The sequence below is a fragment of the Schistocerca piceifrons genome, chromosome 11 (genome assembly GCF_021461385.2).
Source record: "Schistocerca piceifrons isolate TAMUIC-IGC-003096 chromosome 11, iqSchPice1.1, whole genome shotgun sequence".
Classification (NCBI taxonomy): Eukaryota; Metazoa; Arthropoda; class Insecta; order Orthoptera; family Acrididae; genus Schistocerca; species Schistocerca piceifrons.
The window spans coordinates 170,549,865-170,621,953 of NC_060148.1; positions in this window are offsets into that span (position 1 = coordinate 170,549,865).

Here is a 72,089-nt window from a genome sequence, read left to right on the forward strand (position 1 = left end):
TGTGCGAAGATATAAAGAAAGTGTGTGCTGTGTGTTTGTGTGTGTGTGTGTGTGTGTGTGTGTGTGTGTGTGTGTGTGTGATGGAAGGTTATGTTAGCCTTATCACTGCCTTCTGCTTTATTATATTGTTTGACACACGAATGCCTAATTAGGCTAGCGACCGATATTAATACATATTATAACAACTTGCTTTTGTACTGAGAGAATGTCTGTTCCTGACCCACCTGTTTACTGTTGGTTATACTCTACTGGATTGTTGCGGAAACAAATTCCAGTCTGTTTGTTTTGTTCCCATTAGGTTATCTCACAGTCACTTCTCAAAAATTCCTCACAGACGTCTACCATTAGCATCAATTGCCGTTTAAGGTGGTCAGTGTTACCGTTACAAGTGCTCCCTCCTGCAGCGTTCCACAAGCTTCTGGGTGGCGGACTTGCTGCAAGCCTTTACTCTTTATTCTGGGACATTCGTATGGCTGCTTCTGTGTATCGGCTCTTAGGGAGGGAGGCAGAGGCATAGTTGGCAAAGACGTGTCCAGCTGGACTACTTCACAACCACACACACATTCGAAACTCAGGTATTGAATATAAAGATGTACAGTCAGATCACAAGTTACTAATGATGAGTGAAGTGAATTTTAAGAGAACTGTCATGAGGAATCAATGTGTAAATAAATGGGATACTGAAGTACTGAGGAATGGAATGGGAATTTTCACTTCTATGAGGCTCTAGATAATGAGATAATGAATACCATCGCTGGAAGCTCAGGTGAACAACAGTTGACATCTCTGAAAAGGCCAATAACAACAGTTTGACAGAAAAATGTAGGTACAAGGAGAAGAACTCTGAAGAGCTCTTCGCAAATGGAAAAAAATATTTGAACTGTTTGACGAACAGAAAAAGGACAAGACAGGAATACAGCATTATGGATCACTAAGGAGTGAAATTAATCCGAAATTTGAGGGAAGTAAAAGTAGAATCATTGCTAGAAGAATTAGAAAAAATGAACATAAGAAGGACAAATTCAGCATGCAGAGAAGTCTGAACAATCTTCAGTGAAATTAAATGCACAGGTGTCAACAAGAGTCCGAAAAGAATTACACTGTCCAATGTGCAGGAGATAGTAAATGGCAGAACACAGGAGTGTGAGGAAGTATCAGACGACGTGACAGAAGAAGAGATGAAAGCCGAATTGGAAAACTTACACACAAACAAAGCAGAATGGTTAGTTAACTTTCCTTCGGAACTTACATGATCGTTGGGGAAGATGGCAATCGAAGGAGTTTCCACTTTCGTCTGTGTAATCCATGAGACAGGAGTCGTAACAAGAGAGTGCCAGAGGAAGACCATCCAGACACTACAAAAGCGACTAAGGGCCAACAAGTGCGATAGCTGAACAGCTCATCAATTCAAATTACTGACAATAATAATAATAATAATAATAACATGCAAAAGGAGAGAAGACAAAGCTGAGGATCAGTTTGAGGACGCTAAACTTGGCGTAAAGGATCCAGTTGGCACTCGGACTAAAGACTATGAAAGACAGCGATGCAGATCATCACCACAAATCTTCAGACTGAACACTGCAGAATCATTGGAGGAATTGAAGAAATCTCCAGGAATTTAATTAAAACTGAGGGTGAAAATGATTTCGTTAATGAAATTCAGTCGTGATATTTCTGTGTTCACTGAAGGTGAGAAAGAGTCACCAGAGTTGGTGAATGTAATAAACAGTCGAATGAGCACTGAATTGGGACTAGCGAACAGAAGAAAGAGGAAAGTATTGGCGAGCGGCAGAAACAACATTGGTGGCAAAGTTTACATCAGAATTAAGGAGCACAAAGTAGACGAAGTGTAGCGATTCTACTACCTGTGAAGGCAATTTATGCTGAGGGACAAATAGTGATTGTTATAAGGAGTAATGTAGCACAGAAAATAGGAGATTCGGCACAGAACAAAGTTACTGATACCAAAGATAGGTCTTGATTTGCGGAAGACATATCTGAATGTATGGTTGGAGCACAGTTCTGTATGAAAATGGATCATAAATTACAGGAAAAACAAGAGGGGAATCTGAGCATTCTAACTGTGATGCTATTCAAGGATGTTCAAATTAGGCGAATACTTAACAGAGGAACTCTGGCACATCTCTGCAGAATAGGTGAAGATAGCGATATTAGGAAAACTGTGACCAGTACAAGGGTCAGTGTAATAGGTTATAGGTGAAGGCATCAGGGAATAACTGCCATAGTACTAGAGATAGGTTAGAGGGTAAAAACTATAGGGCAAGACAGAGACAGGAACGCATACCACAAATGATTGTGGACTTTGGGTGCTCACAGCACTCTAAATCGTTTTCTCGAACAGACAATCGTTATCTACAGCACGCAGAGTTTCTGCTTTGCACGTATGTGGTTACTGGGAATGGCTGTTACAGTAAACAGCAGTGGTCCACACCCTGACAAGCTGAGGCTCTGCTGACATTTGCTTCTGTTCGGTGGTTGGCGAGTATATTTCTTGATACTAGCAGAAATTTTATGGCAAATTATTGGTTTCTTTCTCCTCTCTCATTCCTGCCAAGCACCCCAAATGGTCTCATAAATGTGTGTTTGTCTGACCCCTATTACACTATTCCAATACACTAGGAGTATTGGACATTCATCTCTTTTGACGTAGAGCGTTACACATTCAGTGCAATCATACTCTCTCCCTGACACTAGAAGCAAGCCTACGCAGCCCGTAACTCATTCTCAACATTTCTCAAATTGTTCAACAGGACAACATGCAGCAAACCACGCACACCACAATATGTCGTAGCCAGCTGTAGACAATATCTTTTCCCTTCAACTAACACGTATACTATCATTTTGTAGCTGAAGTGACGGTACCACAGCGGCGCAGATCGTACTGATAACAGTCAAAACCAAATGTCGTGTGGCTAGGGCCTCCTGTCGGGTAGACCAGTCGCCTGGTACAAGTCTTTTGAGTTGGCGCCACTTTGAGGACTTGCGTGTTGATGGGGATGCGATGATGATGAAGGCAACACAACACCTCATCCCTCAGCGGAGAAAACTCCCGACCCATCCGGAAATCGAACCCAGGCCCCTTGGCATGGCATTCCGTCGCGCTGACCACTCAACTACCGGGGCGGACACCAACTATATTCTCTTATGCGTTATATAAGTGGACGAGGAAAACTGTCCACGACTCCTGAAAGAAAAATTTCAATTTCCATCCACAGAAAGAAGAATGACTTAAAAAGGGAAAAATTACGGAACATTACGCTAGGCGTCCATCCAGCGGATATAGTAACTTTATTTCCTCAGAAAGACGAAGCTACATTTTCAGAAACTCACTTTGGATCATAAAAAAAAAGAAAAGAGTGTAGGACTGGTGATGTTTACGCTGACCACACCTGACCACACACCACACCATGCTGCCATCACACTGGTCCAGCGACAGCCGAGTTCCTCCAGACTGGACGACAACGGGAGCCACACATTCGCTGACGGACGTCGCTACTACTGGCCACGCCCTCAACACAGCCCACAGTGTTCATCCGCGGCTGTTTAAACTTTGACGCTCGCGGAGAACTGGGAACTGGGGGGTGAGGTATGACCAAGACTGGAAGACTGCCGTCGGAGCCTCACAGAGGCAGCGTGGCCATACCTGCACCGTATCATCAGTGAACAAGAAACTATGAGGCCGTCAATGAGCAGATTTGTTCAGTTAAATGAACAACTGTCAGCTTGGCAGGGAATGGTAAGTAGTTTATGTTGGTAATTTTGCCAACTTGACTACAGGAACACTGTAAATGAACATGTGTGAATTTTACCCACTCAACTGTACGTCTTTCTGCTTGTAGTTTAGAACATCGACCTCGTAACCACCTCCTACAGCTGAAGAGGAAACAGAATCTGAGGGGGAATGCTTATTCACTAATTTTCTGAGTCGTAACGGTCTAATGATAATAGATGAATCTGTCAAGAGGAAAAGAACCAGAGGAACACAGCAGCTGGAGTATTTCATTGAAATTATTGCCAAACAGTCATTGGACTGCTAACTGCACACTGTATATACAAACACACACACACACACACACACACACACACACACACACACACACACACCTTAAGAGTTAAACATACGTTGCTTTAATCCTGTACAATTTTACTCCTTGTTTTCCACATGCGTAATTCACCCATGAGCAAAAAATGAGAAACATAGCAAATTGTTTCTATCTCAGTCACAGACCACTCGTTCTTCGAGACGGTCCTATGGAACTCGCAAACTTGCGTCTGATGAGAGTTTTATGATTCAGTATCTCACAGATTCCAGTGATGTGTTGTGCCACCTCTGCAACACTACTACTGTAACGCAGGACCCAGTTCACTGACTGGACGCCAGAACGTGTGGATTTATGTACTGGAGCTCTATTAGGGCGGGACTTTGGCGTTTAATGCCCATTTCGCAGATATTTCCAGTTACAGACTGCTTGGTTTGGGGTATAAAGGCACCAGAATTATAGGGTCATCAGTCCCTTTTCCCTGACGCAGGCAAAACTCATGGAACAAAAGCACCCAACACCACACCTAAACGAAAACGAATAGAACGAACAAAAAACGTGGAAAACATACACCACAAGGGAAAGTGGAGGAAGGTATTAAAACCGTAGAGCATGTGGTCTCGGATCGTTGATAACAATAATAAAAGAGCATGAGCCATCCAGTCTGCAACACATTAAAGTGTCCACTCCAAAAAGACAAGGCGACATGAAGACATGTAGGGAAATGACGACCACCAAGACAAGGAAATGCAAAGAAAGTGCGACAGAGTTGAAAATAAAGTGAAAGTGTACGCTGGAATAGACAGCAGATCTGCTTCAGAGGTGCTTTTGAGATTGTGAAGAAGCTGATGGAGCCAATAAAGAATACAGGTTACAGCGTCACAACTCACTACTTGTACACTTCTGGGAAATAGGCGGACAAGCTTCAAGAAGATTGCAAGCTTACCTCAGTTAGGTCTTTCAAATCCTGCAGAGAACACACAGCGCAAGAACTTAAGACGACAGAGAGCAGAGAGGTGTATTCCTCCAAGTTTGCATTCGCAGATTCATCGGCTAAGAAGCCTCCAGTAACAGATGTCTCCAGCGTCACACAGGAAAAACTGAAGAAAAATTTGCTGCGAGGAATAGAAGCTGACGCAGCAAAGAGGAAGACCCACACATACCTGCAATTGCACTAAGGCAGGAGTGGATGCTGTAGAGCGACTGCCCCGGACACACTCTACAAACAGGGAGAGGAGGAGGTGGTTCTGCACTCTGCTTCATATGGCTGCAGTCAAGTCTCACACAAAGTTCCAGAAGGATGTGCCTCAGCTGAGTGAAGGGAAATCGAAGGCCAGGGGACTACATCTGCGTGAATTAGGATTGTAACTTTTGAAACCATACGTAGAATAGCGATCCAAGGACCTGAAAGGAGTCCATTTGTCGATCACTTACGGTGTAGGAGATAATATGCTTTAAGAAGACAACTAACCAGGCAGCCAGAGACGAGACTACAAAAACCGACTTAACGGTTGCGAGGTGTGTTTGCCAACTGTGCGAGAGAAATGAAGAATAAACCCTTTTGTGTGGAAGGGAAAAGTCTCGCCTGGAAGTGATAGTATTCTCTCCGATTGAAGACAGTTTCTCGAAAATTTTACAGGAACCATGACCTATAATTGTGCGTGTTTTTCTTTCTGTTTATGAAACTTTCCGTCGCTGGCGAAAATACATTACTGACTTATTCGATCACAGGTGTATAGAAAATTTGGACAGCCGATATCCTCAAGCAGGGAGTTTATGCTTCTAGTTTATACAAACTTTCGTTGTCCAAGTTTTGACCACTGTTTGTAATATATGACAAGAGAGAAATGTTGTATTAACTTACCCATTTTTTGAGCACCCTATAAATTCCAAGCATTACGTTTTTAGTTATATTGTCACTGAGAACTTTTAAAGCGTGAAAAAATTTGACAGGGCGCAGAGGATGCTCCACTGAACAATTTGTGTGGCAGGGAACCTCGCGTCAGAGAAGCCAGCTTAAGGAGATAACAGGAATAAAATCACATTACTGAGTACTTTTTTGTTTACGTTAGTTACAGTTAACTACAAATACCATCACCGACATATTAAACGTACCGTTTCTGCTGTATCTTACAAAATGTGCTGAAACTGACGGCCATCGACCTCACTTCACGCATGACATGGGCAAACAAGATTCTGACGCACCCTGACAAATATCCCCGGTGTGTTTCGAATCATAACACAGGCAGCTACAATTCTGGCAACTAATTCCATCTCCGTGTGCCGGACCGAGACTCAAGTCTCGGTCGGGCACACAGTTTTAATCTGCCAGGAAGTTTCATATCAGCGCACACTCCGCTGCAGAGTGAAAATCTCATTCTAATTCCATCTCCGTTTCCACTGGGACCTCATTCACTAGTGACTTTAGATATCTTGTAATCTACCACCTCCTTCCTAGTTGCAGCTGCTGTCCACATTGTGTAAAGTCTTTTCTGAGGATTTGAGGAGAGCGAGATTGCAATAAACGCTTTAGTTTACTTATCTTTTCTTGTAGGGTTGACTCCATCTTCCAGTTTCTAGGGGGTCTGACTCTTAAAACTGAAACTCTGACATTGCAGGTCCTCATGGTTGAACTGAAGTAAACAATTTTGAAGACTGTTGTTGCAGAGTTTTTGCTTTTATGTTACGTTATTTTGTCACATTTTAGTATATCACACTGTCTTTTAAATTTTCACGTTAACAAATCCGAAATTAAATTGTTTGCCTAAAATACAAAAGTACGTCCCATCACCTCAGACGCATGCTTACTAATACTTCACTCTGCGGTAATAATACCTTACTTTGTTTTTAATCAGAAGGTAGCCCCAACTCATGAATTTTTCTTCCACCAGGCCTGTGAGCAGTACGGAGTGGCACTCACAGCACAGCACTCTGAGAAAGTGGCTGATTGTAACGGTGCTACCAACAGATGGCGCTGCCTTAGAGCCGGACCAAATTCTGCTTCCGCCGAACCGCGCATTAATATGTAACGCAGCCGATGAGATTGCTGCTAACGTAGAACCTTTTCTCCTCCCGGATCACACTCGCGCAGTGATACCTGAACGCACGAGGTATTATAACGAGTGTTCAGACCTCCGATTAGTCAGTCTGCATTAGTCTGCATCAGTCTGTAGTCAAGTTTCAGTCTGCACCTCATAAGAGTAGCATATTCCTGTACATAGCCATGAAGATAAATGAATAGACACTTTGTCAAGTATCAGAGATACGTGAGAATAAGATTAACGTACCAAGACCAAAGGAATTTCAGATTGTCGATTGTAAATAGCATCCAGAACCAAGTTAAGTAATTTTTATGCTGGTTATTATTTTAATAAATGTGTGTGAAAATTAATCAAGTTCTGTTTAAAGTTTGTCACCGTCAATCTGCTACTCTAAGCGTGCAAGTGGCATTTCTATCGTCTGACCTAACGGCAGAAGATAACACACCACGATAAGACCACGAGACATATTGCTGACACTCGCCTACTTCGTTAGAGCAACAAGTCAAATAACCTGATGGTGCATGTACCGAAGGTCTTACAGTATGCACACCACAAACTACAAGTGGAGAAAGTCAAGTCTTAATATATCAATTACTTACAAATGGATGAGAATGTATTTCAGTATTTGCTCAGTACAATGCCTTCTCATATTACAAAACAGAGTACTCCGTTGAGAAATGCTATATGTGCAGAAGACAGGCAAACCGCGACATTGCAATTCCTTGATAAAGGAGAGAGCTACTCTGGTTTACAACACAGCACTCAGTGAATATGACGTTGCACATTAGCCAAAATAATTCCAGAAACGTGTGAAGTGATTTATAAAGCCCTAGAGGGGGAATATGTCAAGATAAATAAATGTTTAGTGCAATATACAGCCAATAAAAACTATTTTTAATTTTGTATAATTTAAGTAATGGAATTAGTGTTCCAACAACTACAAAATTATATAAATTTTGTAGTTGTACGAAACAGATGAAGCGCGTTTTACCTTGTGCAATCCAGAGTTCAAAAATAGACAAAGTAGGATGGAAAGTGAAGAAAGAATTTTTTTATTTTAGAATGTGACCACATCCTCTGTTCGGTCTTGCTGAAAAGCTGCCTAGATGTTTCCAGATGTAGACGTGGACGGCTGTAGCTGTGATTGTGGACACGAAGTCGCCTGTAGCATATTCCACCTGCCCATCAACACACAATTAATAGCGTGCTCTGTGATGCTTGCTCTCCCAGCACCCTAGTCGCAGCAAAATTATTAAAAAGAGTCAAAGGAACAAATAAACTTTGAAGCTATGTTTCAAACACAATATGGAGACGACAAAGAGCTGTAGCGACGCCAGCGCTCGAAGCGGTTACGTTTCACATTGCAGTGAACAGAAGACGAACGACGTTTATGATCAAATCTATGGCGAGGCCACAGATTTTACCGTCTTTGTTTGACGACAGGCGAGGTTGGACAAAGTTCCCTGTTACACCATCAAATATCTTTGACATAAATATTTGACATATCAACCTTGAAATAGAAATATGATAGTGTAGTACAGGCCTAACCGACATACCGGCTGTGGTCGAAAAGCAGTCTACGCGGTGTCAACATGGCGGATGTCCTGCCCATTGCGCGAAGATAGACACCTTCTTTAGTGAACATTTGGAGACAACTGGATCAGTCGTTCGGAAAATACAACACACCTTTACATTTTCCAAGTGTAACACCACCTTATTTTTGTCTGCGCGGAAAATTAAAAAGTCTAGAGTGAAAAACAGACGACTGACGAAGACAACATCCACGGTGTAACACACTTCCACGCTAAATTAAGTCCAGGCGAAGTTTAGCAAGCGGCCATGAACGTCAGAAATCGCTTTCTGGCGTGCATCGGTCAGTAGTCAGGGTCAACACAATGAGTGCTCCATTAAGTTCCACGCATGTCAGTGCCATATCATCTTTGAAGACTCTTTACAAAGCGACGGAAAATTATACAATTCCACTAAAAAGTAGTCATTGCCATACTTAGGCAGCTACAAACGAAAGAGTCGCTTCGAAACATTAACGCAGAACCTAATAAATTTTTCACATAATAAATTCTGTAACCATAATGTAATTCGGTCATTTCCGTCTTATATACCTTTTATTATATTAATGTTGTCATGTAATTTAAATGTCAAAGAACTGATTCAAATGAACTAGTAGGAAAAGACTGGAATTGTGATGTAGTGGAAACTGTGGCCTAGTCAGCGAAGTTTACTGTTGTGCAGAGCAGCAGCATACGTCTGAAGTAAGGAGTCTTGTCGGGAAGAGGTAGTGGGGCGGTGGGGGGGGGGGGGGGGGGGGGAGAGCTGCCGGTGGCAGACACGTGGTGGGGGCAGACGACGTGGGGAGTCAACCCTGAGATCTGCGACACACGCTCAGGCGTAGTGTGTGGTCGTAAGTGCGGGCAGTACGCCACCATCTGGGGGCACTGACATTCCACGATAGTAAATGGTTCAAATGACTCTGAGCACTATGCGACTAAACTGCTGAGGTCATCAGTCCCCTAGAACTTAGAACTACTTAAACCTAACTAACCTAAGGACATCACTCACATCCATGCCCGAGGCAGTATTCGAACATGCGACCGTAGCTGTTGCGCGGTTCCAGACTGTAGCGCCTAGAACCGCTCGGCCACCCTGGCCGGCTCCAAGATAGTACTGTGGGCCCAAACTTGTAATGTGCAGCGACATTTAGGAGCAGCCTGTTGCCACATGCTGCCAACAAACAATGCCTTACGTCGCACCAGCAGCAACTCATTAAAGTAAGATCCCACCAGTTTAATCTTTACCTTCTACAAGGCTTGCCAGCGTAGGAGTTTTTCTTATCTGAATAATAGTGTTCAGTGCAGCAAGTGTTATAGCCTAATGAACTTTACCTCAATCATTTGCCTAACAGCGTCCCATCCTTTCACCATTACAGACTCCAAGAACACCACCAGTGAAAATATAGTAAGATATTGGACCTGGTAGCTTACTTAATTTCGGTAACAATGATAAACAAGACCAATTTACAAAAGAGGGTGCTGTTCAAAACTGTCATTTAACATCAGTTAACTTTCTTGCTTAGCAGGGCAACAAGGTAAAGAATAAAGACAAATATAATTGCGTAGGCTTCCGCGGCCAGAGTCAGTCGACATAAAAGTTTTCTGGGTATGGTACCGCGTCATAATGTAAAAAAAAAAAAAAAAAAAAAAAACTACTGCTGCTGGAGAAAGACCAACAATTTGGCCACGGTTTCAGCGGCCTTCTTCTGGGTCTAATAGTTTTTTTTGGTTAGGTTATGACGCGGTACCATACCCAGAAAACTTTTATGTCGAATAATGACAAAGTTTAAGAGCAAAAACATAATTTCACAAAATATTACCACAGAATCATACATTTTACTTTTTCTGTGTGCGCTGCAAATTTAACTCATATTTGCAAATTACGTCGACAGTATTTTTTTTTTATTATTATTATTTTACACGTCTAGTTCCGTAGAATTAAACTGATGAGCGAATCTCCAAGGACATGTAGCGTGTCACTACATGAAATTACAGCATAGGAGTAATAAGACATAAAATAAAATGGTTATGAACCCCGAAAAAGACACGCCATAAGTTTATGTAAACGCATTCAACAATATAATGCATGAATCAGCTGAATTTTTCAAGGAACTCTTTGACAGAATAGAAGGAGTGACCCATGAGGAAACTCTTCAGTTTCAATTTGAAAGCGCGTGGGTTACTGCTAAGATGTTTGAATTCTCGTGGTAGATCATTGAAGATAGGCGCACCAGTATACTCCGCACCTTACTGCAACAAGAGTCAAGGAAGTGTAAAATTACTCGTTCTTCGCTACATAAAAGATTATGAGCTTTGTAAAAATAACTTACTACAACAGAAAAGTATATCTGAAGGTTTTCATTTCTGAAATCAGTACCACCTATCGTTACAGTCAGTAACGCAAAGTTGTTCATTGCCCGAACTGTTTTGCAAACCGTCGACTTTTAACATGTCAAGTGTTCAGTACAAATTGTTCTCCTGGTTTTATGACTGACAGTCTCTCATGGATTTAAACGTGTTTCGACGTCTGAGCTAGGTTCAGTGCTTCTGGTTCCGCTCCCACCTGATTGCAGTCCGATGATTGGTTCGTAACTGCAGTCCAGAAACAACTGCCTGAGCGATCGCCGCTTAGATCGCGTAGTCTGTAAGGCCTTAAAATTTGTTCTTGTTATTTAGTCGAATTTTTATGTTGTTCACAAACTGGAACACCACCTCAGCTTTCTACCCCAATTTAGGCCATGTAGGCATGGTGTTTTCGGAATGTATTTCTGTCCAAAAAGCTATTCTGGAAGTTGGAGTGCAGAGTTTTTCTTAATCACGCCTTTTGCGTTCTTGTGGATATATATCCATAGCAACTTTGATCCACTATCAAATATTTCATTACATCTAACAGAAGAGCAAAGTACCAATTTTCATAAATTTAGCTTTGAAACTTTTTTAATGAAACGAAATATTTTCTTAAGAATTTTCATGCTCTGATGGACTGCCTTCAGGGCCGGATTTTCATAAACAATGAAACAAGTATTTTTTTGTTTCCTGACAGAAACCAGATTCCAGTTTTCGCAGTTCTACCTTCAAAATTGCCTTAATAGCGACATTTTTCGAAACATCCTTCATCCCCGTTTCACCCCCTTAGGGTTGAAATTTCGGGAAATCCCTCCTTACACGCCGCCTACAGTGTAAGACCCGCACACCTCCTGGAGATTTCGAGTTCCTCCCCCTAACGGCCTGGGCTGCGCGATGATGGTTCAGACGTCAGGACATTGCCTTTTATACATCGAGATTAATAATTATGAATGACACAGTAATTTCAGTAGTTGAGCTGCCCACCGATCGTAAGTTATTTTCAATCTAAAATTATAGCAGATTCAGGTTATTTACTCCATATTTCACTATTTCTCATTTTTACTTTTCGTTCGATCGTTACCGTGTAAAAATAGTCGCGCAATAACGATTCGTTTATAATTGTATCTCGACCTTTTGGTATTTTCATTATTCCTCGGAACATATGCCTACCACCAAGTAACAGGGAAAAGTAGCTGCACGTGTCATTTAAAAATGCTAATTAAACAGACAGTGTCTTGAAAGGAGGCTGTAAGATGAACATCAACAAAAGCAAAACGAGGATCATGGAATGTAGTCGAAGTAAGTCGAGTGATGCTGAGGGAATTAGATTAGGAAATGAGACGCTTAAAGTAGTAAATGAGTTGTGCTATTTGGGGAGCAAAATAACTGATCATGGTCGAAGTAGAGAGGATATAAAGTGCAGACTGGTAATGGCAAGGAATGCGTTTCTGAGAAGAGGAATTTGTTAACATCGAGTATAGATTTAAGTGTCAGGAAGTCATTTCTGAAAGTATTTGTCTGGAGTGTAGCCATGTATGGAAGTGAAACATGGACGATAAATAGTTTGGACAGGAAGAGAATAGAAGCTTTTGAAATGTGGTGCTACAGAAGAATGCTGAAGATTAGATGGGTAGATCACGTAACTGATAAGGAGGTATTGAATAGGATTGGGGAGAAGAGGAGTTTGTGGCACAACTTGACTAGAAGAAGGGACCGGTTGGTAGGGCATGTTCTGAGGCATCAAGGGATCACAAATTTAGCATTGGAGGGCAGCGTGGAGGGTAAAAATCGTAGGGGGAGACCAAGAGATGAATAAACTAAGCAGATTGAGAAGGATGTAGGTTGCAGTAGGTACTGGGAGATGAAGAAGCTTGCACAGGATAGAGTAGCATGGAGAGCTGCATCAAACCAGTCTCAGGACTGAAGACCACAACAACAACAACAACAACAACAATTAAACGGAAGACCAGATCGGCTACAACTTGAGTAGTTTAGCGAAAGCCGCACGTCGATACATGTTCAGTCATTCTGCTCATATTTTGGGTGACCAAACACAGTTCCACGACCGCTGTGAAGAACTGTAAGCGAAATGTGTGGCATCTTGAGCAGAGAACAAGTTTTTCAAACATTTGTCGCGAGAACACTCAGGATGTGACGGACTAATTCTCTCTAGAACGCCACTGGACTGCTGTGCTGTGCTGTGGGGTTGCGGTCACGTCAGACGGGGTGAGTCGCGTCAGCCCAGAAGGAGATGTGCTGAGCAGCGGCGGCCGGCTGGCTCGCCGTGTGAGGCAGAGCGTGCGCTGCCCCCTGCCCCCCCCCCTCCCCCCTGGATTTGTTTCAGTCAGAGACGACGCGAACAGAATTGTCATCGACATGGAAACCCTTTCAGTAGCTTCCAATTTGCGAAGAAAATTCGACATTGGCTACATAGCTTTTATTTGTTATTTTATTATTCGTTATTATGCGGAAAAGGTTCCAGGCCAGCAGAATATGCACTTTGTTGTTACGCGTCTACGTTTCTTGATGCACTGTTTTGTACATCTTGCCCACGCCCCCGCCCTCCACAAAAAAAATCACACAAAATGCGACATTGTTAAAGCGGTAACTAACGCAAGAATTTAAAGCTGTGAAGAGACGAGGTGAACCCAACACAGCACACGACACAGCGTGTCTTACAGCGACTCGCATTCACAGTTTGTGCGGAAGTGTTCGCAGCTTCGATTCCCGGCCGAGTTAGTAATTTCTTTCTCTCGCGGTCTGGCTGTTTGTGCCGCCCCCATGACTTCAGCATGTCTTCAGCGCCGCGCAAATCGCCCGATTCGCGTGAAAGAGTTCCACAGCTGAGTCGGTGAACACGGAACCCTTGTTTCACTGCACCTATACCGGAACGAAAAATCGTACGATGTGTGTTGTCAAACTATCCCACCATGTAAACAATTATACAGGGTGGTCCATTGATAGTGACTGGGCCAAATATCTCACGAAATAAGCATCAAACGAAAAAACTATAAAGAACGAAACTCGTCTACCTTGAAGGGGGAAACCAGATGGCGCTATGGTTGGCCCGTTAGATGGCGCTGCCATGGGTCAAACGGATATCAACTGCGTTTTTTGTAATAGGAACCCCCATTTTACGCAGATGAGAGTATACCGGTACATTCATAACGGCGCATTTCGCGTGCTTCATATCGTTTGAAGGCGACGTTCCACACTGATACGGAAAACACTGGGGATATATATATATATATATGGTGGTCTGTTGATAGTGACGGGGCAATATATATATGAATTCGCCGTCATGAATGTACCGGTATACTCTTATCTGCGTAATCGTAATTCGTTACATCACTCCTTATCGACATGTCTCACGTACCAATCAAATCTAAACACGAAGTTGTAATAATTTATATTGTGATGCAGAATGCAGTAAAGGTGAGTTACAACTTGCACCTCAAAAGCTCACGCCACTTTACGGTGTGTGGCGGAGGGTGTTTTGTGCAAAGAGGCCATTCTACGCTGCGCCTCACCGCTACGCCCCCCCCCCCCCCCCCCCGCCTACTACTGTCGGCAGCCTGCTGCGTGACGTCACGTCCCACTGCTGCCGGCCCTGCACAACACCTTCTAACATACAGGCCTCCCAGTCAAGACGAGTAGGCCATGTGACGTCACTTCCACTAGGGCAGTGGTGGAAAGACAGATTTTCCTACAACTAGCGCTGCTGGTGGCCAAAACTGGATCTAATAGCCATACCAACCATGCAACAAAAGGCACCGGTAGAATACATTGTTCGTTTAATTGAAAATGAGTATATGAAGCACTGCATGAAAAAGTAGCGCCGTTTACAAAGCAATATGCGATAAGAAATCTGCACTGTGAGATGCTGTGCTTAATTTGTGTGGGTTTACCTTGAATTCGAAATTCTGTGTTTATGTTGGCTAACCTACCCAGGAAACAAAACTTGTGTTCTGTTTACTTTCAAAGGATAGTGGTTGATTCGTTGAAATTACATCTCCGTTTAACTCTGAGATTTGATTTAATCGTTCAAAGTGGTGTATAAGAGTTGTGTTCCACGTTGCAGAGGAAATTACGAAAATGGGCCACGAGTAGCGGTGTTTTCTTTTCCTAAAAACACTGAACTACAGCAGAAATGGGGACTAGTGCAGCAGGGGATACAACCCGTCGGCTTTGGACAATGACGTCACAAGTCGCCAGAGAGCATGTATTACAGAGATGAAAGAGCTGAGGAGAATGTTGAGAAACAAAGGAATGCGAGAGAGATAAACATTGATCTTGTCAAAAGCATAAGTGTTTTTTGACTTTTTAAAAAAAAATCTCACGAGATAGAATAAATTGATCCTACTTTATTAAGCAATATCTTGTCAAAAGCCGAGAAGCGATTGTTCTTAATGTTCTAGCTCCCTTCAGTACGTAATAAGTGTTTTTTGAATTAAAAAAAAAAAAATCTCACGAGATAGAATAAACTGATCCTACTTTATTAAGCAGCTCCCTTCAGTACCTAATAAGTGTTTTTTGGCTTTTTTTTAAAAAAAAATCTCACGAGATAGAATAAACTGATCCTACTTTATTAAGCAATATCTTGTCAAAAGCCGAGAAGCGATTCTTCTAGTGTTGTAGCTGCCTTCAGTAGCTGACAAGCGTTTTTTGGCTTTTTAAAAAAAAAAATCTCACGAGATAGAATAAACTGATCCTACTTTATTAAGCAATCAGTAAAAAAAAACGAAATTGAAACATAACAGCAAAAGCTTATTAGAACACAGAACTGCTTTATTATCTATGCCTCGAAGTGAAGACATTAAGATCTATGACTAAGGAATGACGTCATTGTTCAAAGCCGACGGGTTGTATCCCCTGCTGCACTAGACCCCAGAAATGGATATCTGCAACACATCGTGAAAATTTCTAGGTTACACAGATTTCGAAGGTAAGCTCAGGTTCTTTACAATTCAGCTAGATTGTCTCAGGGTGTGTGTTCTTTAATTTAGAGAGCAGGAGCAACTAATCACATATGTAAGTAGCACGCTCTTTAGATGTTCATTAACAACGCGAATTCGATTGATTTGATGCCTTTCTCTTGAAGATCAACTACATTACATACATTACTGAGTCACTGGAAAACTGTGATTTACTTATGCAAGAATAGCTTTAGCCTTTTAACCTGAAATACCGAGTGAACAATAATCGATTTGATCTGAAGATAACTGGCACTAATCCCATGTGTTAGCATTAGTTCCCCTCGAGATTATTACATGTAGCTGATAAAAGATTTTCTCATTATTTCAAGGTCTGCGAGCACAACTTCACTGAAGACCTCATTCTGAAACATAGTGAATATTTCGACAGTTCCACAGGGAAGAAATATTCTGTGCCACTTCCAAAACCTCGCCTTAAAACAGGAGCCATACCATCCATTCTGCCTAACTGTCCGAAGTATCTTTCGTCAGCTTCTTGTTCGAGGGAAAGTGGAGATGAGAGACGAAAGCGTCTAGAAAACAGCTATTGCAGCGAGTGTAGCAACTCATGCTCAGTATGAACAGGAAAGACATTTTGTGGACTTTAATGGTTTTGTTAAGTGTTTAGTGCATATCAAGCTGCCTAATGACTGGCATCTGATAAAGTCAGAAAGTTCCATAACTTTTGTTCTAATAGATGTTGAAGATATTCCTACACTTTTGTGTTGTGTTGTGGTGACTACTGACCTGAGTATGTCTTTATATGTAGGTAAAAGGGTAATCTCAAAACTTGGTACAAGAAAGTTCTCTTTAACTATAAACCATTCAAATGACTTAATTAACACTATTGATAACTTGGAGAACTTTACTAGGAAAAACAATGGTAGCACTGGAAAAGACCACTTGCTATTCGTTACTGATTATTTGAAAGATATGGCAAAACATTTTGATGAGAGTGAAAGTAACGAAATAATTCTTTTATGTGAGCAATTGAATCTAATGGGAGTCCACAAGAGCCATTACAGATACTCAACAGACTGTATTATATTTTGTAGTATTCCATTTTCAATATCACCACATGCTTATAAGCTTATAAGAAGTACACAGTATCTTGTGCTACCTCATCCTAATACCCTGCATAAAATCTGTTCACATTTTCAAACAAACCCAGCAGCTGAGCAGCTAGGTGGCAATTTTCTGATGTATATAAAACAGAAATTCCAGTTTCTTTGTGAATCAGATCATGTTTCACTAATGTAAATGAAATACACTTGAAACCTTATTTAGACTTCACAGGAGGTAACATTTTGGGTGCTGCATTAAATTCTAAAAATGTGGCAACTAGTGCTCAGGTTTTTGTGATACAGAGTTTGTTGTCTTCATATAAAGATGTAGTCCACATTCTTCTACTAAAAAATATAAATGGTGAAGGATTTTTCACTGTAATAAAGAAAACATTTTCCGGACTGCATGCAATAGGTTTTAAGGTAGTCTGTGTTGTTAGTGACAACAATTCAGTTAACAGAAGGGCAATGTCATTCTTTGCTTCCCCTCCTCAACTGTCAATTGTGTACAAACACCCCTGTGATGACACTGATCCTCTTTTTTATGTTTTAGATTCTGTTCACATTTTAAAGTGTGTCAGAAACAATTGGATTAATAAAAAAGATGCTGATCAGTCAATTATGTACCCCCAGTTTGAAACAGATTCAGAAAATACACAGCTGTGTATGGCCAGATTCTCTTCAGTTAAAAAACTTCATGACACAGAGTGTACACAGATAGTAAAATTTGCCAATAAGCTTAATTTAAAGTCTCTTTCTCCAAGTAACCTGGAGTGACAAAACGTCAAAATGTCAAACTTGTACTTAATGTTTTCAATGAGATGACTGTCCAAGGTTTGCTAGCCTTGGGGGAACATCATCATATTCAAAGTTTTGAGAGCACTGCTAAATTCATTAAATTAATTTGTACATGGTGGAACATTGTTAATATTAGGTCACCTGGTGAAGATATCCGTTTCAAGGATGCAATGCTGAAACCACTCTCGAGCACAAGTAATGAAAATATCAGATATTTATAAAGATTTCTATCATGGCTGGATAAATGGAAACATATTTCTGGTAGTACATTTGGATTATCCAATGATACACATTTGGCCATATCACATACCCTTCTAGAACTGAACAAGTATTGCACTGAGGAGCTGAATTTTAAATATCTTTTGCCAGGTAAGCTTCAGACAGATGCTCTAGAAGCAAGATTTGCAAAATATCGAACTATGGCAACATATGAGTGTTTGGTATCTTTGAGACAGGTATTTGAAATTGAATCCAAGCTAAGAATTTAGACTCTGCTTTCCTTGAAAATTTCATCCTATGCTCTTGGTGAAGATGGCATGGATTTAGATTATTTTGAAAGTGATTGTGTAGATGATATTACCCTACCACCACCATCAAACTTTGAGAGCATAATGGATTTCAGTGAAGAACAAGTTCAGTCTGTTCAGGAATACTTGCCTGTTTTCACATACTTGTCAGGATACTGTGCCAGAGCTGTTCTTAAGAAGCTGAGGTGTGAAACATGTAAAACATACTTAGTGCTTGATAAAACATTATCAGTAATAGAAAGTGATGAAAGCTATGAACTTATAAGAAAGGTAGATAGAAGTGAATTGTATTGCCCTAATAATGAGGTCATTAATGCTGTTATTTTCACTGTTTTGATTGTTAAAAACTTGATGTCTGGAGAACATGAGCTCTCCTTCATGAGATGTACATCCTAGAGAAATCTAGTTAGCTGTTGATGTAATTAAAAGGGAAGTCTTTTTCCTAAGGGAGTTTTCTTGTAGTCAGGTAGATCACACTGATGACAAAATTCTTCAGTCTGAAGTAAATGTAGCATGTAATATATTTCTCAATAATTATGTTAAAAAATTAATGACAGCCATATTGGCAGTTAAATGAAAAAGAGAAAACTGTCAACTGTAAAGTAGTTTAGAAAAAGTTTTGTGACAGGTTAACAAACATTTACATTTGTCATTCTCTCCTAATTCCTACTTTTCTCTACTTGATGTGTGTAGCTGCATTGCTTAAAATGAATGTGCATAAAATTAGGCCTATATTCTATTTACAATGATGTCATATCATTATCAAAAATATTCTGTTACATATTTGAGAGTATTGATGAGAGAGACAGACAAAGGTGTCAAACTTACTAAATCCCTGATTTTGCTATGTGAGTTAAAGGTTAGAGTAGATTCAGTTTTTGTACTGTAGACGCAAAAATGATATAAGTCTTATAGGTGTGGGACATGTCAGAAGATATAACATAAAAACATAGGACACTTTAATATAATACTCACTTCCCTGATCATTTTGCCAGTAGATTGTCAATATATCCAGATACTTTACAGTAAACTGAAACTGCTAATATCTACAGAATGTACACAGTCAGAACGAAACATAATTATACACTTTTATGAAATATATCATACACAAATTACCTAATCATGACTGTTGTGGCCAAATGCTGTCAGAGCTTAAATCTAACAGACATTTTTACTTTAGCTGTTCTAACAGTCCCTGTTAAAAAAATTCATCTGTAGAGTACGAAAGGAGTTACCTACCAAGAAGCTTTTCAACCTTTATCTTAAATCAAGTTTTTAATGGTTGCTGGTAATTTATTGAAAATGTGTATTCCTGAATATTGGACCAAGGTAAGTGATTTTAGGTCTTTATGCAGATTGTTCTTATTCCTAGTATTGGTACTATGTATTGAGCTATTGGTTGGAAGTAGAGACATATTGTTTGCAACAAATTGCATTAAGGAATAAATATACTGAGAAGCAGTGGTTAGAATACCCAGGTCTTTGAGTAGATTTATTCATTATGTTCTTGAATTTACACCACAAATGAGTCTTATTTCACGCTTTTGCCTTAGTTAAATGAGCGTTTATAATTGAACTTTTCACTGTGACAATATCTCCAATATCTATGGGATCATTGATGAGCCATTCATGGCGCAGTGAATTACATTTTTGTCCCAGTAATAAACTTATGATCACTACAATAATATCATCATCCTGTCTGTTAACTGTTACGAAGTATCTCCGTTAGTGTCATTTACTGACTAATAGATCTAGGTATCTGTAGCGACGTTTTTCTTAACAAGTAAGTCAGATTTTGCATACGATTTTAAACACAACAGGAGGAGATCACACTGTGTTGTAATCACTGTGTTGCCACATTGCGCGCGATATCATACAAGGGCGGCACAATTTATCTGTAAAGGGTAAATTCAACGATCAGTGAATATGTTATGGTTTCACGAAAGAAATACACGTTCATCGGCTCTAACGCACAGGCTGTCTTGCAGCGGCAGAAGGTGTTAGCCTAGCGCTGATGACGTCATAGTTCCGCCGTGTTGCCCTGCACTGGCGACACTCAGCTGTCTGCGGACGCCCACTCCCTGCTGACAGACCGCAGCGCCGCACTGCCAACGCAGCTCCTCGAAGCGAAATCAGCGAGACGACCACGTACCACGTACCGTGTACCATGTACCACTCGCGAGCGGCACAGGTGAGGCGGCTGGGAGCAGTCAGTGGTAGCAGGAGCACCCTCTGCCACACACTGTGACTCGACTTGCCGACTGCTGACGTAGATACAGACGTAGGGGCCAAACTTCGAAGTTGCTGGAAGTCCTACAGCGGCACGAGGTAGAATGGAGAGCTCTCAATTCATTTCAGGTCAGAACCAGTATAAACCACGCCCCACGCCCGATTCTGTGAAGACTACGACTCCCATTTATAGTACTCCTGCAATCGTCAGATTACTTTATAAATGCGTCACTGTGTCGGGTATTTGACGTTATGCATGGAAGCGAGGCAAAGTTTTGAGAAGGTTAGAGATAATGTTCAAACTTTGTTGCAAGGCGCCAAGTGGTGTCTTTCTCAGACATATTGTGGGATATTTGGGCTTCACGAGATACGCTGAACGAGACAGATACGGAGTTTGCCGTCGTAATACTTTTCACACTGTCTCAGGGCTTTAAATACAAGTTTATACCTTTTAACGGGCCGTTTACCACAGAACTTTAAAATTCGCCCAAGAACAGCGTGAAATACTGAGAATCATATTTTTGTTGGCCCTAGAAGGCGGCTTAGTTAACGCCATATGTTCATCTAGGTGGATAACTATTTGTAAGAGTCTTGTATAGACATGAAGTGGGCCATTTCTAGTTTGATGTAGATTTGCCAATATGAACGAATTTTATTTAGTGAATATGGAGTGCGAAGTATCCTACTTATTTCATCGGGAGTACTTTCAGTCACAGTTTCATTTATAAACACGGAATAAAATTTCTAGAGTGAAATTTCCGCTCTGCAGCCCATGAAAAGCAAATGTCCCGAGTTCGAAGCTCGGCCCGGCATACAGTTTTAATCTGCCAGGAAGTTTCACGGAATAAAATTTGTTTCGCGAAGAGCTGAATTTATTCTACCAGAATGAGTTGTGAAGTGCATGGTGCTGCCTTTCGAGATGACTAGAACAACGAGAAAACTCGTCTATTTTGAAATTAAACTGAGTATGTACTGATAATTATAATAGATAGGTGTCTGTACTTTCCCGCTCTTTACACTGAATTCAACTATTACTACCGGCAACAGTTGCAATATATTTTTTGTCCGCAAACCTTACACACTTCAAAGAGCACGGAGTGATGCGTATCGTTATCCCCGCCCCCTGCAACCAGTGTGCAGTAAGGCTTGATCCGGTTTTCCTGGCGTCTGGACAGCTGCTCCAGTCCCACCGCCAGCAAACGGTTCCAGACCACGTTGACCTCGCTCGTAGAAGGTGGGCTTCGCACTCCGGCTTCTGGAGGGAGGAGGGGGGGGGGGGAGGCGTCTCCCTGTGGATCAGATCGTTGGCTTACTCGCTTTATAAACAAGCCAGCAGGTATCAAGGTCAGAAAACGAGAGCCCAGTATTCCAATTACGTGGGGAAAATTTTGTGGCAACAATATTGTCAGCCGCTTGGAACAAAAGCAGAGAGTCAAATTACATAAAACTTGCAGGTTGTGCGCAATATGAACAGTGCAACTATCATGCCAGGTTTTAGGGTTCTATCAGAATAATTCACTGAAACTGGGCCAAAATTTTTGAGATGTCACCGCTACTTTTCGTCACCCTTTACCTACTGGTCTCCCTATTGGGGCTGCAAATTAGTACGCCTCCCTTTGATTGGTCAGAGAACCTGCACAGGAAATTTGTGCAATATCTGGCTCGGTCGAGTGGGGACCGGCAGACCACTCAGCGTTTGATCATTCTGTATGTGTGTGTGTGTGTGTGTGTGTGTGTACTTGCGTTGTCAGGAGGCCACATGACAAAGCTGTTCATTGAGTCGTAACTTTTGAGATACGGAGTTTTTTTCCTTTTAGCGATCATCTGCCACATATTGATGACCACAGCAACGTCCAAGATGACTGTCCATCTGTAAATGCCGCCTGCTCTTGTTTCCGAAGTCGATCCACTTTGCGGTAATTGTAAACAGTTCCGTCCTGTCAATATATTGTTTAGAATTGTGCTCGTGACGCGGGATGAACCGATAAAATATGTGTTTAGTGAATAGGTTTAGTAGTTTCCGTTCTGTGGGCTTCGTTGTGAATATTAGTTAAACAATGCTGTGCTTTGGGGTCTTCTGTCGAGTTACCACCGAGTCAGCCGTGTTCTTCACTTGCTGAAAATGTGAACTTCAACTCGACGGAACAACCGCAGGCTCAACAGTAATCAGTCGCGTCGAGGAATCCCGCGAGATCGTACGAGCGAAACGTGTTGTGAGCCAGTTCATCCCAGTTTGTCTGCCTCGTACTGTGTAACGAGCAAACCTCCGATTCTTTAAAGAATCCAACTTCCCTGTATAAAACAGCTTGAAACTTCTCATTACTTTGCAACTGAGTTAATGTGTTAAATATTCGGCGTTTAGCATGCAAGTTTAGAAAAGATTTGAAATCGTGCTCAAAGTTTACCGAAGGTCGCCGAGTACTGTCAGTGCGAGACGCCGAGTGGCACAGCCAGAGGGATTTGCGCTCCATTTGAAGCGAAGGCGAGTTTTTCGTGCATCCCGATGTTTACGACATCGTACCTCGTCAGCAGTGACGTATCTGGATACTGTCTGCAAACTGTGTTGCCAACAGAGTCGGTAGTAAACGAGTAACAAACTCAAAGCGTTAGGTCCGCTGCTGACGTTTCACTGATCGAACGGCGGAAATTGAGTTACAGATCAAGCTTCCTCCCTTGACAATTTCACGTGGATTGTGTGTGTGTGTGTGTGTGTGTGTGTGTGTGTGTGTGTGCGTGTGTGTGCGCGCGCGAGCGCCCGAGCGCGTACGCATAGGTGTCAGTGACCAAAAAAAAAAAACTTTGTGAATGTTTGGAGGAGGTACGCGTGTAAAGTTTAGTTTGCTGGGTGTCGACGAGTGACGTCACTCAGACAGGGTGAACCCAGCAGAGGCGGACGCCGACAGAGTGTGGGCGCATCGGCACTGCAGTCGATCGGAGGACGCCAGGCTCTACTGAAAGCGTTTACGTTTCGACAGAGGTAGTTTTACACAAGCTCTGGGGGAGCAACTGAGACAAGTCTGTAAACATTCCTTAAAAACCTTTTTCAGCGTCGCGATTAGCTCTTGCTGCATACGAAATGGACAAATATTTCCAGATGTTTGAGAATTTGTGTTTAACAGTGAGCTCTATTACGGCCCGTTTAAACTTAGTTGCGACTTTCGGCGTTTGGCTCATCGGTGGGGACATGACGCCGTTGCCCAGGTAACACCAGTGGCTTCCCCCCACCACGCCACCGGCAGTTCGTTTGGTGCAGCACCCTGTTGACACGCCGTGGATAAAAAGCACCACGTGGTGTCGCGATTTATAGGCAGCTGTGTCCGTTAGCCCTCATAGTAAAGTGATTTTCTGGCCTTGGTGTGCTCTACAGTCGTCGGGAGTTGCGAACGAGGGTTTCGTGTTGGCGCTGCATTAATAATAACAGTACAGGACGTCTGAACACGAGCTTCGCAGTGAAAGTGGTCGTCCTAGAGCACGGCCGTCGGCTGCGACTTCGATGTTCTGCTGCTGACTACTCCTCAGAGTTCGACAAAGCAGTGGACAGTGCGCAGTACCGCTCGGTTGTGATGGATAAAGCTCCAACAATGCAGCGGACGAAAGCTGCTCTTTTCTCTACGAACAAAGAAATGTCTATAAGCCATTGTTTACATATTGCAGTTACATGATATATACACTAAATAAAAGAATTTTTTGTAGAGCCAACTACATTTTCTACATAAAAGGCTCACTGCTTCAATAGTGAATAATACATAATAGTCTTGAACAGCTTGAATATAATTCTTATGATTCCGTAAGTTTTGGTGGCATTTGCTATTACTTGAATAAATTAAATTCTGGAAAGCTACAGTGCGTTAGGCGTGTATTTATTTTCAAAATTATGCTTCCCATTTATTCTTTTGCGATTTAACGTGAAGGTAATAGGATGACAAACTTTGCGGTATATAATGTTTACATATTGGGATCGATAGGAATGTTCTTATTAAAGACAGACAATAAATAGAGCTACTCTTGCTGTCAAGTGTAGAACGTATTGCGCGCTTCACTAAAGGCCTTCAGAACCTACATGGCATCTACCACTTTAAATCCCAAAGCTGTCTCTAACAATTCATTTTACCAAACTGGACTCTTGGTTTCTTACACGGTCAAAGAACTGTAACTAAAATTTGTTAGCTACAAATGTTTGATGTAGTTTATAGAATATTCCTTTCGTTCTTGGAGGAATATAGACATGTTAATACACAGTATTAATGTTCCACCATGATATTCATATACTAGTTCGTTATGAACCTGCTTTCGGCTTCTTTGGCGACCGTCAGATAACTGACGATGGCTTAAGAAGCCGAAAGCAGATTCATAACAGACTATTAAATAAATATTATGGTGGAACATTAAGAGCGTGTACTAAAATATCACGTGTGTTTAGTCCTTCCTGAAGAGAACTTAAAACAAAGTTAATTCCTATCTTCCACATGATTTACGTAGTCCCCACTAAAGTTCTCACAAGAGCCACAAACACACACACGCACACACACACACACACACACACACACACACACACACACACACATATACACTGAAGCGCCAAAGAGACTGGTTTAGGCATGCGTATTCAAATACAGAGATAAATAACAGGTAGAATATGCCTGTGTGAGACAACAAGTGTCTGGTGCAGTTCTTAGATCCGTTACTGCTGCTATAAAGGAAGGTTATCAAGATTTAAGTGAGTTTGAACGTGGTGTTATAGTCGGCGCACGAGCGATGGGACACAGAATCTCTGAGGTGGCGATGAAGTAGGGATTTTCCATTACGACAATTTCAGGAGTGTACCGTCAATATCAGGAATTTGGGAAAACATTAAATTTCCGAAAACACTGAGGCCGGAAAAATATTCTGCAAGAACGGGACCAATGACGACTGAAGAGAATCGTTGAATGTGACAGAAGTGCAACCCTTCCGCAAATTTCTGCAGATTTCAGTGCTGTGTCACCTACGAGTGTCAGTGTGCGAACCATTCAACGAATCATCGAGCTTTCGGAGCTAATGGACCATTCCTGTACCCTTGATGACTGCACGACGCAGAGCTTTACGCCTCGCTTGGGGCCGTCAACACCGACATAGGACTGGAAGCATGTCGGCTGGTCGGACGAGTCTCGTTTCAAATTGCATCGAGCGGACCGACGTGTATGGGTATGGACACAACCACATGAACCCTGCATCTTCAAATGGTTCAAATGGCTCTGAGCACTATGCGACTTAACTTCTGAGGTCATCAGTCTCCTAGAACTTAGAACTAATTAATCCTAACTAGCCTAAGGACACCACACACATCCATGCCCGAGGCAGGATTCGAACCTGCGACCGCAGCGGTCGCTCGGTTCCAGACTGCAGCGCCTAGAACCGCACGGCCACTCTGGCCGGCGAACCCTGCATGTCAGCAGGGGACTGTTCAAGCTGGTGGAGGGTCTGTAATGGTGTAGGATATCTTCAGTTGGTGTGATATGGGACCCCTGATACGTCTACATACGAATCTGACGGGTGAAACGTATGTAAGCTTCCTGGACGGCCAGAGTGGCTGAGGGTTCTATTCGCTTTAGTCTGGAACCGCGAGACCGCTACGGTCGCAGGTTCGAATCCTGCCTCGGGCATGGATGTGTGTGATGTGCTTAGGTTGGTTAGGTTTAAGTAGTTCTAAGTTCTAGGGGACTGATGACCTCAGATGTTAAGTCCCATAGTGCTCAGAGCCATTTGAATCATTTTTTTGTAAGCTTCCTGTCTCATGACCTGCGTGTATTCACGCCCATTTGGGTTCCGACGGACTTGGACAATTCCAGCAGGACAATGCACGCGTCCAGAATTGCTACAGAGTGGCTCCAGGAACACTCTTCTGAGTTTAAACACATCCGCTCGCCACCAAACTCCCCAGACATGAACATTATTGAGCATATCTGGGATGCCTTGTGACGTGCTGTACAGAAGAGATCTGCACCTGCTCGTACTCTTACGGATTTACGCACAGCCTTGCAGGATTCGTGGTGTCAGTTCCCTACAGCACTATTTTAGACATTAGTTGAGTCCATGCCACGTCGTGTTGGGGCACTTCTGTGTGCTCATGGAGGCCCTACTCTATATTAGGCAGGTTTACCAAATGGTTTGTCCTTCAGTGTATGTATTTCATGCAAGCATACAGCCTGAATGTCATCTCGAGGAATTTCTTGTCACGTTTGAAACAGATGCTGCTTCTCTGAAATGAATTTATTCAACCATTCCTATACCGAAACAAAATCAATTCAGAAAAACTTGTGGCTGGTTATAGTATTTCGTACAGTGTAATGTAGGAAACAGCTGCATTGTTCTCTAACCAATGTGGATGCAATATGGTGCTGTTTCAGTTGACACAGACCTATGACTGGAGGCTGCTGTGGATGTACGCATCTTACCAGTGCAGTCCGGATACGCTCTGTGGGGGACGAAACAGTGGACTGCCCAGTCCCCTAGTCGGATCTCGGAATTTTAATTCACAGTAGCTAGGTAGCAGCGGGGCTAATAATTACAAGCAGTTTATTCCTTTCTCGCAGGTTAAAGCGAGGTTAGCGTCTCTTACGTCAGAATGGCTCTGAGCACTATGGGACTTAACATCTGTGGTCATCAGTCCCCTAGAACTTAGAACTACTTAAACCTAACTAACCTAAGGACATCACACACATCCATGCCCGAGGCAGGATTCGAACCTGCGACCGTAGCAGTCCCGCGGTTCCGGACTGAGCGCCTGAACCGCTAGACCACCGCGGCCGGCTCTTACGTCAGACTGAATTAACATGTGTAGCCGAGTAGGAAATTAATGCGGGTCCACCAGTAAACGTTGCCACGTCACGTGTCTGGCGCAACGCATGCAGGCGGCAGTGGTGTGGAGACTGGGGGAGGGGGCGGGGGAGGGTCTGCAGAGATTGGCAGGGTGGGGAGGGGAGGGGAGGGGAGGGCCGCCTCGGCAGTGGGGATCGTCTCTGGTGTCAGCGTCTCTCTGCGATCAGAGGTGTGGGCGAGTAAGTCGCACCTGGTAGTACCTACCTCGTGACGTAACAAGATGGCGAGTCGTGCTGCAGTCTCCACTTGTGCTGTATCCTAAGTGGCAACTCCTCCTTCCCGACATTCGCTCTTAAGATTATAGGTGGTCGGTATGTGAGTGATTATCGCTGTAATTTGACTGTTTCTGACAATTACATCTATATTGTACCAGGTCTTCAGTTGGGCTGCATATTAAATTCACACAGGTAGCAGTTTCATTTCCACTGGTCGGTCACTCATTTCTTATGGCCGTTCTTTTATTGGTAACAATTCACAATAAACAGTACATACTACGCTGTTACACTTATGGAAAAATGTATGTCCTTTCAGTTCAACTTCTGGCACATCTCTTTCCTACCATAATACTATCTGCATAAATCCTTTTTTAAATGGTGTTCTTCCTTGTTTAAGACTACAACACAGGGTACAGATTACTTTTTGACGTCCTGTGTATCACTTTTGTGTACCTCTATATCACCAACTCAACATCCCATCCCACAAAAGCGCATTAGTCCACTCCTATGTAAAACTCTTATTTAACTTCTGTGTGTTCACTTGAGATTATGTAGGACACCTATAACTAATTATTACAGTCTTCTATGCAACCACATACAAATAAGTAATTATTTGTAAATATGGAATCAATTATAAATCTGAGGCACTGTTTTGCGAAATCAGTCGCAGTTAATTTTGTCTCGTCTGCTAGGTTCTGTCTGTATGACTAATCACACGCTTTAGAACGATCTATAGTGAAAGACAATCCTTTCAGAAGAATGCTTACAGAGGTTACAACGAGGATTCTGCAACGGCAGCCTGTTCTTTCACCCTCCTCGCTAGATTTCTCTCAGCTGCTGAGCACAGCTCTTGCTCCGGGATGGTGATGTCTGGGTTGAAACCCGCCAGTATCATCTTCTTGAGTATGGGGAGCGTTGTTCCGTTACAAATGAAAAAAACATACATCAGTGGTCCCTGCACCATTGTAGCTATTTGTACACAGTACACAAGCTGTGCCACGTCCTGTACCTGGTGAAACCCAATTCTAATAATAATCCCAATTCCACTTAAGATTACAGTTTTAACTGACATAAAAACAAGTTCTTTCTTTGAGGCAAATTTACCCTTCCTATAAATTTTTAGTTGCTGCATTGATTTCCGAGTTCGTAGGTACATGATCCCCACCAGAACGAGACAAACCAAGTTGAAAGATATCGATAGTGAGATCGCCCCAAGCAATATTATCCGACTATAGATCAGATAGTACCTGGCCGTTTTTTCCAAAGCGATACAGGTTGCGCATACTATACCCCAGGGTATTAGCACACACAGCACCTGACGACGGAATATCTGGCTTGCTTCAGTAGGTGCTAGCTCGTTAGGAAGCCTCAGATGACGAACACAAGCGTACATGTGGTAGCAGAATGAGTTTAGCCAGGTACAGCTGAGAAACGTGAGGGCGCTATCGATCAGTACCATTACAGATAAGTCGGGGACGCCTGCCAACCGATAAACGACCTCAGAACACAGGATCTGGACTATACCCGTGATCTGGAAGGACAAGAAAATCTTTCCAGGCAGATTACGTAAATGTGGAAGGCGCATGTACAGTCCGGCAGTCAAAAAACGGAAAAGAATATTTACCACTACGAACGATATTTCTAAAGGTTTTAACCTGTCGATTTTAAAATTCTTGTATTTCAAGGTGGCACTATGTAAACTCTCTTTGTAACTCAGTGTCCTTTCTGTTGGCTTTACATAACCTTTGAGGGGATTTGACCACGTTGCTTTGAAGTCATCTGGGTACAGTCCAGCTCCGTAATATCTGACGGCACACAGCTCAGTAGATTCGTGGAAAGAAAAGTCGTGACACTTGAGCAGCAGAATAGCTCTGGAGACAGAGCAGAGGGCGTCTGTGGTGTTCGATTCCATACACGACTGGTCGTCAGTACTATCGAAGTAGCAGCGAGCGTCGTGCACGGATTGCATGATACTGAATGGGACGTCCTGACAAATGCCAAACGAGTTGACTGCCATCCAGGCCAGCAGACAGAGGTTGACGTTCACCCTCTGCGTGTAGGCCAGGTAGCTGGTGACGGGTACGTGGGGCGACCTCTGCACCACGTCGCCCCACAGCTGCTCGCGGCACTGTAGGCGCTGCTGGATGGTCTCCGGTGGCAGGTCGTCCAGTGGGCACGTGGGGTGCTCCAGGACATCAGCCAACAGCTGCAGGCAGTCAGTGTCCACGTTGAGCACGGCGTTGCTTTGGTCCTCCAGCTGCCACTTCTCATCTGGAAAAGAGCGACAGCAAGTAGTTGGTGCTCGTACGCTATAGCTATCTAAACCCAAAGTCTTCTTTGGACTATACGACTGGGTGTTGTTTAATTAAATCATCGATAATCAGTGGTTATAGAAGGCCACAACCAACAAAAACCAGGCGTATTTGTCAGGGATGACGTAAGGCGGAAAGTGAACGTAAATTTTAGTGTTCACAAAGAAAGATACCAGAGATCCATTGAGTGAATACTACGCATCATCTAAAGGGTGTCCAAGAAGACCTTCGAATTTGTGTAATTCAGGAAATAAGTAGGTTTTATTGATGTCTCTGTTTTGAAGATGATGAAAGACACTGGCATCGGTACTGAACTGTCTTGTTTCAATGTTGCATTCTGTGACTTGTGATTCCATGCCGACACAGTTGCACTGAAAAGGTACGTTTAGTGCCGCGTGCGGGGGTGTATGAAAGTCCACGGATAGGGCAAACCGTGACAGAGGTACCGAGAGCATATGCCAAGGCCCATCTCGTAAAGCAACCCTGATTGATTGAGAGAAAGTTGTTGTTCTTCTATTTCTCAGGCTGTTTCAAAGACAGGCTGTACTCGACATATGTGGGTAGAAACGTGTGCCATCGTCCGTCAGCCAATTGAGCTGAAATCCGTTGGCAAATATTGAGCTGAAATCGGGCAGCACGCTTAGCAATGAGCGACCACACTAAAAAGTTAGAAAACGAAAGGATGTAGGCCGATGTTTGTGAATGAATTATGTGTCTACGACATGGAACAGCAAGTTGCACCCTGCCTTACATTGTTGCCACAGTGCCTACTATGTTTCCCACAGGTGTTTTGTCGATTAACTTTGTAAATAAATTTTGCCCACCACGTTTTTGTGTCTAATTGTGAAGACTAACCTCAGCAATTAAGTCAGGGATTAGGAAAAGGTTTTCGCTAATACATAAACTGTTTCATGGGAAAAGCTTGCGTGGATAATTTACAAGTCGTCCAGCTATAGACACTTAGTGCTTCCCATGAGAATCCGAGGCGGGTCCCTACTTTTCCAGTAACTGTGCCTTATACTGCAGTCAACAAAAGAGTTATACCGTTTTCTGGTCCGAGGGAAATCCTCATTATTTGCGAGAGCTAGAAAGGAACGCGTCTCACATTGTATGATCCAGGATGCCATCATGATACTATTTCAGGCTACAGTTTCTTGAACGGCATACGGATGGATATTGCAAACGAGGTTAACATCTCAGCTCGAAGGCGAGGCAATCATGGATCGTGAGTGGTTAAAGTAGGACAGAACTCCGGCACAATCTGCTATTCATGTGTGTGAGTTGCACAGTGGGCAACGTCACTGTGGTCTGGGAGTGGTTCTGCAACATTTCCAGCCCCATCGAAATGGACACCACGTATTCTGAACCTTACAACACCAGCAACTGATTATGGGGAGGGATAAAGTCCCATTTGAGTCAACATAACAGGACTAATGAAAAAGCAAGCAAACATTTTGACAAAACATTTTAAAAGTACCTACATAGACACTTCACAAGATGTCAGAGGGGATTTGGAGACACACAGATCTCTGTGTAAGGCGCGCTGGTCCTCATACTGATACAATAAATATGTACTTTTCATATCTAAGTAGTCCAATTACAACTTTTTGTTTTGAGGTAGCGGTATGGACTTTCCGCCACACTGTGTGAAGGATGACTCATCCTGACTTCCCACCTTTCCAGTATACTTCGGTTTTGTTTGTCAGCTTAGACATATCGCGACACTGAGTTCAGAGCAGCGAAGGAGATTTGTCACTAGTTTGTTCGTTAGCGCGAGAACGTCAAGAAATAATTCAACAAACTCCAGTAGCGAAACGGTGAAGAAAATTTTTCTGTCCCGCTGAACGGTTCATTCTTAATACTCTGTGAGTATAGCTTCCACTCCGCCTGTAGAGTTGCATGAGTATTACTTCCTCTGACACTTATCGCATGATGAGAATAGCGCCACAGTAGGGGAGCTGCTGGGATGGACACAGCTCGGTTGCCGAGTGGCCGACTGTTCGACTGCATGTCCAAAAGTCAGAGAATCAGAGACTACTCCTGAGATTTCTTTTGTTGCTTATCGTTTCTTTCACCTACGACAGTGATTTGTCGATGTGGAAACTGTCGCGGCTGCACCATGGTTATCCCAATAAGTGTCTGAGTAAGATGGTTCAAAAGTTGGAGGACAGCCAGAGCCCACCACATACAACAGGACCATGGTTAGTGAGGCACTACAGTGACTGAACCAACATTCATCTTGAGGAGAGCTTTATCTGTTACATTCTGAGAAGTACTGACAGTCATTTCTCCCGAGCACCGTTCATGTTCAAATAACAAAGCGAAAGAAAATGATACTGATTCAGTACTCATCACTCACCACACACAGTGCAATTTGCTGAGCACAAATGTAGATTCTGTAAGATGAATACATTCCAAAATAATCTTATAGGCAGGTTGTTTCTGCAAAAGACAGAAAACAAGACCTTAACGTTTACATTTATTCTTCTTTATGTTTCATTTCACACCCACCACGTGACAGATTGGTAGGCAAGCTCCAGACATATTGCTATTCTTCAGCCTCTTGCCATTAAAAAGATACCCATATAGGTTAGCAGTTACAATGAATAAAATTACTGGTTTCAATTAAGAGACTTACTATTTGTTATAAAAGTCCATGGATGGTAGTACTGTGATGAAGGTAAAGGTGTGGTTTCTAGCAAATCATGGAGGTCTGGTCTCAACAAGTGCCACATGGGTAATATTGTAGAATGGGAGTGAGGATCAAAAAAGGTGTATGGATCGGTAGGTATGGGAGTAGGTGTGTGGTTTGTGTTCTGGTACAGGAAGAATCAGGCTGCTGAAGTTTCCTTGGAATCGGAGATGAAAGGTATGGAGGTGGAAAGGGGTTGGACATGTTGGTACAGTCACAGCTGGAACCTTGGTTTGCAGAAGTTTGGCGAGACAAGGTGGTTTTGCTTCTCAATTTTACAGGCTGTATAGCATCTGTGTTAAAGTTGGAGCAACTACTGAGAGGGAATTTTGATCAGTTAGTGGAAATTGCATGTGAGAGTGGTAGACAGGTATGAGAGAAGGTACAGAGAGCATGACCTTCTAGACCCTGTAAGGAATGGTAATATTTTGAGTGAACAGAATTCCGAGCTATGTTTTGCAGAGGTGATGATGGGACAGATAAGGCTTTTGTAAAAACGAAGGACAAAAGAAGATACAGGACAAACTAGGATAGAGTTTCGGAGCAGTTGAATTCGAAATTTAGATAGAAGGTGAATAGGGCTGTTATCATTATTTGCTGGATTATATATGTGAACACTCAGAGGTACTTGGTGTTGAGTAAAACAGTGTTTCGAAATAAACGACTTTGATGGTGCGGATGGGACGCAAGGAGTTGTTGGGATGAGGAGACGGTAAGGTTGGTTTAGTGAATGACGCTTACTTTGCGTTTATAGCGACATATTAGGTGGGGCTCTTTGTAGCTGACGCAGGTGAATAAGAACTGTACGTTTTAGCACTGCTTATCAGTGGCGGATCACGGACCTAAATTCTGAGAAAGGCACTGTTAATGTGGTAATAGTAAACTGCAGGAGCGTCTATAGAAAGGTCCCAGAACTGCTCTCATTAATAAACGGTTACAATGCCCACATAGTACGAGGGACGGAAAGTTGGCTGAAACCTGATGTAAGCAGTAATGAAATTCTAAACTCAGATTGGAATGTATACCGGCGAGACAGGCTGGACATTGAAGGGGGAGGCGTGTTTGTAGCGATAAAAAGTGCGATAGTATCGAAGGAAATAGACGGAGATTCGAAATGTGAAATAATTTGGGTGAAGGTAACGGTTAAAGCAGGCTCAAACATGGTAATTGGATGTCTCTATAGGCCCCCTGGCTCAGCAGCTGTTGTGGCAGAACACCTGAAGGAAAATTTGGAAAATATTTCGAGTAGATTTTCCGACCATGTTATAGTTTTGGGTGGAGATTTTAATTTACCAGATACAGACTGGGAGACCCAAACCCATTTAATGGGTGGCAGGGACAAAGGATCCAGCGAAATTTTTTTAAGTGCATTATCTGGAAACTACCTTGAGCAGTTAAACGGAGAACCGACTCGTGGCAGAAACATATTAGACCTTCTGGTGACAAACAGACCCGAACTATTTGAAACAGTTAACGCAGAACAGGGAATCAGCGATCATAAAGCGGTTACAGCATCAGTGATTTCAGCCGTAAATAGAAGTATTAAAAAAGGCAGGAAGATTTTTCTGTTTAACAAAAGTGACAAAAAGCAGATTTCAGAATACTTGACGGCTCAACACAAAAGTTTTATCTCAAGTTCAGATAGTGTTGAGAATCAGTGGACAAAGTTCAAAACCATCGGATAATATGCATTAGATGAGTATGTGCCAAGTAAGATCGTAAGAGACGGAAAAGAGCCACAGTGGTACAACAACCGAGTTAGAAAACTGCTACTGAAGCAATGGGAACTGCACAGCAAACATAAACATAGCCAAAGCCTTGCAAACAAACAAAAATTACACGAAGCGAAATGTAGTGTGAGGAGGGCTATGCGAGAGGCGTTCAACGAATTCGAAAGTAAAGTTCTATGTACTGACTTGGCAGAAAATCCTAACAAATTTTGGTCTTATGTCAAAGCAGTAGGTGGATCAACATAAAATATCCAGACACTCTGTGACCAAATTGGAACTGAAACAGAGCATGACAGACTAAAGGCCGAAATACTAAATGTCTTTTCCCAAAGCTGTTTCACAGAGGAAGACTGCACTGTAGTTCCTTCTCTAGATTGTTGCAGAGATGACAAAATGGTAGATATCGAAATATATGACAGAGGGATAGAAAAACAATTAAAATCGCTCAAAAGAGGAAAGGCCGCTGGACCTGATTGGATACCAATTCGATTTTACACAGAGTACGCGAAGAAACTTGCCCCGTTTCTTGCAGCGGTGTACCGTAGGTCTCTAGAAGAGCGTAGCATTCGAAAAGATTGGAAAAGGGCACAGGTCATCCGCGTTTTCAGGAAGGGACGTCGAACAGACGTGCAGAACTATAGACCTATGTCTCTAACTTCGATCAGTTGTAGAATTTTGGAACACGTATTATGTTCGAGTATAATGACTTTTCTGGAGACTAGAAATCTACTCTATAGGAATCAGCATGGGTTTCGAAAAAGACGATCGTGTGAAACCCAGCTCGCGCTATTCGTCTACGAGACTCAGAGGGCCATAGACACGGGTTGACAGGTAGATACCGTGTTTCTTGACTTCCGCAAGGCGTTTGGTACAGTTCCTCACAGCGTTTAATGAACAAAGTAAGAGCATATGGACTATCAGACCAATTTTGTGACTGATTGAAGAGTTCCTAGATAAGAGAACGCAGCATGTCATTCACAATAGAGAGAAGTCTTCCGAAGTAAGAGTGATTTCAGGTGTGCCACAGGGGAGTGTCGTAGGACCGTTGCTATTCACAATGTATATAAATGACCTTGTGGATAACATCGGAAGTTCATTGAGGCTTTTTGGGGATGATGCTGTAGTATATTGAGAGGTTGTAACAATGGAAATTGTACTGAAATGCAGGAGGATATGCAACGAATTGACGCATGGTGCAGGGAATGGCAATTGAATCTCAATGTAGACAAGTGTAATGTGGTGCGAATACATAGAATGAAAGATCCTTTATCATTTAGCTACAAAATAGCAGGTCAGCAACTGGAAGCAGTTAATACCATAAATTATCTGGGAGTAGGCATTAGGAGTGATTTAAAATGGAATGACCATATACAATTAATCGTCGGTAAAGCAGATGTCAGACTGAGATTCATTGGAAGAATCCTAAGGAAATGCAGTGCGAAGCCAACGGAAGTAGGTTAAAGTACACTTTTTCGCCCTCTGCTTGAATACTGCTCACCGGTGTGGGATCCGTACCACGTGTGGTTGATAGAAGAGACAGAGAAGATCCAACGGACAGCAGCGCGCTCCGTTACAGGATCATTTAGTAATCGCGAAAGCGTTACGGAGATGATAGATAAACTCCAGTGGAAGACTCTGCAAGAGAGAATCTCAGTAGCTCGGTACTGGCTTTTGTTGAAGTTTCGAGAACATACCTTCACCGAGGAGTCAAGCAGTATGTTGCTCCCTCCTACGTATATCTCGCGAAGAGACCATGAGGATAAAATCAGAGAGATTAGAGCCCACACAGAGGCATACCGACAATCTTTCTTTCCACGAACAATACGAGACTGGAATAGAAGGGAGAATCGGTAGAGGTGCTCAAGGTACCCTCCACCACACACCGTCAGGTTGTCTGCGGAGTATGGATGTAGGTGTAGAAAGGCCGGGAAACATACTGCTAAACGTTCCTTCCTTTCCTTTTAATGTATGCGTAAATAATGGTCTTAAGAACCAAAGAACCACCACCACCAGCGCTTCTTGTACTACTATTATAACTGTGACGTCGGCGCCTACCAAGACTACCAATGTTACTGCTAATGACTACTGAAAAATACAGAAACGGCACTCACGTTTACTTACGAACGAACTGTTGGAGCGTCGCCACTTGTAACACGAGTTATCTTGATGATCTTTCTTCTTCCCGGACCTGTCACCGACATCGTCATACCACGTGTCTCAGTTCTGAAGTATTCATAGTACTGGCCTTTCAGTTGAGGTACAAGCAAAGCTGATAATCAATTCTGGGACATCTGTTCCTCAAATATGTTTTTACGGGTTTAAGACAAGAAGAACTATGTCGACTGGAGCAATTATTGCAGGAACGGTAGCAATTAGATCAAAGATTCTGAAATCTTCTGGAAGAATCTGGTTCTTCTGATTCATAGTCATTAATTTGATTACGTCTCCCAAAAAGATATAGTGAAATATTTCTTTATCGTGGAAAGAAAACACAATCTCCAGTGCTACATGCAACTGCGAGCGATGAAGGCGAACTGTGTAGGATCACCTAATTTATGGAAGATCAGCTTATCACAATGTGAACATTCTTTTTCCAGTCGTGTTATAATATTATCCAAGACATCAAAATACATTTATCTGTGTTTTGAGATCAGTGGATCACCAATGTATTCATCCGTCATTTCAGAGCTGAAATGACGGATGGAAGTTTCAGGTTGCAACCTAATCGAGAGTTTCGTGGAATTTAGAAAGTCGACCAGTTTATCTTCATTGTTTGTTTTTCATCAGACCTATACATTCTGAGGCAGCATTGCTTCTTTTCAAGAATGTTGAAAACCATTTGAGGTTTTAGACGTGTGCTTTGAGAAACAGAGAGAAGGAAAACAATGTCAGCGTCTATGACGCTCTTTTTAAAGACGCATGCTTCTCTTCCAGTTGTTACACCAGAGTTTGTACTGTCAGTTATTTATTTTTTAAACTCGGTTAGCTGCGGACAGTTTCGGAGAACGGCAGATATTTTGCTGGCATTACAGTTCCATCTCGTTTCACTGTTCGAAGGAGTAGGTTTATCGATAGTAGTGTCGAGAATCACTATGCGCTTGGAAGACCGGCTGAAGAAAGCAGGTATAACCTGAAGCGTGGAGAGGAAAGATCCCTGTTGGTTTCCTGCAAAAACAACTGTGCTGGAAAAGTAAATGCCAACGATGTGCAGAACAGTGAGTGAAAAGAGCTTGGGAGACAATTTCACAGACCTTAGCTTGCGGGCCATTGAGTTCTCCTGATAGAACGGAGGCACCGTGGTAGGTTTCGATCACCAGCGTGTCGTTCACATATCTGAACTCTGGAGCTCGACAGCCAGCACAGTGGATGGAGCGGCAGCGGTTTTAGTTTGGCTAACATCACGAAAACCGAGAAAATGTCCTGGAATGTCGGCGTTGCAGTCCACTGGCCTCACATTAACAGCGCGTTGCGACTTGTCTGAAACTTCTGCTGCTCCGTCCTCAATACAGGTAGAAAACGGTCCCACCCAAAATTGAATATATATATATATATATATATATATATATATATATATATATATATATTCAATTGAATATATATATATATATATATATATATATATATATATATTCAATTGAATACATATATATATATATATATATATATATATATATATATATATATTCAATTTTGGGTGGGACCGTTTTCTACCTGTATTGAGCGTCCTCAATACAGGTAGAAAACGGTCCCACCCAAAATTGAATATATATATATATATATATTCAATTTGAATATATATATATATATATATATATTCAATTTTGGGTGGGACCGTTTTCTACCTGTATTGAGGACGGAGCAGCAGAAGTTTCAGACAAGTCGCAACGCGCTGTTAATGTGAGGCCAGTGGACTGCAACGCCGACATTCCAGGACATTTATATATATATATATATATATATATATATATATATATATATATATATATATATATATAGAAGGTATCTTTCTTTTAGACATGTCCGGAAGAACAAATACTATCGGTGACCGTGAAGCTCTCTAGAATGAAATGATAATTAAATCAAAACCTTAAGCTGACGGCAGGTGGTGATATACATCAACGGGGCCAGTTGAAAATGTGTGCCCCGACCAGGACTCGAACCCGGGATCGCCTTCTTACATGGCAGACGCTCTATCCAGCTGAGCCACCGATGGCACAGAGTATAGAGCGACTTCAGGGGTTTATCCCTTGCACACTTCCCGTGAGACCCACTTTCCCAACTTAACGTCCACACACTACATTCGTAGTGCCCCTGCCCATTGCACTGCAGACAATCTTACCGAGTTCCGTAAGAGTTTGGGCAATGCGTGGGCATCCAGCACAGAAGAAGCAGGTCAATGGCCGGTTAACCTTAACTGTATATAAAGATGGTATCTGTTCTTTCGGACATTGATTTGCACTCCAGAATAGCTGGTTGTACCTTATGCTCAGGCTGCAGCCTTCATTCATAAACACCTGGTTTCTGAGCGAGTTAGACAGTTACTAGCCCGTAGACGAAAGTTGTGCAATAATGTAAACGTAAATTCTCAGCAGAATTTCTAAAACAGTATTCATCACGCGGCAGTTTGAATACCGTCCCTGTACACCGCTAAGGGAAAAACCTTCCTAACACGGAAACGATGCATCTCTGACATTACTGTCACATAAAAACTTGTTTTTTCATCTCTTCTAAGCAGTCAATAATTTTGCATACGTAGTCTTCCTACACCACTGCAGTGCAGGAATCGATAATATATGGAAATCATCATAGTTGGCTTGTAATGATCCCAGACTGAGAGCTGCCAAGAAATCGAAAAGCTTGCGTTGGAAAGTAGACCTTGCATGGCAATCACGTAAGGTCTACAAGTGGATATTCAGAAGGGTTTCTGAATCTCATTCTTCGTATTAGAATGCAGTCGGGAGTCGTCAGTGCACAGACCTGCAATAGATGAACCCCAGTATTAAACTCACCTATGAAGTCTCTGACAGATGGGCTATATTTAGTTGTCAGCCAGTTGATCCGATAGAAGGAGTAGACGGCGTCGGCGACACCGAACATCTCTGCCGCCTTTGGCTGCTGCTCCTCGCACTGCGCGCTGAAGTCGTCACGAAAGGAGAGGTACCACTCCTGGTAGTCCAGCAGGCGTTCACTCAGCACCGGCCGCCTGTAACACACAGACTGCGGGGTTAAAATCGGCAATCCAAATCATGCACTACAGCGCGTGGGAGAATGTAAAGCGCGACCTGACTTCAAACGCCCTGAAAGATTACAAACGCGTGTAGGAGCGGGACTCGAACGCGGGACCTTCGCGTTTTTGAAACAAGTTTTTATTGGCGCCGAATATACTAGGGTGCTTTCAAAGATAGTTACATCGCTGAAACTTACTTTATTTTTCAATGTAGGTTAGTGCACTTGGTCCAACGATGTTCCAGTCCCTTGATCCCATCTCGAAAATGAATATCCTCTAGGCCTGCAAAACATTTACCAACTCCGGCTATGAGTTCTTCGTTTGAAGTGAATCTTCGTCCACCAAGGAAAAGTTTCAGTTCTGGAAAGAGATGGAAGTCTGACGGAGGCATATCAGGTGAATAAGGCAGCAATTCATACCTTAGTTCGTGCAATTTTGCCAATGGACGGCATGCGTTTTAGATCCAGCATCAAGTCTCGCAGCGCCCATGTTGCAGATAGTTTTTTTAACTTCTAATTCGTCAGTTAAAATGATGACATCTGGCAAGCGTGAGCAATTACACGCACTTTCAATCGGCGATCCTCCGTAAATATTTTGTGCACTTTTGCAAAGATTTCTGGAGTAGTGACACATCTTGGCCGACCACTACGGGGATCATCGTCTAAGCTCTACCGACCAAATTTAAATTCATTTGTCCACTTGGCAACAGTTGAATATGGAGGAGCAGAGTCCCCCAGAGTACTCCTGAAATCGGCACGAATGTCCGTTGCTTTCATACCTTTCTTTACAAAGCACTTAATCACTGCTCGAATCTCGATGTTTTTAATCTTCGCAAGTCACTACGCGGGAACAACAACAGAGCCACGTCGCCTCCACAGCTCTCTTCCAAGAGCAGTGACGTGTCACGTGTTTACAGGCAACACTCCACTGAATATCACGTGAACAACTCGTTGCGCTAGCGCTGACCTCTTGTGGTGATGAGAACTTTTCAAACCACACTCGCATATGATAACCGGGGCCTCAGCCTCAGTGGTCCACATCAACCCCACGACGACTGCCTCAGTCCACTTCACCCCTCCACCACCCCACACCGAACCACTCTTTCAGGGTTATTGTGCGGTTCGGCTCCGGTGGACGCCCCCCCCCCCCCTCCTCCCAGGGAAAGTCTCACACCAGACGAGTGTAAGCCCTATGTTAGCATGGTAGAGTAACGGTGGTGTACGCGTATAAGGAGAAGTTGTTTGCGCAGCAATCGCCGATATAGTGTAGATGAGGCGGAATATGGGGAAACACCCGCATTCGCCGAGGCAGATGGAAATCCGGCTAAAAACCACCCACAGACTGGCCGGCTCACCGGACCTCGATACAAGTCCGCCGGGCGGATTCGTGCCGGGGACCACACTATCCTTCCCGCCCGGAAAGCCGAGCGTTAGACCGCAAGGATATATGTAATTGATTTTTAAGTATTTTTTTTCAGAATTATCTGTGTTGAACTGACATTAGACGTAAATTAAAGGGATTCAATAGCAGAATTACTGTACAATACGTGTTATGTTTACCTATACTAATAATAAAACCGTAAAACGGTCATGACTGTGTGTTTCTCAGTTTGAACGCCAATCTCCAAAACTACTTGACGAATTTTCATGTGTTCTTCGCAGGTAACTTGAGCGCAATTTGGGGAAACGTATAGACCTTATTTCACCGAAATGGGATCACAGAAAAAAAGATAACGTAATTTAAAGATTCATTTAAAACCATTGCGTCTAAAGACTTATTTAAAACTATCGCGTCTTTCTGTTTGAACCCGCTGTCTCCACAATTACTAGACGAATTTTCGTGGCTTTTCCACATGTAACTTGTGAGTGGCTTGAGGAAATATTTAGGCTTCATTTAATCAAAATTGAAACATGGAAAAAAAGACATCTTAATTCAAATTTTAATGTAAAATCGTCTCTTAGCTTAGTAATTCAGATGTTTCATCATCAAGGCGTACTACACTAAAGATGCAATAGATGGCGCTGGTAGTTTCGCAGAACATGAAAGTACAAATAGATGGCACTCTTAGCTTTTTGTACTCAGTGGCGGCTATACTTTCGGAAGTTTGCTTCAATGACAGAATTGAGCGCCGAAATCTTATCTTTACAAGTAGAAACTAACAGAGAATATAGTAGTCTACGATACAGGGATCCACTGATTTCGCTTTGTGTAGTAAAATCTCAACGGAGTTGCCCATTGCATTGCTTGTTTCGATACGTTTTATTTACATTCGAGTTTTTTCCTGGAAGGGATTTTTAGCTCAGTGACAGAACTTTTTCGGAAGTTTGCGTCAATGACAGAGTTACCGCCACAATCTTATCTCTAAGGGTACAAACTACCATTGAATTTGCTTACGGTATTTTCGATGCTGCAGTGCCTGTATTGTTCCGAATTACGGCGCAAAGTTCCTGTGCATGTCTAAAGGAACAGGCAATGCGGCGACTACAGCCGCTATGAAATACAAGAAACGTTTTCGCAGTTGCGAATATGGACAACCATCAGCTGCATAGTGGAATGACGGCAGTGAAAATTTATGTCCGACCGGGACTCGAACCCATATTTCCCGCTTATCGCGAGCGGTCGCAGTGTCGTATTTTTTCACCGACATCAGGCGAACGACTTTCAAGTGAAATGTCTCACCTGTATGGGAATACACAGAATGGATGTACGAATACAAGCTGTGGGCGCATGGTTGACAACACATGGAAGTTTTGATCTGGCCGTGGGCCGTTCTGGGGTAACCAGACGGTTGGGCGGCCGCTCGCGATGAGTGGGAAATCCGGGTTCGAGTCCCGGTCGGGCACAATCTTTCGTTGTCGTCATTCCATTCTACAGCTTATGTTTGTCAACATTCGCAGCTGAGAATACACTGCATGTATTTCATAATGGCTGTAGTCGACGCAGTGCCTGTTCTATTGGAGACGCAAGCATATGCAGTGGAACTTCGCATTGTAATTCGGAATAACACGAGCACTGCAATATCGTATTCAGTATGTTGTATAACATGTGCGTTTAGATGAAGCTTACACCAGTTGTCTTAGTAAAGTCACTGGAATCTGAATAAGCGTTACTAATCCGCACAAATATAAAAATACCAGTTATGGGCATTGTATATGCGTGCACTGGTGGATTTGTACATTAACTTTTACAACGACGGAGTGTAATGCTAATTACACTAACGAGAAACGTCTAATTTATCTGGAATGAAAAAAATAGTGAAGATTACATTATAGCTATGTACTGTTTGTAGGCAACGGTTTGAGACGGACAATGATGCGTAGAAGTTGTCTCCATAAAAGAAAATTTTTTAATGCAACTGTGACAAACAGAAGAAAAAATTATATTTGATAATGCAAGCTGCCGGTCCTCGCTCCTATATTATGTTGGAACTCCGTCCTATTCAGTGGTGTGAGTATGTACTAACTTTAGAGTTTCTTTAGGCCTGTATGATGTTTATCCCATTTTTCTTTCTTCCCTGTTATTTTGGGTATATGGCGCACTTGTGGAGGTGAACAGTTTGTCTAAGCAGATTCCGGCCCAGGATGCGACACACTATCCCCTAGTTTAGGCAGCACAGTTACAGGCAGAAGTGGAATGATTTCTCGTAGAAAAGAGGAAGTGATTATATCCTAGTGCACCAACCTGGATACTGTCAAAATTTCATTGGCATCCACATTTTACTGTAAGACGTGTTTGTGATTTTTGAAAATTTGAATACCCGTGACAGGTCGAAAAACTGGGATAATGACAAGTAGGCAGACTGTAATGAGCAGAGCGTGCTGGGTTTATGTAATGTCTCACAACAAATCGAGGGATGTACAGTCGTTTGTCGACATTTGCAGAAGACTTATTGGAAGGATATAGCAGAAAAAACACATCAAAGTACTACCATGAGAAGCTTAACGGGATATTTCAGAAACACGGAGAATCAATAGGGATTTTTGTAGACCGAATTCGTAAAATTAGCAGCAGCATATACGAACTCACAGAAGATGGTATTACTAATCAGGCTATTTTGCAGAACGTCGAACGGACAGCACTTTATGTGTTTACATGAGCATCAGCATCGTATCTGCCACGTAGATTTCGCATCGAATTCATCAAGACCTGTGGTACGCACAAGCTGAAATTAATGTGGCTACCAAATCACAGAAAATGAAAGTGATATTGAATACACACAGATCAAGTGCTTTGACTACCGTCATTCAGGTCATACAAAGCGTAACTGTAGAGAGGACCAGTATCAGGGCTGGAAAAGATTAAGCATGCTAAATGGAGCCGTACATGCAGGAACAGGTGTCGTGACTGCTATGAAAAGAAAGGAACTTTATTAATTAGTAGTGTTAATACTGTAGTGACGTAACAAGACTGTTACGCCACTTGAGGTAGCCGAAAGAAAGGCACGCGTACACACACGCCGACGGGCGTGAATTCTGGAACAGGCTACGTAATTAATGCTATGAAGAAAAGTACGTAGCTGGATTAATACTTATCTTTAATCAATCATTATGGTACATCGCTCTTGACTATACACAGGAGACTTTAATTACAATCACTGTAAGGCTAATGGCGCCTTGCTAGTTCGTAGCCATTAACTTAGCTGAAGGCTATTCTGTCTCTCGGCTAATGAGAGAGAAAGGCTTCATATATCTAGTCGCTAGCTAGGTCGTCAGTACAACTGGGGCGAGTGCTTGTTCGTATCATGAGACCTGCCTTGTGGTGGCGCTAGGTCTGCGATTACACGGTGGCGACATGCGGGTCCGACATGTACTAAATGGACCGCGGCCGATTTAATCTACCACCTAGCAAGTGTGGTGTCTGGCGGTGACACCACATTCCTCCCCCGCAAATCGGCGAACGGTCGTGAGATAAGGCTTCCGCCCGCCGTGGGGAGGACCCCATGTTGACGTATGCGATGAGGTGGGGAGCCTAACAACAGGCGAGGCTGTGCCACTCGCACCCGGCCATTCGGTCCGAGGGGAGCTAGGAAACGCCTGAAAACCTAGTCCAGGGTGCACGTCATCATGCGGTGTATGCGCCCGTAAAGAAACAGGAGGGGCCGAAGGGTCGACCTCCATTGCGTCGGGGCAGCCGACGCGCGATGACGTCATGTGGTCCGGAGTGGGCGGGAGTTCCATGGCGGAGGACAGCTGGTCACGGGAAGCGATCGGCGGCGCGTGACCCTGGGAGGCTCATGGCGGCTGCAGCGAAGCGTCGAATGCGGGCGGCGCCGGCGGGAGTACCGGCGGCTGCGGCGGCGGCGGCGGCTGCTGCGGCGGCGCGCCGCCATGGGGCAAAATGGAAGGCATCGTCGGTAACACCTGGGGATGAGGCGAGCCAGTAGATGGGTCCCCAGGGCGCTGACCGGACGGCACCGTCGCTGAAAGCAGACGGGGAGCGGCAGAACCCGTGCGACGACAGAGGCGCAGCTGATTGAGATGCCGATGCACCTCACCAGAGGCCCCCAAAACCAAATACATCGCTCGGCCGAGGCAGCGAAGAATGCGCCCTGCGAGCCAACGCCGTGAACCTCGATAGGTGCGATAAAATACAACGTCGCCAGGAGCAAAAGCAGGAGTCTGCCGCTGCAAAGGAACCTGATGCGGCGGATGCAGCAAAGACATCAAGGTGCGATGAGGACGACCATGGAGCAACTCAGCCGGCGAGCGACCATCTCGGGGGTGAGAGCGATACGAAGACAAAAAGAGCAACAATGCGTCCTCCCGAGAATGCGACTCTTTCAACTTCAACACCTGTGACTTGAAAGTCCGGACCAATCGTTCAGCGGCACCGTTAGACTGAGGCGAAAACGGCGCGGATGTCAGATGTTGAATACCATTGGCCTGGCAGAAGGACTGAAATTCTGCGGACATGAACTGTGGGCCATTGTCGGAAACAATAGTCTGCGGAAGACCTTCAATGCAAAAGATAGCAGACAACGCTTGGATGGTGGCGGAGGACGTCGTGGAAGACATCCGGACAACAAAAGGAAAATTACTGAAGGCGTCGACCAGAACCAACCATCGAGCATTCCAGAATGGACCAGCAAAATCGATGTGCAAGCGTTGCCAAGGGGAAGTGGATTTTGGCCATGCAAAGACTTTCCGCGGCGGTGCGGATTGTTGTTCGGCACACGCCATGCAAGAAGAACACATATTCGTAATCGCAGCATCGATTCCGAACCAAGTGCAGTGCTGACGAGCAAGTTGTTTCGTTCGCACTATACCCCAATGTCCTTGGTGAAGAAGCCGTAAAACAGAGGACTGTAACGAACATGGGACCACGACTCGGGACTGATCATTATCAGAACGCAACAACAAAACACCACGTCGAACAAAAAGTCTCTCCCTGTGAGCAAAAAATCGGCGAACCAACGGATCCTCGATCCGAGACTTTGACAAAGGCCATTGCGTAGCAACGAAACGCAAAACAGTAGCAAGGACAGGGTCAGCAGCGGCGGCTGTAGCTACACGACGAAAATCAATCGGAAACGATTCGACCACTTCATCGGTTTCCGAATCAATGAACATGCAAGCAAGTTCGGAAGAATCGAATGCTTTATCCTCAGCAACCGGCAAACGGGACAACGCATCGGCGTTTCCGTGCTTAGAAGTGGACCGATACAAGATATCGTAGCGGTACTGCGAGAGGAAAATAGACCAGCAAATGAATTTCTGCGCTGTACGCGGAGGTACAGGCTTGTTCGGATGAAAAAGCGATGTCAAAGGTTTGTGGTCTGTGATGATGGTGAAGTGACGACCATACAAGAAATCATGGAACTTAGTAACACCAAACACCAGAGCCAAAGCTTCTTTCTCTATCTGCGAGTAATTTCTTTGCGCAGACGAGAGCAATTTGGACGCAAAGGCAATAGGGCGATCATGGGAGCCAACTTTGTGCGCAAGCACAGCACCGATCCCGAAATCCGATGCATCTACCATCAACAAAAGGGGTTTCTGGGGATCGAAAGGCGTGAGGCAAGTATTAGAAAGCAACGCCGATTTCAACTGGCGAAAGGCGCGTACGCATTCCGTCGTCCAGAGAAACGGATCACCTGTACGGCGCAAGCGATTGAGCGGAGCTGAAAGGGAAGAGGCATTGCGCACATTCACTTACACCTTGTGATGCTATATCCTTTAACGGTCGTGCGACCGCATCACGCAATGCGTGGGGAACATTGCGCGCTCTGAAAAATTTCGGTTGCGCGTTTCTTTCAGTTCCAAATGTGCTTCATAGTTTTTAGCGCAACCTAAGCCTGGTGCAAAAATGTCTGCAAATTCGTCACATAAGCGAGAAACACTGTCTGAAGGCACAGTTTGATTCACTGATAGGACCTGATTTACAATAGACATGTTAAACAACTGAAATAAATCTAAGCCAAACAAGTTCACTGCCGTAGAAGAATGAAGAACGTAAAATGACACAAGTTTTGTTTGTCCTTTATTTGTTGCAAAAAGAGTGCACTGTCCTAACACAGGTATTGTCTGTCCTGAATAACTATGTAACTTAACATTTGCTGCACGCAACGGAGGTGCGCCCAGTTGTTTGTACGTGTCCACGATCCTGAGTGTCCTCGGTTCGATTCCGGCGCGAAGCAAAGGGCCTGGAATGATTGTGATTGTCTGATCGGAGCTTTTTCTGGCAAACACTTTGAACATGTCCTTTCCTATTGCAGAAAAAGCAAATAGCTTGGCGTGACGGGCAATGTTCACGCGAATGTCTAGTAGCACACCGCGGGCATGATTTCACTGCATTTGTGGGCTGGTGCGGCACACGTGGCTTAAAGCGCGGCGGCAGCTGCGCTTGTTTGCGCGAGGGCAGTTGACCGGGCCGCGCAGCTCGCCCGGCGGGCCGGTTAATGTGACACACTGCTGGCGAAGTTTCAAAAGAGTCCTGAGCACAGTCAAGTGTGTCTTGTCTATCCAATATGTCTATCACTTGTTGAAGGGAGGGATTAACTAGTTTCAAAATTTGCTCCCGTATGCGAACATCAGAAACGTTCTGTGCAATTGCATCACGTACCATTGTATCGGAATAAGAAAGACCACAGTCACAGTCAAAAGAACACTCCCTAGTAAGTCCGTGCAATGTGGCTACCCACTCCCTATTAGTTTGACCGGCCGTACGTTTTGTACGAAAGAACGTATACCGTTTTGCAACCACATTAACTGTTTCTTTGAAATAGGCATCTAAAGCAGACAAAATTTCCTCGTAGGACAGAGTTGCTACGTCGCGTCGGGGAAACAATTTCACTATCACACGGTAGGTGGACACACCGACACAAGAAAGCAAAAACGGCTGCCGCTCATTACCTTGAATTCTGTAGGCGGCGAGGTGGAAGGCAAACTGGCGGGACCATTCCCGCCAAGTCTCGTGGGTTTCATCAAAACTTCGAAATGGTGGTGCAACGGCAGGTTGTGGCTGCGGTAGCGGTGAAGCGGCGGCGGCAGCATCGGTTTGAATGGTACGTTGACCCTGGACGAGCTGTCCAAGGGCATCCAATAACGCCTGCGTCTGCTGATTCTGCAAGCGATAAAATTCGGACAGTACATCTGGAGAATGTGGCGAAGCCATGACACAAATAAATTAGGGCAAAGTAAAACACAAGATCCTTTGTAGACTCGTCGCCAATCTGTAGTGACGTAACAAGACTGTTATGCCACTTGAGGTAGCCGAAAGAAAGGCACGCGTACACACACGCCGACGGGCGTGAATTCTGGAACAGGCTACGTAATTAATGCTATGAAGAAAAGTACGTAGCTGGATTAATACTTATCTTTAATCAATCATTATGGTACATCGCTCTTGACTATACACAGGAGACTTTAATTACAATCACTGTAAGGCTAATGGCGCCTTGCTAGTTCGTAGCCATTAACTTAGCTGAAGGCTATTCTGTCTCTCGGCTAATGAGAGAGAAAGGCTTCGTACATCTAGTCGCTAGCTAGGTCGTCAGTACAACTGGGGCGAGTGCTTGTTCGTATCACGAGACCTGCCTTGTGGTGGCGCTAGGTCTGCGATTACACAGTGGCGACACGCAGGTCCGACATGTACTAAATGGACCGCGGCCGATTTAATCTACCACCTAACAAGTGTGGTGTCTGGCGGTGACACCACAAACACAACGAGGGGGCTCTGCACAGAATCGGAGAGATGGAGAGATGGAACAGGATGATAGTGCATCTGTTAACACACGAGGGATTAATTTCCATGGTACTAGAGGGAGGTGTAGAGGCAAAAACTGTAGAGGAAGGCAGAGATTCGAATACATCCAGCAACTAATTGAGGACGTAGGTTGCAAGTGCTACTCTGAGATGAAGAGGTTGGCAATGGAGAGGAATTCGTGGCGGGCTGCATCAAACGAGTTAGAAAACTGATGACAAAAAAAAAAAAAAAAAAAAAAAAAGCCAATGCACAGGAAGTGTTGGGTCGACAACACAACAGATAACCTGGAAGCGCAAAGATGGCACTAAGCAGCAGAAACAGTACATTCGAACCAGTCAGAATGTTCTAGAAATATTTTTTCATTAGGAAGACCTTCAGAGGAGTTAGGGGAAAGCAATGTGAAGAGAGAAACTCGTCACAGGGCACTGATAATTGAGTATATAAATTACCGCCACTGGGAGCCAAGTGTGTCTGTACCATAAATTAGGAGTCATGACCAGGAAGCTGTCAAAGAGGTACCAGTGAGTAGTTGTGAGGAACGGTACCACTGCCCAGACTAGAAGCCAGTACAGAGTGGGACATGGATGCTGCTGCAGCAAGACGCCGAGAAGTCTGTACACAAAAACAGCTGTTATGACGAGTTTACTGCCAGTTAGAGAAGTGGAAGAGCTATACACTATATAATCACAAGTATCCGTACACCCCAGAAAACATACGTTTTTCATATTGGGTGCACTGTGCTGCCACCTGCTGCCAGGTACTCCACATTAGCCACCTCTGTAGTCATTAAACATCGTGAGAGAGCAGAATGGGGCGCTCCGCGTAACTCACAGACTTCGAACGTGGTCATGTGATTGGGTGTCACTTGCTACATACGTCTGTACGCAAGATTTCCACCCTCCTAAACATCCCTAGGTCCACTGCTTCCGATGTAATAGTGAAGTGGAAACGTGAAGGGACACAAAAGCGTACAGGCCGACCCTCGTCTGTTGACTGACAGAGACCGCCGACAGTTGAAGAAGGTCGTGATGCGTAACAGGCAGACATCTATCCAGACCGTCACACAGGAATTCCAAACTGCATCAGGATCCACTGCAAGTACTATGACAGTTAGGCTGGAGGTGAGAAAACATGGATTTCATGGTCGAGCGGCTGCTCATAAGCCACACGTCACGCCAGAAAATGAAATACCAAACGACGCCTCGCTCGGTGTAAGGAGCGCAAACATTGGACAATTGAACAGTGGGAATACCTTGTGTGGAGTGACGAATCACGGTACACAATGTGGCGATCCGATGGCAGGGTGTGGGTATGGCGAATGCTCGGTGAACGTCATCTGCCAGCGTGTGTAGTGCCAACAGTACAATTTGGAGACGGTTGTGTTATGGTGTGTTCGTATTTTTCAATGAGGGGGCTTTCAGCCCTTGTTGTTTTGCTTGGCACTGTCACAGCACAGGCCTACATCGATGTTTTAAGCACCTTCTTGCTTCCCACTATTGACGAGCAATTCGGGGATGGCGATTGCACCTTTGCACACGATCGAGCACCTGATCGTAATGCACTGCCTGTGGCGAAGTGGTTACACGACAATAACATCCCTGTAATGGACTGGCCTTCACAGAGTCATGACCTGATCCTATAGAACATCTTTGGGGTGTTTTGGAACTTCGTGCCAGGCCTCACCGACCGACATCGATACCTCTCCTCAGTGCAGCACTCAGTGAAGAATGGGCTGCCATTGCCCAAGTAACCTTCCGGCACCTGACTGAACGTATGCCTGCGAGAGTAGAAGCTGTCATCAAGGCTAAGGTTGGGTCAACACCATATTTAATTCCAGCATTACCGATGGAGGGCGCCACGAACTTGTAAGTCATTTCCAGCCGGGTGTCCGGATACTTTTGATCCAATAGTGTACGCTTTGTCTCTAGAAATTATTCTGTCTGTCACAGTATAGGGATGTCTTTCGCTTGTCACCATTTATTAATGAATTAGTTGACTGCATATATTCGGAATATAAAGAAGAAAAAGTGCTGTCCCATACGTGCTTCGAATTGTGATTAAGATATGTGACTGCGTACAACTGTAGTTCAGATTTTGGATCGGTTGGAATATAGGGAGAGCAAGCGCTGTCTCTCACTTGCCTCCAGTGGTGGTTAAAATATTTGACTGTGTACTGTCGGAAAGGGTTGCAGGCAGGGCGCTCATCTCCGGTGGTGAAAGGTAGAAGTCAGGACTCTGGAGTGGCTGAAAATACCTAACACAGAGTGGGCGGGCTTACTCATTGATTAGTGAAGATACACAGCCCCTGTAAGACATTTATCCAAGTAAGGTTAAACTACCGGGAAATTAAATCGTCCTTGTAATCGTCCCTTATTCATTTTCTACGAGCCGCAGCTTCTCTCTGCTCGAGAATCACCCTGCACCGTAGGAGACTTTCTTCCTCTCACCCCACCAAAGTCAGCTCAGGGTACCTCGGCCCACACTCTTGTCAAAGTTTCGGTTGGACTACACATGTCACACCTATGCCCAAGCTGGTGATAATTTGTGTACCGAGAGGGCACTACAGTAAACAGAAAAGTGTGCTGTCAGATGTTGCGTGTGTAATGTGCAGAGGAACTCTCAAGTAGGAAATCGTGCGATATAAGTTAGGAGGAGAGGTGTGGGATCAGTCTGTCAAACGGTGCACAGCGAGAAAAATCGACGACCAGGATTGAGAAACAGATGAAAAGAAGCAGAAGCGACCCACAGAGTGCAGCAGAAGTTGGTGTACTCATCAAAGGTAGACAAGTTGCAGGAGAGTTCTGCAGAGGAAGAAATGCTAGTAGAGGGAACTAAAAGGGGCCACCAGAACTACAGCATCAACTACACAAAGAGTTCTGGAGTATGACAACAGAAATAGAATACAATTACATTAGCGTAATATGACTTCAAATACACGGCGCAACACAGTTAAAAGATCACTTTTTCTAAATCATAACTGAATTCCACTGCGACGCTTACGTTTCAGAATTTTCTGCGACTCTCCTCTGTAACGAAACAAAAGTGTGGCGTCCTCCGACCTCACCGCCGGGCTTGGCCACGCTTCAGACAGCAGGTAGTCGACTCGTGCGAAAAACTACCAGAGCCCAGAAGTTGATGTGAGGTTTAAGGTGGCTTAATGATGTCACACTGGCACCAAATGCCATCTCAATTCTGCCCAATGAGTAGTAAGTGGGTATGTTGGGCGCACTCACAGATAATTTCATCATGTTTTTCATTTTCTTATAAATGGCTAGGTAAAGCACACTAGCCACATACTTATTAACATTTTTTTTTATAAACGGTGTGTGCTAAACAACTCACCCACAAAAAAGACACTTCATATATTTTCAACCAAAATTTTATACTGCGAATCACATGTCAAATTCTTTTCACCATACATTACTACATACATAAGTGTATCTTTCGGATTTTTTTCATTAAATGTTGCACACAACTTCATTGTTGCTTTCTGAGTAGCTAACACATTCATTCTTCTAGATATATTTATTACATAGATAGGATAATTCTTAATAAAGTTGAATGGACTCACGCTAACATCACCATTCAACTGCGTGGTTCTCATAAAATCTAAGAAAGCATCATAAGCTTTGAGATAATTATTTGGATGATATAGATTCCATATTTCTTGAGAAAAAAAATCGTTTCTTCCATTTTAATATAGATATTCTGTACTTTCACATTAGCGAATAAGGGAGGGTCAACTAACTGATTATTTTTCCTTTTTGTCTGGAAAACAACGAAGATGAAATAAGGCATATCAAATTCTGCAGAGTTATAGAAATTTGTAATATCTAACTCAGAATTTCTTGTTTCATCCAATCCAGCAATCTCTACAGTTTGTGGCTCAAAGAAAGATATGGGAATTTTTGGAATTTTCAGTCTATCTTGTTCAATTCATGTGAATATTCAGGTTCGAATTTAAGAACAGGAACACGAATTTCCATTGATTCTACAACAGTTTTTCCCTCTTTTGGAAGTGTGGTCGTTTCTTCAACTCCACCTTGGGAATCTGTAGCACTTGATGACCATGTAAAAATTACTGTTAAATCTTCTTCTCACATTGTTTCTTTAAAAAATCCACCGAATAATTCTAATGAATAAAGTACTCCATTTTTCATACTTTTTATCATTCCATTAGTAATAATATGAACTTCCATGGTTAACTCATTGGCTAGAGTCGAAGTCAATCAAATAACATCTGATGAAGAAATAAATGAAAAATCCAATTCTAGACAAAATGTTGTTACATTGTTTTATGGTGACAACATCAAAAAGTTTTGCTATATAATTATCGATTAATTTTTTATTGGATTTTCCGTCATAAGTTGAATAATCTGTAAAAACAGTTCCAATAATACTGAAGTTCATGTAGAATTGGGCATGATTAGGATGAACCCAACCATTTTATATTAATCTCCGTGTTGTTGTTGGGGAGATTCAAATTATTTTTAGTCTTCTCATTCACAGGGAATGAGTGAAACTGATATCTCTCGACTTTGTTCATGATTTATTTAAAAATAAAAAAATATTAAGAAATTTCTAAAATAACTGTTATACAAGCACCATTAAAGTCAATCAAATTATATTTTCGTCAGTTATAGTAATTTCTAAGTCATGAATTGGACCAAAAATTGGAATATTTACAGGATAATCCAGTTTGTGAATTATTGGCCCACCAAATTTTGCATTAGGCTTGAATGAGGCGATAATATCAGTTTCTCCATGAAAATGATCAGTATGCTTTACAAACATTCCATCAGCAAGATTGAAATTTATATTGATCAGTTCAAATGGAATAATTTTAGGAACATCATTAGCTACAGCTATTTCTGTAGCCTCAACAACTTGATTACTAAAACCAACCAAAGTTCCAATGCTATCTGCTGTATCTATATACAATTTTACATCACTTTTGATAACAATTCTGTTTAAAATTTCATCTGCTTTAATGTGAATATTGGGCTTTTTCGATTGAATAAATCTTTCCAAGTTTTTCTAACTACACTGACCTACAGGAATTTCTATTCTCTCTCCATCACATTAAAGTTTATTATTTTTCGATGTAATACTTGGAGTTAAAAAAGTTGAATAAAAACCGACTAGTGAAACAGTAGTGTAACTGTTCCGTATAGGTACAGTCAATCTTCTTTAAGTACAGATGACTTAACACTCAGTTGAAATAATCTACTCATTTACTATTAAAAATTTTTATTAATAAATGAGCAAAACTGATTGGCAGCCAAAAATAATACTTCCAGAGAAAAAGTCGAAAAATAAACAAGGTAAGCTTTTGCCAAATTCTCTTCAATGTGCAACAATTGGGCAGAGTGGATGTCTTAAAACAACATTAATGATTGGCAATTATATTCTAGCACCAAGATAGTTAAACTGGAACAAAATTAATCATTTGTATATTTAATCAAAAAGTTTAGATCAACCAAACTATCAAGAACTTATAAAAATATATGGAAAAATTGAAGATAAAATTAAGGAAAAAATTGTTAGTTTTATTGGAAATAATGAAGAAATCATTCCATTAGATTAATGTGAAGAAAATTCAGTTGTTGTATTTGATGAATTCATTTCCAAAAATCAAGATATTGTTAGATTATTTTACTAGAGGTAGACACAAATGAATAGATTGTTCTTTCTTAGCTCAGACGTGATCAAAAACATCGAAACAGTTAGTCAAAGGTAACATAAATTTTTAAAATATCATTTGACAAGATGATACAAATTTAAATCATATTTACCATGGGTTTGTTGTAGGAGATTTAAAGTTTGATAATTTTAAAGAAATATGTAGTAAATGTTGGAATGACCAGTTAGGATTTTTCACAATAGACATGACTAGAAAACCGAATGATGGCAAGTTCAGAAATAAAGTACATTTCATAACGTAAATATAAACATTAAATGTAAAAATATTTTAATTAATATTTTTTATTCTTATTAAATGTTTTCAAGATACGACCCAGAAATCGTTAAAAAAGCCAGACAGACCAGGAGAGTAAAAGAACAGTTAAAAGAAGAGTTTAAAAAATGGAAAAAAACCAAGAACAGAGTATGAAAAATTTAAAAAACAAAATCAACTGGCTATCGATGCTATTGAAAAGTCACACAAGGAATTGAAGCATCAGGTGACAATGTTCTGAAAGCTACTGACAAAAATAGAGAAGTTGAAAAACAAATGGTTACTTATTATTTTGATGAATTTAACATTGTTCCAACAATTAAACATTATGAAAGCGATAAAAGAGATTACACATTAAGTGAGTCGGAAATAATGAATTTACTAGAGAAATACGATGAAGAACGGAAAAAATAAAGGTTTATGATGTTAAGAAAATAAATAGAAGTGAAAGAATGCTAAAATATGTAAACCATAGTGAAGATACTACTTTTCGATTACCACCTGTTGGTGGGTTTAAATATATAGGAAAATTACCAGTAACATTTGAACAAGATAAATTAACAATTGGTGGAAAGACATATGAAGGAACTGATGGATTGATGAGTCTTGTAGCTGAGAAACAGATTGCTATGGATGATATGAATGATAAATTCGTTGGAGTAGATTTATCAAATTATACAGGTATATTATACAATTCAGGAGCATTATATTCTGATAATAATACAAATAAAATAAAATCAAGTAGAGGTAATAAATATAAACATTTCATAAAACTTATTGTTGATGACTGTTTTCCAAACTTAAGAAGACTAACTATAGATTCTAGTTCACCTGAGAAAAAAGGTGAAGGTTTAGTTAAAAAATGTACAGAAAAGCATGTTGAGTGTGTTTGGATGGATGATGGTCGGCAATTAATCAATGGATTATCAACAATCCATGGCAAAGAACTAGCGGGGAATAAAAATTTTCACAATAAAAAAGTTAGCATAACGCAGGTGGTGATGAACAAATTTAGTGATTTCATTATCAACAATTCAAAAGGAATCCGATACTTAATTAGATATTTGAACAATGTTCTACACACATTTTGGGAAAGTGATAAATATGGAAAATTCGCTTTTAAATTTACAATTGTCAGAGAAGCATCTACTGGGATATAATTACTGTGGACCGTACACTAAGGAAGAGTAGCACGTGGTGATCCAGGAATTAATCAACTAGACAAGTCTTGTAAAAGACATGATATTACTTATCATGGTCATAGAGATTTACAATCTAGACACCAAGCTGATAAAGAACTTCAGTTAGCTGCAAAAGAAAGAATGCATGCAAGTGATGCTTCATTAGGAGAAAAAGTTGCAGCAGTGTTAGTTAGAAGAATAATGTATGGAAAACGAAAATTTGGAATAGGTTTAGGTGTGAATGACAATGGATAGGGAGTATAAAAATGTCATCTTATTAAATTTTTAATCTATATAAATAAACAATTTTACTGTTCATTATATTTTGCTACCTAGTGTCAAAACCAAGCCAAAACCAATTGAATTAAAGTAGAATAATGAACAATTAAATGTTATTGAATCATTTTTGACTTATGTTCAAAGGAGAAAGAAAGATATGAAAACTGGTGGAAATTTGCTCATTATGTTAGGCATTCATGTTGTGAAAAAAATTATTGAATATCTAACAAAAAGGAAGGTAGAAAAAGGGCTAACACAATATGAAAGTTGATTTCTACCATAATGTTTGGCTGAATTACATAATAACTATTGGTTCACTTGCTGAAGGACCTGCAGCAATCACAAATGTAGTAATAAACAAGAAAAAAGCTGATAAAGAACTAGAAGAACCGAAAAGACAAAATCGAGCATTAGAGAAGAAAGTTGGCGTCAATCTGAAGAAAGAAAAAAAAATTCGAAGAGCTGATCGAAAAATTTAACAGTCCTTTATCATCTTTTGACATAGAAAAACGTGCTAAACAATTGACAATTAAACATTTTTGTAGTGTATATATCATTAATGAATTACCAGGTCATCCAAGAGAATATGAATGTGGAATAGTTAATTTAGATACATCTGATCATGTTGGTACTCATTGGATCTGTTATTATAAGAATAACAACATAAAAATTGTTTTCGATTCATTTGGTGGTAATATACCAAAACAACTAGTTAACTATTTAGGAACAACTGATCTGTACTACCATACTGAGAGAATACAAAATTTCGATCTATTATGTGGTCATTTGTGTCTAATTGTTTTAAAATTCTTATGAGCGGGTTATAAGTTAAATGATATTTTGGATTTAATAAATGCACATTTTTGGAAATAAGATAGGTCAAACGGAAGGGCTTAGCATGCCTGCATTCAATCTAGATAAAATCAAGTGAAATGTATCCAAAAATAGAAAATATGATTAAGTAATTTGCATCATCAATAGAGCTAAAGATAGCCAATGTAATTAAACCATTTAAGAAAGAATTTAATGTTATTTTAAAACTAGCTACAGGATATATTGGCTTTAAAGGTAGAAGACTTGCGAATGTAAATGATCCAATTGATGCAAGGAATGTAGGGAACAAACATTATTTAGATAATGAGTTATCAAATATTACCAAATAACACCACTACACAGTTTAATGAAAAAGTCAATCATATTCATCAAGATAACTACAACACTATAAAGAATTTCTTTACAAAAAAGGAAGTAGAAAAAGCTTTATCGGATTATTTCACAAAAACATATTTAGTCCCATTTATCGATGATTTAAGTAATCTTAAAAATAAAGTATATGATAAACAAATCACTGATTTTAATTTTATGACTGGAAGCAAACAAGAAAATCATTTTTTTCGAGTGCAGGGTTATTTTTTTTAAAAAAGTTATGGTTATTGGCCAAAATATAAATAAAGAATTTACAGTTAATGATTTCAATATTTTTGTAAGTGTTTATGATAATCTTTATGAAGTAAGTTCTTCTAATCAATCAATAATAATAAATAAGTCAAGTTTTTGACTATAACGTTGAAAGATTCTCTTAAAACTGTTAAGTTAATTATATTTGGTGAAATAATTTATTCTATATAAATGGTCGAGCACGCTTCGCATTTAGTCCTTAAAGTCGATCACATTTATTGCTTGAAGTATAAAAAATTTACTTAGTAACAACAAAAATGGACAATAGAGATTTGAAGGTCTTTACACAGTGTGTAAAAAGAAGAAAAGTAAATTCGTAAAAAAAAATTTGTGAGAGTTGTCAATGTATGACCCCTCTTTATTCGTGAAGAATTCATTAATGAGCAGCATAAACCAATGAGAAAAAAATGTACATGAAGAAATGTAATTTCTCTCTGTATAGATGATTTATGGCAAGCTCACATACTCGAAAGCGATTCGGGGAAGTTGAAAAGAATTTCGAAGATAAATCGAGGATACAAATATTTATTGACCGTCATTGATGTCTTTTCTAAACTTGCCTAGGCTGTTCCATTTAAGGATAAAACAGGCAAGAATGTGGCTGATGCTCTCGAAAAAATATTCAGCTCCAGGAGACCAAAAAATCTGCAGACAATGTGAAAGAATTCTATAACATAGAATTTCATGAGCTGGTGAAAAAATACAGCATTAATCATTATTCGACTTTTATAGAATTAAATGTATCTGTTGTTGAACGATTCAACCAAACACTTAAGGAAAAGATGTGGAAGAATTTCGCTCTTCAAGGAATCGGATCCAGTCTCGAAACTAGTTGGCAAATACAATAACACATTCCATCGAACTATAAAAATGAAGCTAACAGTGGTTAATTAAACGAACTATAAGATAGGTATCATTGAGTCTAATGATAAAGCTAAATTTAAAAAAGGAGATAAAGTGAGAATTAGTAAACTTAAAGGACTTTTTGAAAAAGAATATACTGCCAACTGGTCAACAGAAATTTTCAAAATTCAGTCTGTTTTTTATTCCAATCCAGTCATGTATAAACTGAAAGATATCGAAGGTAATTTTTATGAGCAAAAGCTACAGAAGACGAAATATCCAGATGTGTATCTTGTTGAAAAAGTTCTGAGAAAGAAGGGAGATAAAGTTTATGTTAAATGGGTGGGCTTTGATAATTCGCACAACAGTTGGGTAAATAAAGATAAAGTAATAGTTGGTTGACCACAGGTTACAGAAAATCTATTAAAAATTATTCTATATAAATGTACCAAATACTACGAATGAGGAAACCGACATTTTCATTCTTTCTATCTCTATGTTATTGTGATGATGATGAAAAAGATATAATCTCTACATTCGTAAGTCAGCAAAAGTGTGAATTATTTATACAATCTCAAAGGAGACGAAATTTATATTGTATATTAATACTTTAAAAAACACCGCTGACTTTCTTGGAATCATGCATTTCTAAGCCTTGGTTTTTGACAGTCGTCGACTTTCGATCTGCAGGGAGGAAATCTTTCCACCCTGAATAAAGCACGAAACTCTTTTCATTTTTGCAGGGTTCTGCATCGAAAACCCTAAAGTTGAATTTTTGTGACAGATGTGGTTCAGAGCTTCAGAGTAGCAAACATTGCTACACTGACTTTTATTAGCTTAAGATGTGCAGGGGACAAATCTTTGACCCCTGGAATTCCATCATCTCTTTTCTGGTTGGACATCTTTCCCAATGGTCAGTAAATCAAAATTCTACAGCACTAACAGTCAAAATTTCGTGAGGAATAGTTTTTCTCTCCTCATTTACTTCACCAACATTATCGTTGGATTGGTTACATAATTTCTCAGTGAAGTAAGAGAGACTGTTGAAGTGTATATTGTATATTTCTTCTCTTTTATCTACTCTTTGTACGCCAAAATATGTGTTAAGCATTTGATCTATTAATTTAAAATCAGTACATTTTTATTTTATGACAAAAATGTTTTATAATCTTTAGGTCTTCTGCTCTTATAGCTTGATAATCTTCTTGAAAGATGATTTCCAGATAATACGCCACCATCTGTAAAATAATTTTTCTTGGCATACTAATTGGATGTGACAATACATATAATTTGTTCTTTCTTCATCTCCACTACATCAATTATAACATCTTTTAAGTGAATGCATTATTTTTCCCTTTCTTCTAATTATATCTCTTGCTGTTCAATAATATTTTGAGATCGAATGACTTTATGTTGTTTTACATACTCAGCATAATCACGAAATATTTCTTCAAGAGCAATATAGTAACCTTTAATTTCAGTAGGTAGTTTAGTTCTCATACTCATTACAAGTTATTCAAAGTTCATAATCAGCACTGAAATATATATTTGTTTACTTAAATTATTTGGTGTTATCTGTTTAGCTTCATTTTGAATATATTCGTATTCTAAAGCAAGTGGATCGTTATATTTTATTTCTGTGTATTTCAGATTATAATGTTTAAATATTTTTACTAAATTCATTTAATATTATCAATATTTTCAGCCAGTTCACTCATACCAGCTCAATTTCCATACTTAATAAAGTATAAAATGTCGTTTGTGATCAAAACATCCTTTTTATTAAACAAAGGAACCCAAAAGTCATTGAACCATGTTCCAAACTTTAATTCATACTTCTTTTCTTGAATGAATTCGAAAATGTTCAACATGGTCGATTCTGAACTTCCAACAGCCATTTATACAGAATTAAGATACATTAGTAAATTAAAATTTTTCTTTCAGCAGCCATCATGAGCTTACCCACTTCGAGTGATATAGATTTTCAAGCAGCTAAACAGGCTGAAATTCCATAATAGATAATGCATAAAATGTGATTCATACTCAACACGTCTTTTTGATTGAACAATGGGACCCAAATGTCATTGAACCATGTTCCTAAATTTAATTCATACTTCTTCTCATGATTGAATTCAGCATAGAGGATTCGACCTCCATTTAAATTACATTTCTTTTACGTCATGGGGTGTGGCGAAGGCCAGATTCATTGATAAAAACTGAAGATTTTTCATTGCCTCTTAGGAGGCACTGGTGTTCCCCTTTTAAATTTTTCTTTTCAGCATCCAGTGTCATCGTATGTTAATTATTCAGGCATCTGGAATTTCCTTAAAAGTGTGTCATCATAGATAACTATTTGCTTTTCGTGAAATGTGTATTGTACTAAAAACTCATAAATGAAATAAAAAACACTCAGTAAAAATACTAGTGGTAGAAGGAAAATTAAGAGTGTAAATACATTATCTATACAACTATCAAGCCCACAGCAACAGGAAAGAGGATACATTTATTAATGAATAATTTTAATTATTAATGAAAATTTTGTCTCAATAAATGGACGTGCAAAAGAAGTGTAAAACGTGCAAAGTCAATTGATAACTTTTATTCACATAAATATGCAAAGGATAAGCATTCAAATATTTGTAAAGAATGTTATAAACTGCTTGCAAGAAATGCATGTAATAATAAAGGAGAACATTTTAAACAGTTTATATCTAATTATCAGATTCTTTTGGCAATGTTTAAGGATATGAAATATTTTCTTCATTTTTACAAATAACAACAACAAGAGTTAAATAGAGGACAACATTCTAAAAAATGTATTGGCTGTCAAGAAATTAAAAATCTTGCCTGTTTTTACTTAAGTCATACATCTAGGGACAAGCTCACAAGTAGATGCAAGATTTATCAACTAGAATGTAGGCAAATAAGAAAAACAGCGTGCAACTGTGAAAAAGTGGCACTTAGAAGCGATCTCAAAAAACATTTTCAGACAAATAGACAGATCAAAACATCCGAAAATCAAAATTCTTAATTTTTGCAAAGCTTATGTTTTTTATTCATAAATGGCTGAAGCTTTTAGAAAGTTCACATTGGCTCAATATCGTGATTATTGCAGGAGGAATAATTTGCAAGGATATAGCAAATTTAGAAAACACGATATAATCAATTTGCAATTTACCACCACCCATTTTTCAAAAGTCTGATGAAAATGTATCCATAATTAAAAGAGAATAAAATGGATGCATCGCTGAGAGATTTTAAAGTCACTCAACTTTGTGATTATATGAAGAGGAGTAATTTGCGAGGATATAGCGGATTTAGAAAGGATGGTGTTATCAACTTAATCGTTTCAAACGATTTACCAGATCCTAGAAGAAATCTCAAAAATTTGAAATTAAATGAAAAAATGAGAGCTAAAAATCTTGGCATTAGTGGTTACACCACATAGAAGAAATCAGAGTTAGTTTATGATTTTGGATTACAAGAGTTTACATTTCACCCAGATGTATTCCAAAAGACAATATCAAGACAAGATCAAATGTACACAATATAAATTATTTCTACAGATTTTATGATGATATTATGGAAAAATCTCGTCCTCTGAGATAAGAAAAAATTGTGAAGCTAGATCAGATTTATCCATTTAATAACAAACTATCTGAGGAAGAAAAGGACGCTGAGCCATCTAAAAATCATTTATTTGAGATTAAAGAAATTAGATAGAGATTTAATGAAAATTTGAAAGTGTAGTCTGTTGACTATAAAATTGTCTAAAGAGAACTAATTTCAGGAAAGCTGAATATAACAGTCAGTAACCCAAAAACATTATATCCAATTTCTACAGGTTATAATGCATCAAATCACACTCGAGAATCTTTTCAAGTCATGTGAAACAAAGTGAGGCACATCTTAACATCTGATGAGGCTGTTAATATAGCAGAAACATCGTTTAATATTCAGATGCTAGCAATTCCCACAGGTAGTAAAGATAAAAAAATAATAAATCTGACTGAAGACAAAAGGAATAAAAGGTACATCATAAGAATTAAAAATGATGATAATCTCTGCTGTCCTAGAGCAGTAATTGTGACTTTAACATACCATACAAATAATATTTTGGGATGAGAACTCAACAATCATGAAATTAAGAAAATCAGAGTATGAGACAATTACAAATTGCAGAAAGAGTTAACTGATATATTATGTAATCAGTTGGGTGACTACTTGGCTTTACTTTAGATGACATTAAAAATGTTGAAGAATTGTTGGATATCCAAATAAATGTTCTATTTGCTGAAAATTTCAATTCGTTTATTTATAGTGTCGCTGAGAAAGAAATAAAGATTTATCTGTACAAAAACCAGAACCATTTTGATGTAATTAACAGTATGACTGCTTTCTTGGGGTCAGTATACTTCTGTAATAAATGCAACAAATCATACAACAGCAAGAATACACATAAATGCAAAATGGAGAGAAAAGTGTGTATGTTAGGCAAAAGTCTAGAACATGAAAGTGAAGAAAATAAGATTTATTATGTGAAATGCAATAGGTACTGTTATAATAAAGAGTGTTTGAACAATCACCAAGACATTTGTGAGACAGCTTACGAGTGTGAAGGATGCAAAGAGATTTGTTTGATGTCTAAAGAACGTAAATGTGGCATTGGAGTTAGCAGATATTGTAAACAAGTATTAGAAATAGGAAATCATAAATGTTATATGCAACATGTATTGGAAAAAGGTGGTATCCGTGAAAGAAGATTTGTTGAGGATTTTATAGTGCAATGCTGCCCAAATTGTAATAAAGAAGGTTGCTGTGTTAATGGAGAATCCAAAGATTTTTATATTTACCGATGCTTCGAATGCAAGGAAGTAGTCTCTGGTAAAGAGTTTAGATGTTTTAAAAAAGTCTTCCCTAAGAAAGTGAATTGTACCTATACTGAGAGATACATGGGGTTTGATTATGAAGCAACTTAAGAAACTGTAACACACATTCCAAATCTTATAATTGTTCACAATTTTAAAGGTGATACTGTTTATAAATTTAAGGCAAATGGAGAAATTCGGTAGGTGGATGATTTCTGAAAAGAACAGTTATCACACATTCATAGCTCACTATGCAAAAGTTTATGACTCCCAATTAATTTTGGAGTACTGTGTTGGAAATAGAATGAAGCCATATACTATCTACACAGGAACTAAACTGATGTTATTGGAGATCATACAGTAAGGCATAAAAATTATAGATAGCAGTAACTTTATCCAAGGGCCACTCAGTAGCTTTCCAAAGCCTTCTGATTTAAAAGAATTGAAGAAAGGCTATTTCTTACATTTATTCAATATGCCAGAAAATGAAAACTACATAGGACCAATTGCTGCTACTGAATATTACTGTGTTGACACCATGAAGCCAAAAGATAGAGAAGCGTTTCTCAAATGGCATAGCCCCAGAGTTAGACAATTATGTGTTCAATATGAAGAATGAAATTAACGAGTACTGTAATTCTGATGTAGATATTTTCAGAAGGAGTTGCTTTGAACTGAGAAAACAATTTCTAGAGGTAGCTCACATTGATCCATTCTGTTATTTAACCATAGTTGGAGTTTACATGACTACTTACAGATCTAAATATTTGCTGGAAAATACAATCGCTGTATTCGATAAAGAACAGAAAGATAATTATAGTAAAGAATCCATAGCTTGGTTAAACAGTAACAATATCTCACATGCTCTTAATGGCGGCGATGTAAGAATAGCTGGTGTGAAAGTAGAGGGTTTGATAAAGAAACTAATACTGTTTATCAGTACCATGGCTGTTATTGGCAAGGATGTAAAAAGTAGTTCAAAAGCGAAACGATTAACAATAAAAATAAGGAGACAATGGATGACCTTTATCAAAAGACTTTGAGAAGATGCGCAGAAATACGAAACGCTGGGTATAATCTGATAGAGATGTGGGAATGTGATTGGTTGAACTCAGTAGAGTATAAAAGGCTTAAGAAATTAAAGCAGTTGCCTGACATTGTTGAATCGCTAAATCCATGAGATGATTTTTATGGTGGCGAAACAAACGCAATAAAATTAAGAGCTAAAGCAGATGGTGTAAACTCAAAAATAAAATATATTGACATATATAGTCTTTATACTACTGTGCAATTTCATGACTTTTATCCTGGAAAACAGTTGAGAAAAATATATACACCAAGATATTACTCTCAAAATTGGTTTGGTTTAATAAAATGTAAAGTATTGGCTTCTAGAGGATTGTATCACCCTTTTTTCCAATGAAAATAAAGATAGATGAAAATGAAAAACTGTTATTTCCTGTGTGTCAAATGTTCAGAAGAATAAATAAGTATATGCAATCACAGTAGTGAAGAAAGAAGTTTTATTGGAATTTGGGTGACAGATGAAGTAAAGTAGGCTATGGAAAAAGGATATAGAGTCTATTAAGTCTATGAAGCATGCGATTTCAAAAACAAAAGCAATAAGTTGTTCAAAAATTATGTAAAACACTTTATCAAAATCAAACTCGAAACTAGTCAGCATAGTTTTGAGTCTCATGAGGAGTATACCAAAACAGTAAAAGAGAAAATGGATATTGACTGAGATCCAAACAGAATAAAGGAAAATCCAGGAAAACGAACTGTTGCTAAGATGTGTCTGAATTCATTATTGGGGAAATTTGGGAAAGGCAAAAGATGAGTCAAACAGAATATGTAACCAATTTACAGCACTTTGTGAGATACCGCTGGATGATCGATTAGATAACTTAGACATCAATTTTATTACAGAGTAAATGGTTCAGATGAGGTACAATTTCAAGAATTATTACATGGAAAACAATCAGCTACGAATATCTTCATAACTGCATTCATTACATCGAATGTGAGACTTAGATTATATGATTTGCTAGATAAACTATGAGAATCTGTTATATATTTTGATACCGATTCTGTAGTATATATTGATGATGGTAAAAATACTGTGGAAACAGTTGTGTGTTAGGCGAATGGGCTGATGAATTGGGAAATAACTGGATTACAGATTGGGCTTCAACCGGCCTGAAAAGTTACAATTATGAGAAATATGGTAAAAAGACAGAGATGAAGGTAAATGGCTTCACTGTAAATTGCAGAAATATTCAAAAGTTGAATGTGAATCGATGATAAGGGTAATAGAAAGTGAAGTGAAAGAAAAGATATTTATTACTTCTCTTGACAAAGATGTCAAATTTAAATTCATCCCACACATTAGTCATATTTCTAAAGATTAAAAATTTGAAAGTTTGTAGGAGTAACTTCACTACATAAAGGAAAATATTTGCGTGGATTTTATACTGTGAATAACCACTTTTATTGTACCACACAAACACCATACATACATACGTTAATGCGGGAAACGAACACTGGTTGTTTCCTCCAAAGAACCTCACTCACCAAGAGAATGTTTCCGTGTCCTGTCGACTATCGACTTGTCACTCCCACAAGTTTATAAAAATTTTGTTCTATATAAATGGACACACTACTAAAGAAGCTAAATAATGCAAGAAATTCTAATTTGTTTGGAAAAATTAGTGAGCTTGAAGTAAATGAGTGGTATTAAATTACTGATTGTGAATGTTTAAAAATTAGATATGGAGATAAAATTTCTCTAGAGCTCGATGATAAATTTAAATTTATTTGGCCAGAAAGGTATAATAAAATAATAGATAACTGGGACTTCCAATTTTTTTAAGGACAGTGACATTAATCTAACATATAAAGGAATGAAAAAGACTAAAAATAATGATAACGAATTTCATGATCTGGGCTTTGATGTGTGACTTTTTCAGTTTGGGTGCTGCAGAATTTGACGTATGCTTCGCAGCATAGAATTTTGGCTGAAAATTTTTGAAGTGTCTTTTTTGTGGGTCTGTTGGTTTGCAGGCACAAGTGATCCATTTATAAAAAAGTGTTCATAAGTAAGTGTCTAGAGTTCTCTACCTAGCTGTTTATATACCGAGCGAGGTGGCGCAGTGGTTAGACACTGGACTCGAATTTGGGAGGACGACGGTTCAATCCCGCGTCCGGCCATCCTGATTTAGGTTTTCCGTGATTTCCCTAAATCGCTCCAGGCAAATGCCGGGATGGTTCCTTTCAAAGGGCACGGTCGACTTCCTTCCCCATCCTTCCCTAATCCGATGAGACCGATGACCTCACTGTCTGGTCTCCTTCCCCAAAACCAACCAACCAACCTAGCTGTTTATAAGAAAATGAAAAACATCATTAAGTTATCTGCGAGTGCACCCACTGTACCCACTTACTACTCCAACGCCACTCTGAATCGACACATAAATAGTCAGGCGGTAGCATGGGCGTCATTGAAAACGACTTTTTCCGCAGTTTTGATTCCAACAAATTTCGCGGTCGAAAACGAAAGTTTGCACTGATATGTGCCACAAGGCGTCTTTCTTGAATGCCACTGACACTGGTGATACCTGCCGGAAGATCCGACACTTCTCTAGGAACATCGTGAGCTAACAACGTCACTCAACGTCATCGCACCTTTCTCTATTGCAGTGCATCCACAATTTTTGGTCTGCTGTGTACAGTCAAACCACCATGGACCGATCAGAACCAATCAAAGAGTGTGACCTCAAGCAGCAAAGGATGATTAACCTTTTTCAGCCCTCCTGTTTCGTCTCCTCCCAAGGTGTGATCACACAGGAATGGTTCATTCACGCATGTGTGAATAAAATGGCAAAACCTACTTCTACATTCACTCCATTCAACAACATCCACACTGCTATGCACCCTCCTTCGTAGAGCACTTTAATCTATCTGTACAGAGACTATCTGTGAAGGAGTCCTAGGCACCTGCAGCTAGGCAACCCCCAGCACCCCTGCAGTTCCACCTGATCTCTAGCAGGGATTTCACCCAAAACACCAAACCAAGATTTGATGTTCATTGGGATTTCTGGTCAATGATCTTCTTAAATAAGGATTAAATCATACAGTGGGTGTGAGCAGTGTCAAAGCTTTTCAAGAAGATCGTCATGTTGTTAGTTTCACTGAAAACTGCCGCTTTCGACAGCGAGATGCTTGGGAATCAACTCCCCAAGGAGAGCTGTGATTTAGATGACGCCCTTTTTGCCACCCCCTGAGACTTTCCATGTCGATCCTGAGCTGCGGTGTGTCTCAAATGTTTTCTTCGCCCACCCATAAGAAAACCATATGATGTCAACGCCGGGCGTCGGTGTTCTCGGTCAATAGATGAGATAAAATGTGGATAAGAGGGCATGTGACGACCTTCTCATCACACGACAGCTCTGCGGTGACATTGGGCAGAATTGCGGTGCACGACATGAAGAAGTGGTAGATGTAGAAACAGCCTACAGTCAGGGGTCGCAACTCACAGGTGCCCTCATCACTCATGGTCCTGGTATCACAACACCAGTACATAAGGTCGTTACTACCTGAGCACTTCAGCAGATCATGTGCCACTTCTTTGTTTGTAGATCGACTCCAGACTGAGAGCATGCAGCAGCCAATGCTGCTACACTTGAGCCTCGGACACAGATGATAAGCCACACAGTGCACTTCCAACAAAGCTCCTTGGTATTGACACCCAGAAATGCATAATTTTGGAGGTGTTACATTGTCCTGCTGGAATTGGCCAAGTCTGTTGGCATGCACAATGGACGTGAATGGATGCAGGTGGTCAAACAGGATGCTTATGTATGTGTCACCTGTCAGAGTCGTGTTTAGATGTATCAGGGGTCCCATGTCACTCCAACTGCACGCCATTACAGAGCCTCCACCAGCTTGAACAATACCCTGCTGAAATACCTGTACTCGTCCATGCACTCGATACAATTTGAAATGAGACTCGTCCTACCAGGCAATATGTTTCCAGTCCAAACTTGTGCACATCCAGTGAAGTATAATACAGACCAATTTCACAAGCAAGGACATGGTCCCGAGTATTACGACGGAACTCGACTGTTGTGAACAAATGGAGAATATGTTAAACTTAACTGACATACCATTACAATTACAATTAAGTAATGTAGTGACTATGTTACATGAGTTGATGTTGGCAGGGAAAAGACTTGAGTATGTGGAGCAGCTGACAGAAAAATGGAACATGAGCTACAATTTCAACACTATTCCATAGTTACATACATAGGGTTACGTTAATCACAGTAACACTTATAGGCTGCTGTTTCTCTCATTGCCCATGTTGTGGATACATATACGAGTTTTTCTACAGTCTGTTTTGGTAGTGATTAACTGGCAGTCAGTATGTACTATGGATACTGTAGTTAATACACAAGAATTTTCTTGACTGAGAATAACAGATGATAATTGTCATCTATGAGACACATCCTCATAAAGGAGAAGATAAGGTCCTTAAAGAACAGGTTGCTGAAAGAAATGTGTATACTATGTAAATATGTTCTAAGAAACATAATGTAAAAATGAATGTATTTGTGAATTTGAAGGAATTAACGACACAGTGCATAAATGCTGATGACTTATTTTAGGGGTGAGGGAGGTGTCGTGGCTGCTGTGAAAAGAATGGAACTTCATTAATGTTAAGACAGTGCACGAGCAGAGTCGGCTGAGTATGAGGTAAGACATACTGAGAGCCACTGAGAATGTAGTCATGTGGAAACTGCCAATGGGGACAACAGCCCAGGATGTGAAAAGGTGATTCCAACAGATTTGGAATTTCTGCCACAGTGCAGCTTTTGTTATTTGTTGCCACATAATGTTTAATCTGTGTCCAAACCATTTCGATTGCGCTGATGCGGCAGTGCTATAGTGAGGCCTAAGAACACTATGGCCACAGTGATTAGCTACCTACATACTGTTGAAATAGTGGCTCATTTTTTCACTATTTTCATGAGTTCCACGTTACATGAAGTGTCCCGAATTTTCACATTGTGGCGTTTCAACCATTCAATGGCGTCGGATGTTTTCGTTGCCATCATTGGAGCCTTACCTTTATAATAATTGAATGCTATGGGGCATTATCGATAAAAAATGCCAGACCGCCGATTTAAGTTTGCCCAATAGCTGCCCCTCCTGAAAACTGTTGTGGTTAATTTCGTCGTGGTTGTCGCTTGGTTTCCTCGATTTGCAAGGGAGGAGACAGTGGGGGACAAAACCAGATGCAGTTCCAGGCATGCAAGACAATAATTCTTGCGCCCTTTCCCACGAGAAGAGCAGAACTTCCACATGTGCCATCATCTTTTTTTGTGACGGAACGACCGGCGTTTATACAGGTTTCGACGAACCAAACATTGTCTTCAAACGGCACTCTAACGCTATTTCTTAAGAATTGACAATGCCACGCTGCGATGTCACCTCTCTTCAGTTATAATTTTCTGTACCATTCGTTTTTTTGTACCCAAATCCGAGAGCTCTGACAACCGTTAACAAAAACTTCTTGCTGAAACTGAATAACTCTGCCTCCCGAAGAGTGACGCATAGGATTTTTGATGCTGTCCTTCTCTTTCTGCCGAGTGTCTGCAGTTTGGGTGAACCTGGCTCTTCCAAAACTGCACAGTATTTCCCCTTACAGATTTTGTGGAAAATGTTTTTGTGTTCTTTCGACTACCTTCGTTAGAGGCAATAGGGTTGCACCATTGTCCCTCTCCTTCTCGAAATATTCCCGCATCGAGCAACAAACTCAAGTATCTGACCATGCAAAATATGGCAAGGTCGCTGAACTTTCGGTTTACCAGCCACACTCTCGCTACAAGATTCACACATTCTGTAGGAGAAATAAACTGACCTCACAGAGAAACAAAGCACACAACGAAACGGACGACAACTGTTTACGTTACCGGCCGTGACCATCGTCAGCTGCTGGTCACAGTAGCCGCTACCTGCAGTAGAAGGGAGGTTTGAGAACGGTGAACGGAACAGGGAGGCGCCGCCAAGAGTGTTCTCTGATTGGCTCTCGTTATGGTAGCAGGTCTTTAAACAGCCAGCTGGAGGTGAGTAAGTTTGTTATTCTGATCTGGGTGTCATGTAATCACGGCACCAAACAGCTTCGACAACCATATCGTTTATTTTCATGAACTCCATCTCTCTCTCTTTCCTAAGCATGTATCCCGACTTGCGGGTCCTACTGGTTAATTGGATGTGGCATGTTAATGTTGGGGGGGGGGGGGGGGAGGGTGGCCGGATGCCCTTCCTGTCGCCACCCATGCCCCCGGAAAGGAATTAGTGTACCCCAGCTGTCTGCGACTAGTGTAATCCATGGAATAGTGCGAATGTGTTCACATGTCCGAGAGCGGGGTAACTGAGGCAGAACGTGGGAACGTGGGGACCAGCCCAGTATTCACCTAGCGGGATGTGGAGAAGCGCCTAAAGACCACATCCATGCTGGCCGACACACTGGCCCCCATCGTTAATCCTCTTGGCGGATTCGATCTGGGGCTGGCGCGCCTACACGATTCCAGGGAGCAGCACTTTAGCGCTTTCGGCTACCCTGGCAGGTTTTCATGAACTTCATCGACTGAGATAATCATATGATGCTCAACTCTCATGAATAAGATAAGAGAGACAGTTTAATTAGAAATTAATCGAGTTCAGCATAACTTATACACAAGGACAGATACACTACGTGTTGGCAACGTGTTGGCAAGGAATACTAGTAACTACATAACCGATCCAGATTGTAATATCATTGTATGTTACTAGCTATTTATACTCTTCAGCGTTAAATTTACATAATTTTGCCCATAGTTTCAAGTCCATCAAAGATACATAAATTCTGAATGCTGCAATGAGAAGAGAAGACAAAATCTGATCGATCAGATCGAAATAGTATAAAATTTGTAATTGTAAACTGAACAACAGAGATGCTAAGAGCATGAACAAATTTTCCTGTTGAAAGTTCAAGTTGTGAATAATTAATCTCTGATCTATAGACAAAGTATAGTACTTAGAAATTATTATCACATATACTTTTGAAGTAGAATTTTAGCGCGCAGCTAATGGCGTTTAGAATGTCAGACGTTCAGAGAGGAGTTCCATATGCTGCAATAACAATTTTTGATCATTTGTCCAATAACAAAAACCGAGTGAGAGGTAGCAAAGCAAGTTTTAAATCTAAATCGAAATCATTTCTCTTGGACAACTCTAAATCCTCCGACGAATTTCTCTGTAAAAACTGATAGCCAGTGAAAAATGAAAAACAAAAGATGACACTAGTTTTATGTCTAGTTGCATGAGTAGGAATCAGTGTTAACAGTAGTCACGTATACTTATCCTGAAGACTGACTCATTCCACATCATGTCATTTAAAAAATTGTTCAAATAATCTATGTAACATGTAACTAACTAACTAACACATTTATATAGTCGTATCGGCAATAAATTAAAACTTTATAGAAATTCGACGACCCTCCATAAAAACAGATACAGTGTCATCATTCGATAATTTACACATGTGGTGAGTATGTACACACACACAGGTTTAACAACAAAAAAATTCTCTGGCTTACCAGTTGTAGTCGTCACT